Source organism: Chiloscyllium plagiosum, unplaced genomic scaffold (genome assembly GCF_037043375.1).
Source record: "Chiloscyllium plagiosum isolate Xiang-an unplaced genomic scaffold, Cpla_swu_hap1 HiC_scaffold_33, whole genome shotgun sequence".
In the NCBI taxonomy this organism is placed as follows: domain Eukaryota; kingdom Metazoa; phylum Chordata; class Chondrichthyes; order Orectolobiformes; family Hemiscylliidae; genus Chiloscyllium; species Chiloscyllium plagiosum.
The window spans coordinates 50,456,419-50,528,507 of NW_028270171.1; positions in this window are offsets into that span (position 1 = coordinate 50,456,419).

Sequence of the window (72,089 nt, forward strand, 5' to 3'; positions counted from 1 at the left end):
CTTCCTGCTGTAACTTATGACAGTGGGATCTTGTTCCTACACAGTCTGGAAAAATCCCTGGATAATTTTCTTTTAACTCACCAATTCCCTCGTCTTCCTTTGGCTTCTCCACCACAAGGGGTGCCTATCCCACCTCGCCAACTGCTAAATCGTTCCCAAGAACAAACTGTATTCCTGGAACTGACACTCTGTTACTCACTGTCACTGTTACACCCCTAATCTTGATTTGGCATTCCATCTGATGTTACACAAGGGAATGCTTAATTTCTGTCCCCATTCCACAAATTAACACGCTAATGATAAACATGCCAGAAAGAGTGAAAAACCTTTCATCTCTTACTATTAGAGGGTGAGAGAAAGTGAGGGCTGCAGATGCTGGAGATGAGAGTTGAAAAGTGTGGGGCTGGAAAAGCACAGCACGTCGGCAGCATCCGAGGGGCAGGAACGTAGACGTTTCAGGCATAAATGCTTCATAAGGAAAGTGGGAGGTCAGGGAGGGGGAAGGAGGTTGAGAAATAAATGGGAGGGTGGGGGTGGAGCTGGGTGGAAGGGAGCTTGGAAGGCGATAGGTAGATGCAAGTGGGGTGTGATGGTGGTAGGTCGGAGAGGAGGGTAATAGGACTCCTATTGGTGGTAGGACAGCTGGAACCCTCAAACTATGTAGCATCAACGTTGACTTCACCAAATTCCAAATCTCCCCTCCACCAACCTCTCCCAGATCCAAGCATTCAACCGAGCACTGCCCTCTTGGACTGCCCTAATTAGCCATCTTCCTTTCCACATATCGACTCCACCCTACCCTCCGATATATCACTATCACTCCCACCTACATCTTCTTATTGCCTTCCCAGTGACCCTCCCACCAGCCCAGCTCCTACCCTCGTATTTATCTTTCAGCCCCCTTGTCCCCGCACCATGTTCCTGACGATGGGTTTCCGCCTGATATTCGATTGTCCTGCTGTTCGGATGCTGCCTGATCTGTTGTGCTTTTCCGGCGTCTCACTTCTCAACTATTAGAGACTGAGCAGATCCCATATCTCACAAATTTATAACTTCTTGTCCTTCTCCCCCTGTTCTTTCTGAGTAAACTTTATCTACAGAGGTGAATTCTTTAGAGAGATCAGGCACTGCCTCCATACCCAGCCCTTGCCAAGGCTGTGCAATTTCCTGCAGCTCCTCGGCTCCACTTGGGGTCTCCTTTACCAGTTTCACTAATGCCACTGGGCTTAGCCTCTTCTACCACATCTTTCCCCACAGTGTCTTCCTTTAACGCCCAGCACAGTGTGTCCCAGCTTACTGCAGTGAAAACAACTTTTTCTCTGTGCCCTTCTTAAACTACCAGCACTATAATTTTATGTGTTCCACTCCCTTATAGTGAGAGCACCTGAGGCCTTTCACCACCTTTCAACCCCCTTGGGCTTCTTTCTTCACCTGTGGTAAACTATTGTGAGCCACTGTTCGCTTTGTAATGTGTGATCGTCCCTTCTCCCAATTTCTAACCCTCACAGGATGAAATTCCTGCCAGAAGCTAAATTTCATCACATCCCGCATTACATATTTACCTGCCATTTCTGCCGCACTTTTCACTTCTTGAACTTTCTATTCATTCACATGAATTCTTACTATCTCTGGAAGTAAGTCTTTTAACTTCTCCAGCAGAATAATCTCCCTTCAAGCCTCACAGGTCTTATCCATTTTTAACTGGAAATGTGTTGCTGGAAAAGCGCAGCAGGTCAGGTAGCATCCAGGGAACAGGAGAATCGACGTTTCGGGCATAAGCCCTTCTTCAGGAAGGGCCTATGTCCGAAACGTCGATTCTCCTGTTCCCTGGATGCTGCCTGACCTGCTGCGCTTTTCCAGCAACACATTTCCAGCTCTGATCTCCAACATCTGCAGACCTCACTTTCTCCTTATCCATTTTTAAGGCCAGCACCCATCTGTCAAAATGACTGTGGTTAATTCTTTCAAATTCAATATAAGTCTGACCTGGATCCGTCTCTATTTTTCTGAACTTCTGTCTATATGCTTCTAGTACCAATTCATAACCAATCAAAATAGCCAATTTGACATCTTGATAATCTCTTGATCCCTCATCTGACAGCGCTGCACATACCTCACCAGCTGTGCCCACCAGCTTAGTCTGAACTAGCATTACCCACAAGTTCACTGGACACGTCATCTGCCGAGCCATTTTTTCAAATGAAACAAAAAGGATTTTGACATTTTTCTCACCGAAATATGGCAAGTTACTAACCTAGTTGTATACATCCCTACATTCTCCCTTCATCTCCATCCTGTTAATTTAACTTTCTTGTCAAATTCCCAACTTTTGAATTTCAAATCCCCTCTCTCTTTCTTTTTCCTCTCTTTCTCTTCCGTCTCTCTCTGTTTCCGTCCCTTTATTTATCTTCTAACTCCAGTTGCCACATTTGCAATTTAAGTTTTTCTAACTCTACTGCAGTTTCCTATTTCTCTGATACATCAAAGTGATTAACCAACTCCATTACAATTTCAACTTCTCTTTTCTCCCTGGTTAAACCCAATTCCAACCTATTTGCTAATTCAAAAAATGTCCTCCTTCTGTCTTTCTAAACTTCTTGGAAAATTTAGTAAGCTCTTTAGTAATGTTAAAAGCCATTTCCCTCACTTTTCATTTAATCAACCACAAGTAACAAAATTAAACGAATTTTCCCACTGGTCTTATTTGAAGATCAAAGTCACTAATTGCAATGAGTTGGAATTTGCTGGGACCTGTTGTATCTCAAATCTGTTCAAGTCGGTCCAAGTGCCACTCGGCAAGGCTCCAAACTGTTATGACATCAATATCGAACCGCTCTGTTAATTAAAACCACACACCTAGAAAAGCTCACCTCACATCATAATCTTATAAAACGTGAGCGACAGAGAACTCCTAAATTCCACTAATAAACAAAAAATAACAATTTATATGTGTGCAAGTTAGCTCGCTAACTTTGAAGTTTCGTCACCACAACTAGGTGACATCATCAGTGAGAGTATCTGCTGAAGTTCTGGTAGTATGTCCCGCCTCTCTATTTATAGGTCTTGGTTTCTTAAAGTGGGTGATGTCATTTCCGGTTATTTTTACAAGAGAATGTAGACAGGATCTAAATTGATGCGTTTATTGATGGACTTCTGGTTAGAATACCATTCCTCTCAGAAGGTCATTGCGTGTCTTAGTCCCAGTCAAATTGGTGCCCTTCTTTGTCTGTATGTATGGAACATAGTGATAGTGCGTCATGTCTTTTGGTGGCCAGTTGGTGTTCATGTATCCTCGTAACACGACAACAGGACAGTTTGAATGGCGGAAAATGATGTTATATACACTGTTTAATCAATGTGTGTGTGCAGGTAAGTCGCATTTTTCACATGTGCACAACAAATTATAAATGAACAACAGAGACACAGTTAACGAAAAGTGATGTATAAAATTGATAAAACATTAAAACATGATTTGATCCTCTCAACGTTCTCTCCTTTTCTGGGATTCCCAACTCTAATCTCTCATTCTTACCAGGATGTGTGCTCCAAGTTCTTGATTCTGGTGTCCCAACTTATTTCAGTTAATCCCCGTTCTACCGGGACTTCAATATGTTGGCCTGCTGGGTTCTTTCCAAAGCTAATGTTGTCATATTATTGTAGATAAATATTCTGGCATCAGACTCAGCATTTGAATATATTATTCTGTTGTAAGTGCACTGTACAAAGGACCACAGCACACAGGCATTGCCAAAACATTGGGGGATGTTCATCTACTTCTTTCAATAATGTAGTTTTCTCATTTTCCACATCTCCATATCTATATCTTCTCTCTCGTTCTCCCTTTGTATCTAGTTAAGAAATCCACGAATTATTCTTCCTGTCCCATCTCTCAAAACTCCTTCATTCAGTTTATATCTAATGCTCTCTTCAAGATGTAATGTGGTTATAATTAAGCAATGTAACTACAAAGACATGCGGGCGTAGCCGGCCAGTGTTAATTGGGAGGGGAGCGGAGCAGGGAAGACCATGGAGCAGCAATGGGAGGAGGGTCTGGGGATAATTCGGAACATAATACCAGAAATGCAACCCCAAGAACTTGAAACATACTCATGGGAGGACAAGGCAGCCATGAGTGATAAGGCATCAAACCAAAAGAGAAAATATACAACGTGGTGAAGATGATTGGGAATCCAGAGAATTTATTGGCTCTGCAACTACATAACGCTGGCATCACTGACACTACAGAGCTCTTAGACATGGTCAGGGAGAGAAACAGAGGAAATACATGCACTTTAAACACGGAAGATGGTATTTCTCAAGGAAAAAGATTCAGGTGAATTAAACATTTGAATTAAGATCAGTTAAATGCTTTTGCGGAATGTGTCAGATTGGAAGCAAGACCCGGGGAGACAGACCTTCAGCAGAATGAGAGTATGAAAATGGAAGTATTTCCACATCAGAAACCAGGTTAGGTCACTGAGTGTAGGGCTGATGGGTGAATGGGTCTCAGTGAGAATTGGGGAACAGACAGCAGAATTGCTTTGCAGATATTGCAGCTGGAAACTGCGTATTCATGTAGTGCTGTAGACCACAGCAGCAGGAGAAGCAAATCTGCATTCAACTACAACCTGTAACATTTTGCCAGGGTAACACCTCAGTCTGTCATTACCATCAACACCATCTATGGCTCAGAGACGAGTGTGGGTGAACATATCAGAGTCAGAATCACATGAACTTTAACCTGATGCTAACTCTTTAAAGCTACCAGACTTGACCAACAGACCTGATCGAAGCCCTGCAGTCCTGTCACATTCAGTTGTAAATGGTGATGGACGATTAAACAAATGACTGGAGGAAAGGGATCCACAAATATCCCCATCCAAAATAATGGAACAGACCTGCACATCAGTGTAAAAGAGAAGGATGTTTTATCTGCACCATCTTTTGCCAGAAGTGTTGAGTCGATGATACACTTCATCCTCATTATGATGCCCACAAAATCACAGATGCCAGTCTTCAACTAATTTGATTCGCTGCCCGTGACATGAAGAAACAGGTGAACACAGTAGATACGACAAAGGCAATGGGCCCTGACACCATTCCTGCAATAGAACTGAAGACTTGTGCTGCACAACAAGCCATGTCCCTGGGGAAGCTGTTTCATTCCAGCTCCAACTCTGACATCTCCCTGGCAATGTGGAAAATTACTCAGCTAAGTCCAGTCCCCTAAAACGAGAATAATTACAATCTGACCAATTACCACCTCCTCAGTCCCATCACGACAGTCACATTGGTGGGAGTGCTTTTTGACAGAGCTGTAAAGCAGCACAGAAATAACCTGCTCAGTGTGGTTTCCAATAGGTCCCCATGTGGAGATGGTGCTGTTGTGGAAATGTCACTAATCCAGACCAGACTAACGCTCTGGCAGCGGGTGGAAGTTAAAGACAATTAATAAAATATCGAGATCTAAAATCTGGGGTCAGTAACAGTGACCTTGAAGCCAATATGGATTGTAAACAGAATTTCCTTCTCCAATGTACTTTTAGGAAGTGCATCTCCCATGATTTCCTGGGCTGGCCTAAAAGTGACTCCAAAGAGCCTGACATGTGATTAACATTTCAATGGTCTCTGAAACAGCCAAGCAAGGGCACTCATTTGTATCAAACTACTCCGAAGTCTGAAAGGATGAAACAGGACAGAAAACCCAGCCTCAACATCAGTATCGGAAAAGGGAATGGGAACACAGTCCTGTCGACCCTGCAGCGGCCTCCTTCCTTACACCTGAGAGCTTGTGACAACATTTACAGAGTTTTCCCACAGAATTCACAGAAACATCGGGAAAGGAGTAAGTCATACAACACATTGAGCCTCCCCCATTCTAGTTCATGGATAAAATCTCCTCAATGCACTTACCCCACACGATATACATATCCGTTAAGGTGAGTAACCTTGGGAAGCTATAAAATAGGCGTTTGGTCCATCGAGTTTGCTAACCAATTCAATATAATGATGGTTGGCCTTTCATTTCCACATCGTACTCCTGCTCTCCCACAATCCCTTTACTGTCTCTAAATCCTTATTTATAATCTTGGTTTCCAGGTGCGAGAGAATTCCCCAGGTTCACGAGTCAGTGAGTGAAGCCAGTTATTCTCATCTCAATGCAGAGTGACCTTCCTGTACCTAATACTATGGCCCCTTGTTTTAGATGTCCCAGCCTGGGGAATTATCATCCCTGCTTCCAATCTGTCTCACCCTGTCAGAGTTTTGTCTATTTCACTGAGATCGAAACTCATTTTCCTAAACCCCATGGAATACTGGCCCAGTCTCCCAAACTCTGCTCCCACAACAAGTCCATCATCCCAGAGATCAGTCTGGTCATCCTTCACTGCTCTCCCTCAATGTCAGGTTTGTCCTTTATTAAGTAAGGATACCAAAACTGCACACAATACTACACAATTTTCGAGATTATATCTCACCAAGGCCCTGTACAGCTGCAGTAAGACACCCTTTCTCCTGGACTCACATCCCCCTGAAATACATTTCAAGGTCAACACACCATTTATCTTCCTCCCTGCTTTCTGTTTCTGAAATATTGCTTTCAGCGACTGGTGTACAAGGAGATGCAGGTCCTTTTCAGTATTACAGCTCCTCGCTTGGTTGGTCTATGTACACTGGGCAGCGTGCCAACGCCATGCCCAATATTGACTTCTGGTAACAGAACACACTGCACTGCATGGGCCTCAGAGGTTTATGCAGAAGGAAACAACAAAAAGGAACATACGTCCCTTTGTAGATCAACATGCTTCCACCAATCCCTTTCAAATGGTAGACTGCCAATTTATCGTTTCCACCAAAGAGCACACCATCATCTCTATCCACATTGTTTTCCATCTGTCACGTATTTACCCTTTCACTCCACTTGTCTTAGTCTTCTCGGTGCTTTTTTACATCCTCCTCACCCACTCACAATCCAACATCCGTCAGTGCTGTCAGCAGGCTGGGATATATTGTATCTGATTCCAGCAACCCAATGTTTAAAGGGCATTGTGAACAGCTGGGCCCCAAGCACCGATCCCTGCGACACCTCAGCAACCGTCCTCTGTTAATTTGTATTTATTTATTTCATGAATCTAGGAGTCACCGGCTGGGCCAGTATTTATTGCCTGTCCCTAGTTGCTCTTGAGAAGGTGGTGGTGAGCTGCCTTGTTGAACGCTGCTGTCCACCTGCTGTGATTGACCTCCAATGCCATTAGGAAGGGAATCCCAGGATTCTGACCCAGTGACTGTGAAGGAGCGGTGATATATTTCCAAGTCAGGATGGTGAATGGCTTGGAAGGAACCTGAGGATGATGGTATTCCCATACATCTGCAGCCCTTGTCCTTCTAGGTAGACATGGTCGTGAGTTAGGAAGGTGGTCTCTAAGGATCTTTGGTGAATCATTTCATTGCAGCATGCAGATAGTAAAATACTGCTGCTGCTGCTGCTGAGCGATGATGGTGGAGCATGATGGATAAAGGGAAAGTCAAACTGGCTGCTTTGTCCTGGATGGTATAAGGCTTCTTGAGTGTTGTTGGGGCTGCACTCATCCAGGCACATTGGGAGTCTCCTATTACACTTCTGACTTATGCATTTTAGATGATGGACAGACTTTTGGAAGTCAGGATGTGAGTTACTTGCCGCAGTATTCCTAGTTTCTGACTGGCTCTTGTAGTTACAGTGTTTATGTGGCGAGTCCAGTGAGTTTCTGTGGAATGATCACCCACCAGGATTTTGATACATGGGGATTCAGTGATAGTAACACCATTGAATGCCAAGGGGCAGGTTAGATTGTATTTTAGTGGTGATGGTCACGGTCTGGCATTTGTGTGGCCTGTATATTACTTGCCACTTGTTAGCCTGGATACTGTCCAGATCTTATTGCATTTGAACATGGACTGCTTCAGTATCTGAGGAGCCACAAATGTTGTACAATCATTGACGAAAATCCCCATTTCTGACCTTAAAATGCTGGGAAGGTAATTGATGAAGCAGCCCTAAAGACGTTTTTGGCTGAGACCACTGCCCGAGGGACTCCCACAGACTATTCCTGGAGCTGAGTTGACTGACCTTCATCAACCATGAGCATCTTCCTACGTGTCAGGTATGATTCTAACCAGTGCGGTGTTTGCCCCGATACCCATTGATTCCAGTTTTGCTAAAGCCCCTTGATACTTCACTTGGTCGAAGGAAGCCTTGTTTTCAAGGACTGTCACTCTCGCCCCATCTCTATAATTCAACTCTTTTGTCCATTTTTGAACCACGGTAATGATGTCAGGAGCTGAGTGGCCCTGGTGGAGCCCAACCTGGGCATCATTGACCAGGGTATTACTGAGTAAGTGCTGCTTAAAAGCACTGACACCTTCCACCACTTCACGAATGATCGAAAGTAGACTTATGGGGTGGTAATTGGCCAGATTGGATTGGTTCTGCTTTTTTTATATACAGGAGATACTTGGGGTAGTTTTCCAAATATTTGGGAAAAGCCATTGTAACTGTATTGAAACAGTTTGGCTAGGGGAATGGCAAGTTATGGAGCACAAGTTTTCAGTTCTATTGCCAAAATGTTGTCAGAGTATGGACCCTTTGGAGTATCCAGTATCTCCAACCGTTTCTGGATATCACATGGACTGAATCGAATTGGTTGATGACTGGTAACTAAATCGCTGGGGACCACTGGCGGAGGCTGAAATGGATCATCCACTCAGCACTTCTGACTGAAGATTGTTGCGAATGCATCAGCCTTATCTTATACACTGAAGGGCTGGGCTCTTCCATCATGGAGGAAGGGGTTATTTGTGGAATCTCGTCCTCCAGTGAATTGTTTAATTGTCCCCAACATTTCTCAACTAGGTGTCAAAGGACTGCAGAGCTCAGATCTGATCCTTTGCTTGTGGGATCACTGAGCTCTGTCTATCACTTACTGTTTATGCTGTTTGGCACACAATAGTCCTGTTTGGTGGCTTAACCAGGCTGACACCTCATTGTTAGGTATACCTGGTGCTGCTCCTGCCATCCTGCACACTCCACTGAACCAATGTGGATCCTCTGGATTGATGGTAATTGTTGCGAGGGAGATATGCCAGGCCATGAGGTTATGTGGCTGCTGCTGCTTCTGCTGCTATTGATGTCCCACAACACCTTATGGACACCCAGATTTGAGCTGCAAGATCTGTTCGAATTCTGCCCTATTTCGCACCGTGATAGGAGCACCCACAATGGTGGAGGTTATTCTCAATGTGAAGATGTGACTTTGTCTCCACAATGACAATGCGGCTGCCGCTCTTACCGATACTGTCATGGACAGATACTTCTGCAACTGGCAGAATAGTAAGGCTGTGTCAAGTATGTATATTCCTCTTGTTGGTCCCTTCACCACCTGCCGCAGAACCAGTCTAGCAGTTATATCCTTTAGGACCCGGCCAGCTCGATCAGTAAGGCTGTAACTGAGATAATCTTGGAGGTGGACATTGAAATCCTCCACCCAGAGTGCATCTTGCGTCCGTGCTACCCTCAATGCTTCCTTTTCATCAGTTGAGAGAGGCTAGTACATGGTAATCAGCTGGAGGTTTCCTTTCCCATGTGTAAACTAACGCCATGAGACTTCATAGGATACAGAAACACTGTTGAGGACTCCCAGAGCAATTCCCTTCCAACTGTATCCCACTGTGCCGCCACTTCTGCTGTGTCTGTCCTGCTGATGAGACAGGAGATATCCGCAGAAGGTGATGGGCTATCTGGGATATAGTCATGCTCACAGAATCAATCCTTACAGACAATGTCATGCTGTTGCTTCACGAATCTGTTTATTTCAACTCACTGTTTCCTGCCAGCTGTCCCATTCTAGAAACATGTACATATACTAGCCCCAATCCACTAAGATTTACACCATAAGACCATAAGACATAGGAGTGGTAGTAAGGCCATTCGGCCCATCGAGTCCACTCCACCATTTAATCATGGATGATGGGCATTTCAACTCCACTTACCTGTATTTTCCCCGGAGCCCTTAATTCCTTGTGACAGCAAGAATTTATCAATCTCTGCCTTGAAGACATTTAGCGTCCCGGCCTCCACTGCACTCCGCGGCAATGAATTCCACAGGCCCACCACTCTCTGGCTGAAGAAATGTCTCCGCATTTCTGTTCTGAATTGACCCCCTCTAATTCTAAGGCTATGCCCACGGGTCCTAGTCTCCTCGCCTAACGGAAACAATTTCCTAGCATCCACCCTTTCCAAGCCATGTATTATCTTGTAAGTTTGTATTAGATCTCCCCTTAACCTTCTAAACTCCAATGAATACAATTGCAGGATCCTCAGCCATTCCTCGTATGTTGGACCTACCATTCCAGGGATCATCCGTGTGAATCTCCTCTGGACATGCTCCAGTGCCAGTATGTCCTTCATGAGGTATGGGGCCCAAGACTGGACACAGTACTCCAAATGGGGCCTAACCAGAGCTTTATAAAGTCTCAGTAGCACAACGGTGCTTTTATATTCCAACCCTCTTGAAATAAATAACAACATTGCATTCGCTTTCTTAATCACGGACTCAACCTGCATGTTCACCTTTGGAGAATCCTCGATGAGCACTCCCAGATCCCTTTGTACTTTGGCTTTATGAATTTTCTCACCGTTTAGAACGTTGTCCATGCTTATTTTCTTTTTTTTTTCAAAGTGAAAGACCTCGTATTTACTCACATTAAATTTCATCAGCCATTTCCTGGACTACTGTCCCAACTGTCTAGATCCTTCTGCAGCCTCCTCACTTCATCAGTACTACCTGCCTGTCCACCTAACTTTGTATCATCGGCAAACTTTGCTAGAATGCTACAGTCCCCTCATCCAGATCATTAATATATAACGTGAACAGCTGCGGCCCCAACACTGAACCCTGCGGGACACCACTTGTTACTGGCTGCCATTCCTAAAAAGAACCTTTTATCCCAACTCTCTGCCTTCTGTCAGACAGCCTATCCTCAATCCATACTACTAGCTCACCTCGAACACCATGGACCCTCTAGCTCACCTCGAACACCATGGACCCTCACCTTGCTCAGCAGTCTCCCGTGTGGCACCTTATCAAAGGCCTTTTGGAAGTCTAGATAGACTACATCCACTGGGGTTTCCCTGGTCTAACCTACTTGTCACCTCTTCAAAGAATTCTAACAGGTTGGTCAGGCATGACCTCCCCTTACTAAATCCATGTTGACTTCTTCTAATCTGACCCTGCCCTTCCAAGAATTTAGAAACCTCATCCTTAAGGATGGATTCTAGAATTTTACCAACAACCGAGGTTAGGCTAATTGGCCTATAATTTTCCATCTTTTGTCTTGATCTTTTCTTGAACAAGGGGGGCTACAACAGCGATCTTCCAATCATCCGGGACTTTCCCTGACTCCAGTGACTTTTGAAAGATCTCAACCAACGCCTCCGCTATTTCCTCCGCCACCTCCCTCAGAACTCTAGGGTGTAGCCCATCGGGGCCAGGAGATTTATCAATTTTAAGACCTTTTAGCTTTTCTAGCACTTTCCCTTTTGTCGTGGCAACCATACTCAACTCAGCCCCCTGACTCCCTTTAATTTTTAGGATATTCATCATGTCTTCCACTGTGAAGACTGATGCAAAGTACTTTTTAAGTTTTCCAGCTATTTCCTTATCTCCCATCACTAGCCTTTCAGCATCAGTTTGAAGTGGTCCAATGTCTACTTTTGCCTGTCGTTTGTTTCTTATATATTGAACTAAACTTTTCCTATCATTTCTGACATTACTGGCTAACCTACCTTCATATTTGATCCTTTCCTTCCTTTTTTCTATCTTTATTTTCCCCCTCCCACTCCACCAAGGACATGCAGGTGCTTGGACTCCTCCATCGCCGGACCATAGCAACACGACGGCTGGAGGAAGAGTGCCTCATCTTCCGCCTACGAACCCTCCAACCACAAGGGATGAACTCAGATTTCTCCAGTTTTCTCATTTCCCCTCCCCCCCATCTTGTCTCAGTCAAATCCCTCAAACTCAGCACCGCCTTCCTAACCTGCAATCTTCTTCCTGACCTCTCCGCCCCCACCCCCACTCCGGCCTATCACCCTCATCTTGACCTCCCTCCACCTATCGCATTTCCAAAGCCCCTCCCCCAAGCCCCTCCTCCCTACCTTTTTTCTTAGCCTGCTGTACACACTTTCCTCATTCCTGAAGAAGGGCTCATGCCCGAAACGTCGCTGCTCCTGCTCCTTGGATGCTGCCTGACCTGCTGCGCTTCTACAGCAACACATTTTCGTTCCTCACTTCCTTAGTCAGCCAAGGCTGTATAATCCCTCCCCGGATTATCTTTTTTTTTGTTGGGGATGAACCTCTGTACTGTGTCCTCAATTATACCCACAAACCCCTGCCATTTTTGGTCGACTGTCTTCCCAGCTAGGCTCTGCTTCGAGTCGATTTTCGTCAGTTCCTCTCTCATGCCCTCATAGTTACCCTTATTTAACTGTTACAATCCCATTACATCCAATTTTGCATTCCCTCTTTCAAACTGCAGACTGACCTCTACCATATTATGATCACTGCTTCCTCAGTGTTTCCTTACTTTAAGATCTTTTATAAAGTCTGGTTCATTACATAGCACTAGGTCCAGAATAGCCTGCTCCATTGTAGGCTCCATGACAAGCTGTTCCAAAAAGCTATGCTGTTAGCATTCCATGAATTCCCTTTCTTTGGATCCACTGGCAACATTATTTACCCAGTCCACCTGCATATTGAAGTCCCCCACGATCACCGTGACCTTGCCTTTCTGACATGCCTTCTCTATTTCCCAGTACATGTTGCGCCCCTGGTCCTGACCACTGTTAGGAGGTTTGTACATAACTCCTATTATGGTTTTTTGCATTTGTGGTTCATGAATTCCACCCACACAGACTCCACATCATCTGACCCTGTGTCATTCAGTGCCATAGATTTAATTTTATTCTTAACTAACAAGGCAACCCCACCTCCTCTGCCCACCTCCCTATCTTTTCGATAAGTTGTAAATCCTTGGATGTTCAACTGCCAGTCCTGAACCCCTGCAACCACGTCTCTGTGATGCCTACCACATCATAATCATTCACGATGATCTGTGCCATTAGTTCATCTACTTTGTTACGAATGCTACAACCATTCAGGTAAAGTGCCCTAATACTAACTTTCTTATCGTTAGAGATATTGGAAGTCATAAGATGTCCTAAGTTATCCTTCCTTTTTTCTGTATTCCTAGTCTGCCTCAAGCTTAAATCCACCTGCACACATGCTATCCTGCTGTATATCTTTCCATTAACTCCAAGATCCCTATCGCTTTCACTTTCCTTTCCACCCCAACTCAGAAGTTTAAAGTCCTACTGACCACCCTATTTATCCTCTTCGCTAGAACATTGGTACCTGATCGGTTCAGGTGGAGACGGTCCCAAAGGTACAGATCCCTCCGTTTCTAAAACTGATGCCAAGCCTCATGAAATGGAATCCCTCTTTCCCACTCAAATCCCTTAGCCACGTGTTTACTTCCCTAATTTCTTCTCCCTCTGCCAATTGGCACGTGGCTCGGGCAGTAATCCGGAGATTATGACGTTTGAGGACCTGTACTTCAAATTCCTTCCTCGTGATTGATTAGCCCCAAACAGGTCCTCCACCATAGCTTTGCCTATGTTGTTAGTCCTAACATGGACCACAACAACTGGATCCTCCCCCTCCCGCTCCAACATCCCTTCAAGCCAGTCGGAGATGTCCCACACACGCAGATGTCCCGCAGTTTGATTTTGAAATCTGAGCTTGGAGCTTTACCAAAGTTTTTCTAAAAATCCACATGTTTTACATCCATTGCTTCTCTTTCATTTGTCTCTCAAGCGGTTTCTCAAACATAATTCCCATTTCATAAATCTATGTTAGTGTTGTCTATGACCATTTCTTTCAGCCCCAATAATTTTACCTAAACCATTTACTAACTATGTTCTACGTTCCATGTACTCTATCATTTTCCCACACCAGACTCGGTTTTCCTTGTATTGTTAGAAAGTTCTGTGAAGACAGAACTGAAGTAGTGGCTTCATAGTTCTGCCATTTCCCTGTTCCCCATTCAGCATTCTCTGGTTTCAAACTGTCAGGAAACTGCACTTGTTTTCTCATATTTCTCACATTGACATAATTTAACAAGTTATTACAGTTCATTCTTATAACCCTTGTGAATATACTCTTCAGAAACTCATCAATTCCTGTCTTAAACTGCTCAATAATTGACCTCCCACACCATTCACTCACAGGAGCATAGACTTTGTGCCGACAGAAGTACAGCACGATCTATATTAGTCTCACTTTCCTACAGCATGCCCATAGCCTGGAATGATATGACATTTCTAGCTGCTTATCCAAGTACTTTTTAATGATTGTGAGATAATCCATGATAATTCCCCTCTCAGGATGTAATCCCAGAACCTAACACTCTCCAGGTGAAAAAAATGTTCATATCCTCTCTGAACCTCAAACTTTTCGCTTTAAAAGTGTGCTCCTTTGTTCCTGACCCTCTGACTAAAAGGAATAGTTGCTATCTATCCACCCTGTCCATGTCGCTCATAATCTTCTCCTTCTGAATCATGGACCCCTCAGCTTTCTCTGCTCCAAACTAACCAACCCGAGCTTATCCAGACTCTCTCCATAGCTGATCTGCTCCATCCCAGGGAACATCCTGGTGAATTACCTATGCACCCTCTCCAGTACAATCACATCCTTCCTGGAATGTGGCTCCCGGAGCTACATACAGTACTCCATTTTGGCCGAACCAAAGCCCTGTATTGTTCTTATAATCTACCAAGGTCCAATTCTTAACTTGTGTATTAACCTGTCCAGCTACATTCAGGGATGTGTGGAGAAGCACACTTTGAGACTCCCAGTGTGCTGTCATTCATTGAGTCCTCCCCTGCCTGGTTCCTTCTCCTAAAGTGCATCACCTCATATTTATCAGGGTTACATTCTATCTACCATTCATCTGCCCATTTGGCCATTCCATTTGCATCTTCCTGTAACTTTAGGCCTTCCTCCTCACTGCTAACCACCCAGCCAATCTTTATGTCAAACATATACTTACTTATCACACCTCCCCCAATCTCCACCTAGCCCCCTCCACGTTCACATCTATATATTTTTTATGAATAACACAAACAATAAGGGACAGAGCACTGATCCTTGTGGTACACCAGGGGACACTGGTCTCCAGTCACACAAACAGCCTTCTCTCACCACCCTCTGCCTCCTGCCACTAAGACAATTTTCATTGTAACTTGTCAAGTTTTGCTTCATATTGTGAGATTTTACTTTATTTTTCAGTTTCCCAGGTGGAAATTTGTCAAAGGGCTTCCTAAAAAAAAGCTCCTCAAACTCATTCAATCAAACGCTTTGGATGTGACTTCCTTCTGATAAAGACATCGTGATTATCCCTGATCAAACCTTGCCACTCTGATTGGAGTTCAATTTTCTCCTTTCCTATTTTCTCCAGTAGTTTCCTTAACAAGATCTAATTCTCGCTCGTCTATAGTTCCCTAGTCTATCTCTCCCACCCTTACCGTGAAGAGGAATCGTATTAGCAGTTCTCCAGTTCTCTGGCACCTCTCCATTGTCAGATTCTAATTAAAATATTCAGTTAAGGTCTTTCCTCCCTTGACCCCAATAGCCGCCTGTGATACAACTCATTCAGACATGGAGATTGGTCCAAATTTATACAGAACAAAGCCTCAAATCCCTGCTCGTATTTTACATTCATCTGTTCAAGAGCTTCCCCGTCCATTTTCTTGAATTCTGTACCTGCCTCCTCCTTCTCCCAAATAAAACAGATGTGAAGGTCTCATGTAACAATCCATCAATGTTCTCCAGCTTGACACACAGATTGCTCCTTTGGTTTCTCATGGACACTAACTGTTTGCTGATTATTCTGTTCTATTTGTCTGTGTAGAATATCGTGGGATTCTTCCTGATCTCGCCTACTTGCACTTCTCCATGTCCCTCTGTTCTTCAGTCCCCTCTATGTTTCTAAGTTTCACTGCAATTACCTCTCAATTTTTGAAACTTGAGATCACAGGCTGAGTTTCCACATCAGACAATCTTGCCATTTTAGGGATTAATCTTGATAATACATTTTGAAGCTCCTCTGCACTCAGTATATTCTTTGTTAGATTGGGACTCCGAACAATACACAATACTCTAAATGTAGTCTCATGAACACTCGATGCAACTGGTGCACGACATCCTCTATATTCCAATTGTATTCACATGAATATAAACCTAATTTTTACTTTCCCATTTGTATATATTCTTCCCAATACCTCTCGCTTTAACTTTTCTTATGAGCTTACTGTGTGAGTTCTTTGAAAAAAAAAGCTCATGAATATCCAACTTTAAGTTATCAATTGGTTCTACATTGCCTATATCCACAAGAATCATCTTCAAACCATTCCAAAAATATATGTTTGCCTCTTCTGGTTTTCCTTTCATCCGTACATTCTCACACTCCCCAGTTATGTTATTACCTTCTAAATATCTAGTAGCATGTAGTTTGTAATGGAGTCCAACAGATACCTGACTGTGGATGACAAGATAACTGGTCTGTAGTTCACCATTCTCCAAATTCATCCTTTCTTAAACTGTTGGATAATATTTATAACCTTTGCCTTATCCAGATTGGCTAAATGCCTTTCGGGAATGTGTCGGAAAATAAAGTGAAAATCCGCAATGCAATCAACATGTCTATTGCTGCTTCCTCCTGAAATTCTTGTATGAAGTACATCTAGTCTGGCAGATTTATAAATACTCAATCCAGTTTTTTTTCCAAAGTTAACCTCAACACTGATAAGAATGAACTTAGACTTTACTTACACAAGTCCCATGGTCACTTGGTATTTCTGGAATAATTTCTGGACATTCTTCCATGAAGGTAGACGCAACAAAACTGTTTCTTTTCCCTGCGATTTCTCTGTTCTCTGCAACAAATTATCCTGAACACAAACCAACTGTTCCACATTTGATCTTGTTTTTAGCTTTTTTTTCATACATTGATAGACGCTTTTTAGCAGTCTTTATGTTTTTCATTCGTTTGCACGCTTTTTCTCTTTTTGATTTTCTTCTCAGTTTCTTGGTCATCCTTTGCTGGGTCCGACATTTCACTGAATCCACTGGCTTACTGCAACACTTGGCATTTTTCTAAGCTGCCTCCGTTCATCTAATAGCTAGATGAAGGTGGGGTTGAAAGTGATAGTCGGAGAGCAGGGTGGACCAGTATGATAGGAAGGAAGGTGGACACATAGGATCATTCAAAAGGGAGGTGCTGACTTGGAAGGTTGGAGTGAGATAAGGTGGGATTAGGGGAAATGGGGAAATGGTGAAATCCACTATGATCCCCTGTGGTTGGAGGGTCCCAAGGCAGAAGAGGAGACTTTCTTCCTCCAGGCTTCTGGTGGCTCGGATTTTGTGATGGAGCAGGCCCAGGATCCTCATGTTCTTGGCAGTTTGGGAAGGGGATTTAAAGTGCTGAGCCACAAGGCGATGGAATTGTTCAATGTGGCTGTCCTAGAGGTGTTCTCTGAAATGATCTACAAGTTGACCTCCTGCCTCGCCAATGTAGAGAAGACCACATTGTGTTTAATGGATGCAGTAGATGAGGCGTTCTGTCTCCCTTCATCACCTATTATTTTCTACCCCACCTTCATCTACCTATCGCAATCCCTGCTAACCTCCCCCCTGCCGCACCCCCTTCTCATTTATCTTTCAGCCCACTTGGCCCATAAGCTTTATTCCTGATGAAGGGCTTATGCCCGAAACATCGATTTATCTGCTCTTAGTATGCTGCCTGACTGTGATTTTCCAGCACCACACTCTTCGACTCTGATCTCCAGCATCTGTAGTCCCCACTTTCTCCTCACACTTTCACGGCTGCATGACTCAGATTTATAACAGTTACTTCAAATAAATCAAAAACTGTCGTGTACTCAAACAGCATAAAAGAAAACCAATACATTGTAGTCACTGTTCCCAAAAGGTCCTTTACAGCAAAAGTTTCAATAAGTTTTTCTGATCATTCAACACCAATTCCTAAATATCCTGATCTCGAGCTCAGTGGTCGACATAATGTTCATGTAAACCATCTCATATTTGGTTATGAGATCCATTTTTCCAAGCATTCGCATTCAATTGGGTTAACACAGTTCAGATATAATTTAAACAGTACATTATTACTGAAGGATACACAAATGTGTATATCTCATTTCCTTGTTTTATAATATGTCCAGCATTTGTACTGCAGCTTTCACTTTCATATATAACTCCCATCAACGTTTGCTCCTCCTTGCTGTTTTTGTGCTCTACCTTACTAGATTCTGTGGAATCTGAGCGACGTGGGCTCTGGGGAGGTTAATGACAAAGATCATCTTGCCACATCATTTATGATTTTCTCAAACTTTAATTTCTCCAGATCTCCCGTTATGCTGATGGAGTAAAGAAGGACAATGATCTTCCAACAATGCTCTGTATTCTCCCAAAGAGCTGAGACAGCTCTACCTGGGTGGGAACTTTACAGCAGGCTGGCAAAGTGTTGCTGCTGCTGAACAGGGTCTTCGTGAGATCACATCTGGAGTCGTGTGTACAGATTTAATCTCTTCAATGAAGCAAGGATGTTGTTATATTAGAAGCAGCTCAGAGATAGTTCCCTCAACTGATTCCTGCAATGAAGGTATTAGCTTAGAACGAAAGGATGATCAGGTTGACGCAGTCGCCATTGGAGTTTACAAAAATAAAGGATGATCTTATTTCAACATAGATGGCAGAAGGAGTCAACAAGTGAAGTGAATTACACAGATAGTGGAGGAATCCATTCTGTTCTCCAGCATGTTACACAGGAACAACAGGAGGATATCCAGGCCTTCAAACCTGTTACACCAAAACAGGACGAGGCTATTCAGTCCCTGGAGCCTGATAAACATTTACAGAAGGAGGCCAATCAGCCACTCGAGCCTATAACAGTAGGCCACGCTGCACGATATCCTGTTAAACAGCAACAGGATCAGTCCATTCAGCCTCCTCAGGTCTGTAACATCGGAACTGGAAAAGGTCACACAGTGACTGGAGATTGTTACACTGGGATAACAGGAGGCCATTCAGACTCACCGAGCCTATTGAAAGGGAATTGGATGAGGATAAAAACTATCTGAGACTTCTTTCATGAAAAAAGAAGAGGTAATTTAGACACGTGTCTGTTGTAGGGAACAAGAGAAGACCAATCAATCCCTCAGTCCCATCTCCGGGATGCATGAGGAGACCGTTCAGTATTTCCATCTGTTATGGAGAAGTATGAGAAGACCCATCAGCTCCTCAAAATGTTAGACAGCAACAGGAAGATTCCATAATCTTCCAATCCTCTAAAGCATCAACAGGAGGAGGTCATTCTGGCCTTGGAGATGGCAACATGGGAACACCAGAAATACGTCAGCCCATCGAGTTTGTACACCAGCAGGATGATGACTCCATTCAGCCACACATGGCTCTTACACAGCATTTGGAGCTGTATAAAAACGTTTGCCCATTAAATAGGAATTCAAAGAAATCGCAAAGGCTTTCGTAAGGGAAGAACTTATTATAATGGTATGCATTAGGGACTAAAGTGTAACAATAAACTATTGTAATTTAAGGCAAATGGTTAGAATCCATTGTTCAGGACATTTGCAAAGTTAAACCACAATTCGTCAGAGTCAACATGGCTTTATGAAGGCTAAATCGTGTTTGAATTGTTTGCTTGAGTTATTTGAAGATGTCACAAACAATATGGATCGTGGGAATCCTGGTGATGGAACATATCTGGTCTTCCTGAAGGCATCGGATATGTCGCTTCTCCAAAGAGTAAATGGTAAGATCAGACAACATGGGTTTAGGAGCAATTTATTAGCTTGGATGAAGGATTGGTTAACCAACAAAATGGAGTCAGATGGAATAAATGTGTCATTTTCTTTTGGCAAATGCAATTTGTGGGGTGCCATTGATTTCAGTTCTCATGTCTCAACCATTTGCTATCGATGGTATTACTGTACTCAGTTGATGGGATAGAAAATACGGTGCCACATTTTCAGATGACACTTGCATTGGTAGGAAATTAATTCGGAATGATGATGCAAGAGATTTAAAACTATATGGATACTTTGGATGAATGGGCCAACGTTTGGCAAGGAAAACTAAAGTGAATAAATACGGGCTATTCAAGTTGGCCAGTATAATAGAAAGACAAATTATTATCTAAATGGAGAGAAAGTTCAAAGTGTCTAGGTGCAGAGGGATCTGGGTGTCTGCTTGAATATCACAGAAAACATGCCAGCGGGTACTGCAAGTAATGTGAAATGCAAGCATAACTTCAGTGTTTATTTATAAAAGCATAGAGTAGAAAGGTAGGGAGTGTTGGTGCAGCTATGCAAGGCATTAGTGAGGCTGCAACTGGAGTACAGTTTGGGTGTCCTGCAGAATGAGGTATTTCCATTGGAGGCAATTCAGAAGAGCTTCATTTGATTGGTTGCATATTTGAAATGTTTGTCTTATGAAGAGAAATTGAGCAGTTTAGGCCTATCCTCTCGAGTTTATAAGAATGAAAAGAGATCTCATTGAGGTCTGTAAAATGCTAAAAGTAATTGAATGTGTAGATGTGGAGTGGATTTTTTCACGTGTCGCAATCTACAACAAGAGACTAGAGTTTTAGGATGGAGAGATAGCAGGAAAGTGGAACTGAGGCCGTGTATACATCAGCCTCATCGAGGAGTTGGATTCCTCAAAGATGCTCCTTGTTCTTATTCAACTCTTCTACTGTGTTGCACAGGAATGGAGGAGGAATATGTATCATACAAGATGCAGGCACTCAGGATAAATCAGTCTCACTCAGTAAGGTCACATCGTGACCAGCGCTATTTACAAACTATATTAATGATCAGGAGGATGGAACAGATATACAGATGCTGAGTTTGGTGATGTCGCTGTGGTCAGCAAGAGATTAAATTATCAAGAGAAGGTGGAGAGTCTGCAAATAGATTCAGAGAGGTAAAGGCAATAGATAATAGTTTGGAAGGTGGAATTTAAGATGATATAAACTGTCATTTCATTTACTGGAATAATAGAAAGCAATATGTTACTGAAATGGAGAGGGATTACGGGACTTAATGATACTGTGTGCTGGGGGGTTCACTCAGGTCCGTTCAGACATGGGAGGTTTTTCTCCATCCCTGATCGTCAGCTCCCAGACACTCCAAGTGACCCTTTTGCTCTCCGTACACATGGAATACTTTGATGTGGTTGATTGGCGGTGGGGATGGTGTTTTGAAACGTGCATCAAGGGGACGTAAATTATCCGAGATATATTCAATTATTTCTACGTGGAGACCCGATGAGGATGAAAATGGCTGTCTGCTTCTGAATGAAGAGGCTGTGACTGCTGCCAGGACAGTGGGTATTCACCAACATGATGTACGGTGCATGGACACACTGTAACATTAATAGAGAAAGAGAGAGAGCTCATTCAGTTCCTCTACCTCTCCCCATTGACATGGATACCCTGCAGATGCCATTTACACCATCGGGAATCCCACTACACTGAATACACCCGGCAGCTCCCTGCTGAGGGAGAAACAGTGCTTCTCATCCATCATATATATCCTCCATCATCGAATGGTTAACATTGATGTTGAGATACTGGGAAATGATGGATATGTCACCTAGTCCTGCCTGGAAAGTTCTGGATCATAGAAGCTGAATGAAACAGTGACCCTCACAGCCACTGGCAGCACCATCCTCCCCCTGCTGTGAAGCTGCAGGTCGTGTTGAAGGAGGTGACACCATTCTATGATCAGCTCCATGTTCAGTCAGGGCCCCTCACACTCTGCTCCTGGGTCAAGTGGAGCTTGGGAAGCTGGTCCTGGAAAACCCGGGGTTGATAGAGCAGATCCCTTTCCCCACACACACTCACTGCGTGGTTTCAGAGCTTCCCCTCTCTGCAGCTTCTGCTCCATTTGTTGTTCATGTTGCAGGCTCAGATGTTGTAACTACAGTCCCCATGCTCCATCCAGAGTTGGGTCGCCAAATCCTCAGGTCTCCCTGAATGTCTGAGGCAGCTCCCAGCACATCCTCCAGCAAACCATCCCCAGCCCCTCCACTAAATTTTCAATTACAGGAGCCAGTCAGAAACCCCTCGGTACAAGTGTTGTGGACCAGACCAGATCCCCGCAAAATATTGAAAGATATATTCCAAACCTTTCCTTATTTTGAATAGAGATGGGAAGTGTGCCTTACAGATATGTTGTGACTGGTCAAATCACTCGATATTAAGCAAAATATAATCTATTCAAATGCTTTAGTTAAAATACAATCAAAGGAAAGAACATTTTGGGATGGCTTATATGTTGGAACACTTACACAAACATTAGATACCGTACCTTCTTGGTTTACAGCGCTTGGCACAAAGATATATTCAAATACTGATCCTTACAGCAGTTTTCCAATCCAGGAGGAAACAACATCAACAGAGATCTCAGAGAGAAAAGCAGCTGGGAATCGTGTATTAAAATTTCCAACCTTTTTGGGATCCCCAGCAGCTTCTGAATGCTGCAGCAAAAAACAAAATGAGAAACCCTGGTTTGGGAGAGCTGGCCACTGCCCTTCCATCGTTACCACCGTTTTAATGAAACCTAAAATCTCAGTTATTTACTTCAGCTGTTTTCAGACAGAAGTTCTGCATCTCTGCCTATAAAACCTCTCTTCAAAAAAAAACAAGAGAAAATAACCTTTTTACAGTGATAGAATTCTCACAACTCCATCTTTAATACAATAATCCATCAATATACAACGGTGGATTCATTTTAGATCTCCTAATCTTCCTCTATTAGTGGACTGAAATGCATATACATTACATTGACTGTGAGTATATAAATGTTCACAACTAGTTTCAATTTCAGGCATTTTATTCCTGCCAAGTCTCCACAACATGTTAAAACGTAGGGTTTCTCGCCCTGTCACCTGTATAATTTCAAACTGAATGGCAGCAATAATAAGCTCAATCGAAACAGACTGGTATTTTTCTCCCGAGACTTCTGCAAAAACTTTAGCAGGTCACGATCAGTGATAAAGATTTGTCTCATGTATGTTATTCGCAATTTAAATGCTGAAATGTTGTAACACCAACACTATGCTCAAGGCATCCTTCCCCATTGTGAAATAAATCTGTTGATATTTCCACTGGACACTCCAACCACACGTTACATAACGGAGCACTTCTCATCTCTCCAATAGTCCTTCTGAAAGACATAGCTCCTCATGTCTCAGCATAAAAGAGTTACATGCTTCTGTACCTCTTAATGCTCTAACCTCTTTACCTGCTACTCCTGGCCTACGCCAGTAAACCTTACTCTCACAGGTATATGTTTTAAGAAGATCTCACACATTCTTCTCAACCTCTCAAAGAAACCAATCTTTGATTTCTGAATCCAATCATCATCATCAGCCATTTCAGCTTCTAACCTTGCCATTGTAACTCTCTGCCCTTCCACATGAGTTCTCACGGCTGCAGGAAGTGAATTGTTGAACTTCTCCAAAATAAGAATCTCTCTAACAGTGTCATAGGTTTGCTCTGTTTTTAATACCCTTACCCACCTTTCAAAATTACTTTGTTTGATCCTTTCAAACTCAATGTGCGTTTAATCAGGGACCCTTTTTTAGATCCCTGAAACGCTGTCTGTAGGCTTCTGGCCCAAGCTCATTTGCACTTCAGATGGCTTTCTTCACCACCCCATACTAGCCAGATACCTCCTCCGATAGGGATGCAAATACCTACCAGCTTTGTTTGGATCAACTAAATCCACACGGTCACTGGTCACTGCATTTGTTTAGCTACTTTCTCAAATGAAATTCAAAAGGCTTCCCCATCCGTCTCAGCAAATTTCAATAATGCCTGGATGCATTTAAACAAGACCCCATTAGGGCATTGGTTACAATAGGGTTGTTCAACCTCACTATCCTCCTCATCCCGCCGACCGTCTGCCTTCATCTCCACCTTCTATGTCAACTTTCCTCTCTAACTGTTAACTTTTTAAGTTGAAACTCTCTGCTTTTCTTCTGTCCTTTTCTCTCTTTCTTCTTCATTTCCTTTTTTTATTTCTACTTTTCATCATAATTCAAACTGTTTCAATTCCTTCTCATGTTCAAAGTGCCTCATTTGAAATTGAATTCCAGCCGTTTCCAAAGAGTCTGATGGCAGTTCTACCAAATGTAATTGCCGAGCTATAGTTTTAATTATCTCTCATTTTCTCACAGACAAACGCAACCCCAACTCCAGCTTGTCTGTCAATTCCTACAGCTTTGCCTTCATTACCTTCTGTAAAACCGCCAACTTCACTTCCGCCACACCCAGTTAATGACTGAAAGAATCTTTATACACAAACCACTATATAAACCAACCGAATTCACACCCACAACAAAAGACACTAACAGCTACCATACACGACCTTTGAACGCAATAGTCTCCCGGTGCATAATCTCCAGTGTCTGCATGACATTATTCTGGATTCTCTGGTTTCCTCCCACAATCCAAAGGTGTGCATGTCAGGTAAATTGGCCATGCTAAATTGTTCATAGTTTTCAGGGATATGTGTGTTAGGAGCCTTAGTCGGGGAAAATGTGTAATAATAGGGTAAAGGAATGGGTCTGGGTAGGTTACTCCTCGGAGGGTCGGTGTGGACTTGTTGGGTCGAATGGTCTGTTTGCACACTGTAGGGATTGTAATTCTCAACCCAATTTGGTATTACTGATTTCGAACCAGACAAGAGACCCCAGTTTGCAATAGATCAACCAGACTGCCTCAAACTATTTCAAGTGGGTAGTTTGGATGCCAAACCTTTCTTATTTTAAAGGTAGATGTGAAGTAGGTGTTCCAGATGTGATGTTACTAGTCAAACTACTCACCATTAAAAAAACACAATATATTTAAACACTCTAATGAAAATCCATTCAAAATGACGAGGAATTTAGAATAATTTAACTATTGGAAATCTTAGAGGAGAAAGTGAGGTCTGCAGATGCTGGAGATCAGAGCTTCAGGAGAAGAAGGGCTTATGCCCGAAATGTCGATTCTCCTGTTCCCTGGATGCTGCCTGACCTGCTGCGCTTTTCCAGGAACACATTTTCAGTATTGGAAATCTTAACTGAATAATGGATACAGTACCTTCTACTGACGAACTGTTCCAATATACTAATATCCCATAAACACACCCCTTGGCAAAAAGGTACATTCAGGCATACATTCTTGCATACACTTCTCCAATCCGGGAGGAATCAGCATCAAGTCAGGTGTCAGAGAGAGTAGCAGCTGGAGATACGTTACTAGGCCGTTGTTACTCCTATTTATTAAAAACCCTAAAAGCGTCGTAAGTTATTTACTTGAGTCGTTTTCAGTAGGCAGTTTGGCCTTTAAGATTTCTTATTTAAAAAAAGGAGAAAATAACTTTTTTTAAAATGACAGCATTGTCACACAATTTAGATGTCTGGTCCTTTACTCTCGGGGCTTTATCGTGCGACTGATCGCAAGGTTGCATCGAGAGAGACAAATACAGGTACAGACCAAGTTACAAGGACGTGTCTTATAACTTCTGAAACACCCCTGTCCATCACATGGGACATACAGGGAAGTGAACAACCGCCTGACGCACACCATTTCACTGTTTCTCAGCTTCACAATGATTGCACTCGATACACTAGGGAACCAAAAGCAAAGGCCAGGGAAAGATACAGATGGACAGAAAGATTCACATTAAACAGACAGTTGATTAACTGAAAAGATGTTGTGGAAATATGGGGAGAAAGACAGGGCAGTGGGACTAACTGTAGAATTGAGATCTTCGACAGAAAACTTACAAGAATGAGAACATTGAATAAAGGCATTGCCGAATGCGAAACTCATAGTTTGAGAAGGAACGCACATGGAGGAAATTATTTTAAATAAGAACACCTGGCAGGCTTTTTCTTAATCGACAGAGAGAGAACGAGAGACGTTTCATGGACAGATGAGATAAAGTGTTTGAGAATGTCAAAATAAAGGCATTGCCAGAGACAATAGCAATATACATCGGCATACACATGAATTACAGATGGATGGGAGTTTGGTGTGAATTCGAATCAGATTTGCTTCGGCAGGTTTGAACCTGGAGCGTCAGCGGCAGATGTTTGGCTTCCTTAAGACTATATTTCATACCTCAAGGTTCAAACAGGGGATGGAATAAGCCAGTGAGATATATTCTGGAGTGGTGAGTATTTCAAGTTAGAAATGGTCAGGATATGGTGTCATGAATCAGCTCATGGTCAAAGGGATCACCCACAGTTGTAACTTGTCTGCTTCAGCCGCAGATATTGGCCAGGGATGGGAGGGAAACAGTGGAAAGAAGTGGAGTTTGTAACCAGAACAGTAGAGAATGATCTCCATGCTGTTAATACTTCAATAACAAGGGCAATGATACAATAAATTGTAGTTCTCCGCTGAAACTGAGTAGGTCAACATAGAGACCCATGAGTAACAATGTCAGAGCAGAGAGGGAGACAGTACTCGAACACATTAATTGATGTAGTTAGCAGTAGTCTGTAGAGTGAATCTATGGATTAAGTGTTTCAACAGGAATATAATAGGGACAAGAAGTGTAGACTATATGAAAGAACAGTAATACAGTCATAACTGGTTTATAGAAAGAAAAATCTGGACAGTGACACTTACCAAGAACACCGACGATAGCCAGGAAAGGATAATAAAAATATTAAATAATGAGAAGAACGTAATAGATTCGCAATGATAATGACCACCAATTAAATGCAAAAAGATACCAAACATAAATGGATAAACTCCTGTCTATTGTTGTAACATTCCAGTCTAATATTCCCAGATTATGATACATTTTTGGAACATTCCAGTCTAATGTTCTCAGATTCTGATCCATTGTTGGAGCATTCCAATCTAATGTTCTCAGATTCAGATCTCTCCTCCCCCTCTCTCCAAATCTGCTGATCCCTGTCAGTGCTGTCAGTGATGTTCCTGCCCATGTTATGGGATAACACATTGAACGGCACCCATTTATCATTTAAAGATGGAAACCCTCCACTGGAATAATTAGAATCCATGGAGATTGGCATTAATCACAGTCACTGAACAAAGACTGGGAAACTGAGCAAAGGCTACGACAATGGATGAATGGACACCGCACAATAATCAACAGACAGGAGGGTTCCCTTCCAGTTGGGGAACACTTCAGTGGTCCAGGATATTCAACCTCGGACATTCTGGTGACCATCCTCCACGGCGGACTTCAGGACAGGCAGCAGCGAAAAGTGGCCGAGCAGAGGCTGATAGCTAATTTTGATACACATAGGGAGGGCCTCAACCGGGACCTTGGGTTCATGTCACATTACAGGTGACCACCATTGCAATATACACACACACACAGACACTCCTATACACACACATACATACGGACACACATATACGCAGACATGCACACAGACACTCACACACACCCATAGACACACACACACTCCCACACTCACACAGCACTCTCTCAGAGATTTAGACGACTCTACATTCATGCACACACATATACACTCTCTCACACTGATAGTCAAAATCCCCCACCCCAGTCACGCACACACACTCCCACACTCACACATGCACCCCGTCACAGACTTAAGACACTCTACATCACTACACAAATATATACATTCTCTCTCACACTCACAACCCCCCAACGCAGACAGACACAGGCACACATATACAAACTGACAAAGACCCACATGCACACATCTATTTTGTGGGGTGAATTTGTACTTGCAGAGTTACATTGTAGTTTGCTGAAAAACTGTATGAATTCATGTAAAACTCTGAGCTCAAAAACTGTATGGCTTCATGTAAAACTCTGTTGTCTCACTTTTCAGATTAGAATCAATCTAAACATCATAGCATAGACAGAGAACACAGGGGGATAACACCTTCAATATATTGTCTCGATAAAACTCACTGTTACAGCTAACCTGAGAATGCAACATTTTTTTAAAAAGTGTTTTGTGATTTACACATGAAAGAAGTGAAACTATCATGGTATTCGAGCAGATGAAAGACCCAACAGACAATCAAGTTATTTTTCAATGTATAATTTCAGTTACATCACACTGTAAATCTTTGCTAAAAATTAAGTGCCTTAGAAGTGTGTCCTGCACTCTCATCTGATGAAGGAGCGGCGCTCAGAAAGCTAGTGTGCTTCCAATTAAACCTGTTGGACGATAACCTGGTGTTGTGTGACTTTTAACTTTGTACATCCCCGTCCAACACCGGCATCTACAAATCATGACTGAGCTAACAGGCTCAATTAACCAGTTCCACACATCACTTTTCATATAACTACAAAAGAGAACACTTACTGGGTTTGGATGTAATGGATAATAAAAAATGGAATGGACCATAAATCTTTAAATCTTTTTTTAAACTTGGATATGAGAGTATTAACAGAACACTGCAGAGGTCTATATATGTTCCACTCTGTTTATGAAAGAAGCAGTTATAAAATATCAGATCGGTTGCATAAAGAAAACTCGGGTGGGCAAGTTTCTAGATTCCTTATTGACCAGTGTGAGGCTACTCCTGGTCTTAAGTGCCCTGCTACCAAATCCTTTCATAATCTTGAGACAGAGCATTGAGACTGCTGCTCAGCAACAGGCCGAAGCAATTCTGTCCCTATGGGCCCCTTACAGAGGGATAATAGAAGGCCATTCAGCCCATATTAGCCTGTTGCTACTTGAAAAAGTGGAAATCTAGAATATTGGCACATTTTGCCAACAAGGAGAAAGTGAGGACTGCAGATGCTGGAGATCAGAGCTGAAAAATGTGTTGCTGGAAAAGGGCAGCAGGTCAGGCAGCATCCAACGAGCAGGAGAATCGATGTTTCGTGCTTTTTCAGCAACACATTTTTCAGCACATTTTGCCAACAGAATCATTCAAAACAAAGAGATGTGCCACTGCAGCTGTATGAGGTGTTACTGAGTGGGCACCGGGAATACATTGTGTTGTTATGTTTCTGTAACTGAGAAGGGATGGACCTCCATCAGATACAGTTTAAGGGCTGTTCGTCGTCCACGGGCTGCTGTCTCAATTAATGTCTCGGGTCTGTTACACAAAGACAGGAGGAGGCCATTCAGCCTTTCCAGTATATTACAGAGGGCCACGAGGAGCCCATTCAGCCTCTCAAGCCCGTTACAGAAGGGCAGGAAGTGTTTCTTTAACTTTCTGTTACGCATAAATATTAGTTTTAAATTAGTTGTGGAATAGGAAAGACCTGATGTAAACATTAAAGTTCTAACTTTGAGTGAGGCCAATGTTGAAAGTGTTAGGCGAGCCCTGTGAAAGGCTAATTGGAATACTCTATTCACAGGTAAAGGGATGGTTGGAAAATGCAAGGCCATCAAAACTTGGTTTCAGAGAGTCCAGAGCCAACGTGTTCCTATTGGTGAGAGGGGCAAGGCTGGTGGGTGCAGGGAGTGCTGGATGGCTAGATATATTGATGTTCTGGTCAAGGTAAGGAAGGCGGCATATGTCAGGTAAACAGAGCTGAGATCAAGTAAATCCCAAGAGGTGTATAAGGGCAGAAAGTGCATAGTCAACGGGGAAATCTGGCCAGAAAAATGTGGACATGAGATGGCTTTAGAAATAGGGTTAACGAGGCATTGAAGAAATTCTACAAACCATTTAATGGTAAAAGATTAACTATGGGGAGAACAGGGCCCCTTAAAGGTTGGAGCGCCCCTCCAACCGCCACCAGGACAGAACCCCACTGGTCCTCACCTACCACCCCACTAACCTCCATGTACAGCGCATCATCCGCCGTCATTTCCGCCACCTCCAAACGGACCCCACCACCAAGGATATATTTCCCTCCCCTCCCCTATCAGCATTCCGTAAAGACCACTCCCTCCGTGACTCCCTAGTCAGATCCACACCCCCCACCAACCCAACCTCCACTCCCGGCACCTTCCCCTGCAACCACAGGAGGTGCAAGGCTTGCGCCCACACCTCCCCCCTCACCTCCCTCCAAGGCCCCAAAGGAAACTTCCATATCCGCCACAGATTCACCTGTACCTCCACACATATCATCTATTGCATCCTTTGCACCCGATATGGCCTCCTCTATATTGGGGAGACAGGCCGCCTACTTGCGGAGCGTTTCAGAGAACACCTCTGGGACACCCGGACCAACCAACCCAACCACCCTGTAGCTCAACATTTCAATTCCCCCTCCCACTACACCAAGGATATGCAGGTCTTTGGACTCCTCCATCGTCAGACCACAACAAAACGACGGTTGGAGGAAGAACGCCTCATCTTCCGGCTAGGAACCCTCCAACCACAAGGGATGAACTCGGATTTCACCAGTTTCCTCATTTCCCCTCCCCCCAGCCTGTCTCAGTCAAATCCATCAAATTCAGCACCGCCTTCCTAACCTGCAATCTTCTTCCCGACCTCTCCGCCCCCACCCCAGTCTGACCTATCACCCTCACCTTGACCTCTTTCCACCTATCACATTTCCGACGCCCCTCCCCCAAGTCCCTCCTCCCTATCTTTTATCTTAGCCTGCTGGACCAACTTTCCTCATTCATGAAGAAGTGCTAATGCCCGAAACGTCGATTCTCCTGTTCCCTAGATGCTGCCTGACCTGCTGCGCTTTTCCAGCAACACATTTCCACCCCTTAAAGATCAGTAAGACAACATATGTGTGGAACCACCCGAGATTGGAGGGATATGAAACAAAAATTTCTCCTCAGTATTTAATGAGGAGGAGGTAACAAGAGCGAGAGAATGAATAAATATATAGTGATACATTGAAACTTGTCTAAATTACAAGGAGATGTTTGACATTATAAAACATATAAAGGTGAACAAATCCCTGGCAGCTGATCAGTTGTATCCCAAATGTTTGTGGGAAGCTAGGAAAGAGATTGGTCAGCATTTTGCTGATATATTTGTATCATTGATTTCCACAGGTGAGGTGTCAAAAGACTGGAGGGCTTCTAACATAGTTTCATTATTTAAAAAGGAAGGGAAAAAAAACAGGTAACTATAGATCAGTGAGCCTGACATCAGTGGTCACTAAATTGTTGGAGGGGATTTTGTTATAAAGAATGTACATGCATTTGAAAAGACAAGGACTGAAGAGGGTTTTGTACATTGAATATCACGTCTTACTGACTCAGTGAAATCTTTTGAGGAAGTGATGAAGATGTTTGATGAAGGCAGGCCAGTGGATGTTGTCTTTATGGAATTCAGTAAGATTACCAAAATGTTCTACGTGGTAGACTGGCTAGCAAGGTTAGACTTCCTCGGATCCAAGGAGAACTTGCCATTTAGATCCAACATTTTCTTTAATATTGGAGACAGGGCGTGACAGTGGACATTTGTTCATTAAACGTGGAGACCTGTGACCAGCGGCGTGCCGCAAAGATCAATAATGGGTCCACTGCATTTTGTCTCTTATACAAATCATTTGCATTTGAGCATATGAAGTATGGTCAGTAAGTGTGTAGATAATACCAAATTTGTTGGTGTCGTCGACAGTGAAGAATGATCTCTCAGACTATAATGGGACCTTGTTTAGGTGAACTGAGGAGTGGCAGAGTATATTTTAGTTACATGTGAGCTGTTGCATTTTGGCAGACAAATCAAGGCAAGACATATAGGTAGTGCCCTGTTGAAAGCTGAAAATGAAGGAGAACTCCATAGAAATTATCGAATCCCTACAGTGAAGAAACAGGCTTTTCGGCCCATTGAGGCCACACCGAACCTCTAAACAGTATCCTACTGGACAAACACCTGCCCTATCCATCTGAGCCTGCATTTCCCATGGCTAATCCATCTCCTACACATCCCTGGGTACGGTGCACAATTTAGCATGGCCAAGCTACCTTTACCTGTATATCCTTATACTGTCTGAGTAAAACATAGCACACGGAGGAAACTCACGCAGACACGAGGAGAATGTTCAAACTCCACACGGCCAGTCATTCAAGGATGGAATTAAACCCAGGTCGCTGCCCTGTGAGGAAGCAAAGCTAGACTAGTGTTGTAGGTTCTCCGTTCCTTGAAAGTGCCGTCACAGGTAGATAGCGCAGTGATGAAGACATTTGGTGATCTTCCCTTTATTGGTGCGTGCTTTGAGTCTAAGCGTTTGCATTACATGTTAAATCTGTACAGGACATTGGTTTGGCCATTTTTGTAATATTGCCTTTAATTCTGGTCACCCTGCTGTCGGAAAGGCATTGTCAAACTTAACAGAGTGCAGAAGAGATTTCAAAGAATTTTGCAGGTGTTGGAGGGTCAGAGTTGCAGTGAGAGTTTGAATAGGTTGGGACTATTTTCAAGTGTTGAGGCTGAGGGGGGACTTTAAAGGGGTTTATAAAATCATGAGGGGCATAGATAAGGTAAACAGTCAATGTCTTTTCCCAGGATAGACGAGTCCAAAATTAGAAGACAAAGGTTTAAGGTGAGAGGAGAAAGATTTAAAAAGGGACATGAGGGACAACATTTTCACACAGAGACTGCTGTGTGTATGGATTGAACAGCCATAAGAGGTGGTGGAGGCAGGTGCAGTTACACCATTTAAAAAGCATTTGGATGGATATATGCTTGGGAAGTGTGTAGAGGGAGATGGGCCACCTACTGGCAAGGGGGACGACATTGATTTAGGATATTTGGCGGTATGGATGACCAGACCGAACGATCTTTTTCCTTGCTGTACATCTCTGAGAGTCTATTCAATGTATAACACGGGAAGTGGAGGAGGCTATTCAGCATCTGAATTCTGCCAATTGTTTGCTCAATTACTGAGAGTGAAATACAAAAATACATTATTCAGAATTTGATGGTGTTTTACAGAAACAGGAGAAAGGCCTTTAGTCAAGAAAAGCTGTAAAGAATGTGAAGAGGCCATTCAGTCCCTCACCTCAAATCCACAGGAGCAGCAGGTGAGCATGAGCTATTTGAACCTGTTCCTCAGGAGCAGGAGGAGGACATGTATTTTCACAAACTTGTGATCAGGAGGGAATCATTCAACTGCTTGAAACTGGGACACAGGGACAGGAGACTCAACTGTTCGAGACTGGGACACAGGGACAGGAGACAGTCACTCAACTGCTCAAAACTGGGGCACAGGGAAATCTGGAGGCTACTGAGGTCCGAGGATCCTGTTACGCAGGAACAGGAGGAGGTGACTCACTCCCCACCAGAATGGGACACTGGGAGAGAAGGAGAGTTTGCTTGGAACAAACAGAAATATATGAATACACTGCCCCAACATTCACTAAGACCACGGCTGATCTAATGGTGATTCCCACATTCCATTTTACGGAGACTGCCCTCTCTGCAGCTTCTGCTCCATTTTTTGGTCATGTTGCCGACACAATGCTGTAACAATAGTTACCATGACTCATCCAGAGGGATGGGTCTAACCGGATGAGTCAGGATTTGAAGAGTCCAATCACAAAAATTAAAACACAAAATAAAGGCATTGCCAGATGTTTAGTTCTCTCACATTCGCAATCCAACTCACATAACAAGACCATCTATTACGTATTCAGGATGGAGAACTGTGTAGATCCGGCTAGTGTCTGCTGAATGCAACCCAGCTATGTCCAGAGTGAAACTCTGTGCAGCCCAAACCAATGCTGGATCGATAATCCTGGGCTAAATGTCCAGCGTGGGGCGCTGTGCAGTCCGCATTGGTTCATTCATATATAAACCCAGACTGTTGCATTGTTCGGTAACACTGTATTAGATCGCAGCTCTGTGTGCGGAAACTTGCAGCCAATTTTGGAACTGACAGGATGTGCAGCTCCCATCCATTTACAGCTCCATATCTCCACTGTGCAATGACAAGGGGTGCTGTGAATGTGAAAGTCACTGTGAGGAAGAGATGTAAATGGAAACAATTTAAATACCAATAGATCTGATTAATGCGCATATCACTCTAGTATTTAAAGATGAAATAACTGAGCTAATATCTAATGAGATTTTGTAAATAATGCGAACAATTAAGAGGGGGATGGTAATGTTATAGTGGTTGTACTATAAGCCTCCAAATAATCAATGGGAATTAGAAGAACAAATATGCGGGAAGACTGGCGAGACTTGCAGGAGCAATAGGGTTGTCATAATAGGTGATTTAATTATCCTAACATAGACGGGAACGTAATTTGTTAAGTGTGTTCAGCAAAGTTTCCACAAGCAATATATAGAGTATTCTACTCGGGAAGGGACAAACTCGACCGACTGTTGAGAAATAGGGATGGATCGGTGACGGAGGTAAAGTGGGGGAGCATTGTGGGAAAAGTGACCAGAGCTGTATTAATGTTAAAATAGGTATGGTAGGGACAAAATTGGTCCACAGATTCAAGTTCTAAATTGGGGCAAGGCGAATTTTGTTGGAATTAGGCAGGGGATTGCAGGGCTTGATTGGAGTAGTGTGTTTCCAGGTAAAAGGATCCCGGGAAAGTGGGAGGGCTTCAAAAGTAAGATAGCTCGAGTTCAAGGTCGATATGTTCCTGTGAGGGTGAAGGGAAAGTGAGGCTGGAAGAGAGAACCCTGGATGACAAGAGAAATTGAGGCTCTGACCAGCAAAAAAGGAGGTGTCGCTCAGGAACCGGGAGCTGGGACCAAGGGAATCTCTGGAGGTACACAGGGGATACAGGAGTTTACTGAAGAAGGAAATCAGCAGGGCTAAAGTGGGGTATGAGATAGCCTTAGCTGAACAGACTAGGGTGAATCCAAATTCACTATAGTAAAGAAAAAGAACAACTAGAGAGAGAATGAGACCCCTTAAAATCCAAAATGGGCACGCATGTGTAAAATTTCAAGAGATGGGTGACGTCCTCAATTTCCCCTCTGTGTTTATCATGAAGAAAGACATGAAGACCTGTGACCTTTGGGAGGTTAGTTGCGATACCTTGGCACAGTCCATATCACAGTAGAGGTGCTGTTGGACATATTAGAATGCACAAAATCAGATACATCTCTTGGTCCTGACCAGATATATCTAAGCGCACTGCACAAGGCGAGAGAAGATAGTTCAGGGGCAATGTCCCGGAAGACTGGGCAGTAGCAAATGTTGTGCCCTTATTCAGAAGGGCTGCAAAGAAAAGCCTGGGAAATATAGACCAGTAAGCTTCACATCTGTTTCTGGAAACCACTTGAGAAGGTACGGAGATATAAGATATGCATGCATTTGGAAAGATAAAGTTTGATTTGGAGCAATCAGCATAGCTTTGTGCCTGGCAGATCATGCCTGACAAATTTTGAAAGAGTTTTTGAGGAAGTGACCAGGAAGCTTGACGAGGGCAGGGTGGTAGACATATTCTATATGGATTTCAGGAAGGTCTTTGATAAGGTTCCACATGGTTGGCCTCTCAGGAAGGTTAGATTACATGGACTCCAATGTAAACTGCCAAACTGGCGACACAGTTGGCTTGACGTTATGAAGCAAATGGCTGTGGTGGAGGTATGCTTGTCGGACTGGAGGCCTGTGACGAGTGGAGTGCCTCAGTGGTCGGTCCTGGGCCCATTCCGACAATCATTGTTATCTATATCAATGATTTGGACCAGAGTGCACAACGCAACGTTAGTAGGTTTGCAGATGACACTAAATTAGGAGACATCATTTACAGTGAGGAACATTATCAGAAATTGCAGCAGTACCCTGATCAGCTGAGGAAGTGGGCTGAGAAATAGCAAATGGAGTTTAATATAGATAAGTGTCTTGCATTTAGAAAAGTCAAATCCAGGTAGGAATTTAACGACGAATGATAGTGCCTTAAGGCGTGTAGTGCAACAAAAGGACGTTGGAGATCAAGTGCATGGTTATCTGAAATTTGAGTCACAGATACACAGGACAGTGAAGAAGGCTGTTGGCACATTGGCTTCGTCAGCACATTGAGTACAGACGTTGGGACGTTATGTTGTAGTTGCATAGGATGTCGGTAAGGCTGTATTGGAGTATTGTGTTCAGTTTTGTTCACCTTGCTCTAGAAAGGATATTATTGAACAAGAAAGTACGCAGAACAAATTTCCAAAGATGTTCCCTGGGCTAAAGGCTCTAAGTTATAGGCAGAGGTTGGACAGGTTCGAACTTATTTCTTTACAGTGTAGAAAACCGAGGGGGTTCTTATATAAGTGTAGCCCTTATAAAATCATGAGAGGTGTGCTTGGGGTGAATACTTCAAAATTTGTTCCCAAGGTTGTGGAATCGAGGACTAGAGGATATGCATTAATGTTTGGAAAGGATAAAAAATATAAAAAGGAATCTGAGGGGCAATGGTTTACACAGAGTATGGTACGCATATGGACGGAGCTGCCAAGGGAAGTGATTGAGGTGGGTACAATAACAACATTGAAAAGGCAATTAGGCAAATGCACAAATAGGAAAGGATTAGAGGGATACCGAGCAAGGGCAGGGGAATGGGGTGAGTCTGGATGGACATTTTGGTTGCCATGGACCAGCTGGGCCAAATGGCCAGTCATACTGGCAGTCTCGTGCAATATGACTGTAAATGAGTGTGTTTGGGTGAAGACAGGGTGGGTGGGGGGTGGGGGGGCAGACTGAGAAGAAATATCATGGAAGGATATGTTCACAGGTTCAGAATGCTGAAATGAAGACATTTCGATAGTATCATGCAACACGGGTCAGTATTTCCAAGAATTATGAGTGAAAGGGATATTGCTGTGAGTTCAGGCGATGGACAGTTTTGGATGAGCATTTGTTCTGCAGCTTTGTAACTGGGAGTGAGGACAGCAGCGTCTTCGCCTCACTGGGCTGAACCTAACAAAAAACTGTCTCAGTGACATTTTCATTGTGTGTGACAGAGGGGTTGTTTACACGAGGCCGAGCTAGTTTCCTGGTGCTATCTTACCAAACTCATCTCATTAACTACACATCCCATTCCATAGTGTCCCTCTCATACAATGCCAGCCCGATTCTCCCACCCATCAAGACTGGAGGTACTCACAGTCGCCCGGATGCACCTAGATATTTCGTAATCCCTGACACTGGTGCCATCTTTAAAAGATCAAAGGGTACACGGTTGCGATTTCTCAGTTTGGAGCTGCCCTGCACATTTTCCCCAAGCATGGCAATGAAGGGGAAATTACATTACGGTTTGTCGACAGCAGCACGGATGTCCTGGTGGATGTGCTAGTACAAAAGGGGACCATTCTCTTCCCAGATGGGGCCACACGACCAGACCCACCGAGCATGGGCTGAGCTCACCATCCAGCTCAGTGCAGTTTCTGGGGTCTGAAGAAATGTCCAACTAAACAGGACAAGCATCAATAAGTTTCCCCACTCTGTCAGGATAAGGGTCACCATATTTCCTCTGCTCCCTCACACTCACTGTATATCTGTTATAGCACCGACCCCCGAACAAGGATCATGCTCCACCACTTTCACTATTGCAGGCAGCACCTTCCCTCTCTTTCTCTCTTGCCTTTCTAATGCCCCCCACATAGTTAGAGAATATTCTGCAGAATGTCAATTATGGAATGTTCCATGTATTGTTCCAACTTATTCCCAGTTTCAGGAAAACGGCTGTGCCCCAGTGCGTAACACATAAGAGAATGGAGTAGAGATGTATCTTTTTCAAATCGCACACAATTAAAATCCATCATGAAGCTATTCAGTACTTCAAATATGCTCCAACATTCAATACGTTTGGGGATGTTCTGATGGTTTTCTCAGCTCCATGTTACAGGAACTTCCAGTCATTCAACCCCCAGGTTCCTGTTAGCGAGCAGACGATTCTCAGATACTTCATACCACGGGGTTCTTCTAGCATGTGTTCAGGAGGCATTTCTCATGCGGACGGACTCGCCTTACAATATATTTCATCTGATTTATAAATTCATGCAACAGTCAGCATGCTTTCCACAGACAATCAAAAACATGCACTTATTTTATGGTTATCGATATCCAATCATAATTAGTCATTCTGGTTATTTTACTTGTCTCACCTTATTGTATTGAACCAAATTCCTGAAGAAGGGCCTATGCCCGAAACGTCGATTCTCCTGTTCCCTGGATGCTGCCTGACCTGCATCGCTTTTGCAGCAACACATTTTCAGCTCTGATCTCCAGCATCTGCAGTCCTCACTTTCTCCTCAATGTATTCAACCAAAGGCAGCTTCCAAACACTTGTCTCATTATATATTATAATTTCTAGCAGGGAACATTTTTATCTCGAATCCATCTTTTCCCTTGTCATTAAAATTTCTCTTGCCCTTTTTTTGTGACTGATTCTGTGTGCAAAATTACACAGTCTCCCACTCAGTTGGCTGGATGGTTGGTTTGTGATGCAGAGGAAGGCCACCAGCGCAGGTTCAATTCCCCACACTGACAGAGGTTACCATGAAGGGGATGCTCTCTCAACCTCACCCCATCACCCGTGTGGTGACCTTCAACATAAACCGCCATGAGTGGTCTCTCTCTAATGAGAGTTCTTTGGGACTCTAATCAATCAATGTTAGCATTTTAATTTTTTAACAATTTTTTTTATTGAATAAGATATTTTATTATTATATTAAACCAATAACAAAACAACTCAAATAACTGAACAAAATTACACCCACGTGCATGTATATACAAAATAAGTTAAAGTCTCTAAACGGACAGAAGAAAAACAAAAATAAATAATACATGATAAATAAATAATACGGTTCAGCATAACAAAGTGATAGCTCTCGTTCTTCGAGAGCATGAACTGATACACATTCATACGTTCATAATTCTTCATATGTCATTCATTCGACAATATCGTCATGGCTATAAAAGCCCTTTTTAAAGTGGCAGATAAGCCTGTATCGCGGTAATCCAAAAAGGGTTGCCATACCTTATATAAATCTCTGCTTTTCGGTGCACCATACTGGTGAGAATGTCCAAAGGGATATTCTCCATGACGAGCTTACAACCACCCAACAGACCAGGAGGGTTTTCAGACATCCAACACAACAGAATATTTTTCCGAGCACAGGAAGTATGGGGGAAGATACTAAAGGAGTATTGTGCATCAGTATTTACTGTGGAAAAGGATATGGAAGATATAAAATGTAGGGAAATAGATGGTGACACCTTGCAAAATGTCGATATTACAGAGGAGGAAGCGTTGGATGTCTTGAAACGGGTAAAGGTGGATAAAATCCCAGGACCTAATCAGGTGTAACCTAGAACTCTGTGGGAAGCTAGAGAAGTGATTGCTGGGCCTCTTGCTGAGATATTTGTAGTATGGATAATCACAGGTGAGGTGCCGGAAGACTGGAGGTTGGCTAACGTTGTGCCATTGTATAAGAAGAGTGTGAAGGACAAGCCAGGGAACTATAGACCAGTGACCCTGACTTTGGTGATGGGCAAGTTGTTGGAGGGAATCCTGAGAGACAGGATGTGCATGTATTTGGAAAGGCAAGGACTCATTAGGGATAGTCAATATGGATTTGTGCCATACCTTATATAAATCTCTGCTTTTCATGTCTCACAAACTTGATTGAGTTTTTTTTTGAGAAAGTAACAAAGACGATTGATGAGGGCAAAGGTGTCGATGTGATCTATACGGATTTCAGTAAGAGTTTTGATGAGGTTCCCCATGGGCGACTGAATGGCATGGTTAGATCTCATGGAATACAGGGAGAACTAGCCATTTGGATACAGAACTGGCTCAGAGGTAAAAGACAGAGAGTGGTGGTAGAGGGTTGTTTTTCAGACTAGAGGCCTGTGACAAGTGCTGCGCCACAAGAATCGGTGCTGGATTCACTAATTTTTGTCATTGACATAAATGATTTGGATGCGAGCATAAGAGGTACAATTAGTAAGTTTGCAGATGACTCCAAAACTGGAGGTGTAGTGGAGAGCGAAGAGAGTCACCTCAGATTGACCAAATGACCAATGGGCTGAGAAGTGACAGATGGAGTTTAATTCAGATAAATGCGAGGTGCTGCATTTTGGGAAAGAAAATCTTAGCAGGACTTATACACTTAATGGGAAGGTCGCAGGGAGTGTTGCTGAACAAAGAGACCTTGGAGTGCAGGTTCATAACTCCTTGAAAGGTGAGTCGCAGATAGATAGGATAGTGAAGAGGGCGTTTCCTTTAGTGGTCAGAGTATTGAGTACAGGAGTTGTAAGATCATGTTGTGGCTGTACAGGACACTGGTTAGGCCAGTGTTGAAATATTGCGTGCAATTCTGGTCTCCTTCCTATCGGAAATATGTTTTGAAACTTGAAAGGGTTCAGAAAAGATTTCAAGGATGTTGCCAGCGTTGGAGGATTTGAGCTATAGAGAGAGGCTGAAAAGACTGGGGCTGTTTTCCCTGGAGCGTCGGAGGCTGAGGGGTGACATTATCGAGGTTTACAAAATTATGAGGGGCATGGATAGGGTAAGTAGGTAAAGTCTTTTCCCTGGGGTCGGGGAGTCAGAACGAGAGGGTATAGGTTTAGGGTGAGAGGGGAAAGATATAATAAAAAACTACGGGGCAACTATTTCACACGTGTATGGAATGAACTGCCAGGTGATGTCAGGGAGGCTGATACAAGTGAAACATTTAAGAGGCATTTGGATGGGTAAATGAATAAGAAGGGTTTGGAGGGATATGGGCCAGGTGCTGGCAGGTGGGACTAGATTGGTTCGGGATATCTGGTCGGCATGGACGGGTTGGACCGAAGGAACTGTTTCCATGCTGTACATCTCCATGACTCTCTGATTCTCTGACTTATATTAATCTCTATTTTTTGGTGCACCATGCTGGTGAGAAATTCCAAAGGGATATTCTCCATGATGAGCTTACAAAGTCTCAACAGACCCGGGGAGTTTTCAGAATTACAACACAATATAATATTTTTCCTAGCATAGAAAGTAAGGATATACTTTTTATTCCCATGTGCATCTGCGTAAGATACTCTGGGCAGGCCCAGGAAAAGAAAAGCCGAGTCCATCTCCAATTCGGTACCCAAGACCCACTCTACCACACCGAACACAGTGCTCCAATATATACGAAGCCTGCTGCAGGACCACATGCAATGGGTAAGAGCGTCTGTAGCCATTCTGTATTTAGGACACGCTGAACATAATCCCACTTTGAATTTTGAGAGAAAATCTGGGGTCAGATAGGATTTATGAAGATTTTTCAACTGCATGGAATGGGTTTTATTACAGATCAAAATCCTTCGAGCATTTTCACAAATATCCTCGCATGCTTCCGAAAAGATCTAAATCCCCAACCCTCTCGCACAGACGTCACGAAGCTGCACAGTCTTGTCTGCGGGAACACTCTCCAACAAATGGTAAAGGTACTGACAGAGAGTGCATTCTTTACAATAATCACCTGCTTCTCTGTATTGGATCTATAAGTGTCTTTTAAAATTGTGTTTTTTAATCAAATGTCTCATCTGGAAAAAAACACAGAAGAAGTCTCTACTAGGTAGTCCATACTTATGAGTTATTTGTTCAAACGTTATCATTGTTTCTCCTTCTAGTAACACGTGGTGGCTCGGTGGTTTGCACTGCTGACTCACTGCACCGGGGTCATGGGTTTGGTCCCAGCCTTGAGTGACTGGCTGTGTGGAGTTAGTATACTCTCAACTGTGACTGCGTAGGTTTCCTCCCCACAGTCACAAACATGTGCATGTTAGATGACTTGGCCATTGCTCAATCGCTCATAGTGTTCTAAGATCTGTAAGTTGGGGCATTAATAAGGGTAAATATAAGATGGTAGGGGAATGGGTGTGCGTGGGTTACTCTTCAGAGGATCGAAGTGGACTTGCTGGGCCCAAGGACCTGTTTCCACACTGTAGGGATACTATAATTCTAAATCACCCAAACAAGATATACCCCTCGCTGACCACAGTTTAAACCTGGAATACATTATCCCCGGTATATCAATTATAGGGGTAAGAAACATGGCTTTGGCTGTATTGCCTCGATCTGACGCATTGTCCTTCAAGTTTTAACACTATTGATAATCATTATTTTATGACAATATTCCATAAATGTTGTCATTTTATCTAAGAATAACAGACTAATAAGGGTTCACTTTGTCTGAGCGGGCTCAATGTCTAGCCATATTGATGCCGAGACCTCAGCGGCCCAGGCACTAACATACGATGAAAAAAAAACTTAATTGCTTGCTTTCAATCGGGGAGATCTACTCCTCACAATTTGTGGGGCAGTTGCAATTTTATTAGCTAGATAAAGAATCGCTTATGGTGCCAAATAAAAGAGCTAAACCAGCCATTATGTTTCCGAAATATCTGTCTGGGAAACATCATAGAAAGCATTTGAACTGGGTGTAGGAAATGAGGAAGGACATTCATTTTAATAACAGATATCTGACTGAGCCAGGATATTGGAAATGCCTCCATCTTCGAAGGTCTTGCTTAATTTTGTCAAACAAATGACATAGTTCACGTTAAATACATGATCAAAGACAAATGTAATGAAGATACTGAAATAGGGAAACGACCCCCGTGAACATTTAAAAGGAATCCAGGATTTGCCCTCAGTATCAGGTATTTCCCTAAGACCTCCCATAGGCATGGCCTCCAACTTTGTAAAATTAATCTTATCGCCCGGAAAGGCAACAAGCGAATTAATGCATCACATCACATGAACTACCGAAATTGCGGGATTTGACAAAAACATAAGACCCTAATCTGCATATAAGGTAATCTTTCGTGACTTCGATCCCACCTCTAGGGCAGATATGTTGGCATCCCTACGAATGGCCTCCGCCAGTGGCTCAATCCCCAACGTAAACAACAATGGTGAAAGGTGCCAACCTGGTCGGCTGCCTGGAGAAATATTAATATTACTGATTAGTGAGAGCCGCAGCCAGAGGATCGCGGAAAATGACCCTCACCCACTTGATAAAAACTTTGCGTACACCAAACCATTCTAATGTACAGAAGAGATCCGGCCACTCAACCCAATCAAATGACTTCTCTCATCTGAAGAGATCAATAATCCCTGGACAGATTCTTGTTGATACTATTGGATCATATTGAGTAAATTCTTAACATTGTAGGAAGATCTGCGGCCCTTTATAAAGCTGGTTTGGTCCTCTTTGGTAACGGAAGGCAGCAAAGATTCCACCTTAATGCACGGATCTCAGACAGGATTTTGAGACCAACATTTCAAAATGAGTTTGGCGTGTAAGAAGCACCATCCTCTGGGGTCTTCCTTTCTTCAGCGTCAGAGAGATATGAGCCTCTATTAAGGATGGAGGGAGGGGTTCCTGACTGCATGAGTGACAGAACACGTTAAACATCAGCCCTGACAATAGGTTTATAAATTATTTATGAAGTTCACTAGGAAATCCGTCAGGAACGTGCGCCTTTACATTCTGAAGCTGCTTCACAACCTCCTGTGCTGACAATGGTACATTAAGACTCAACACTTCTTCAGGGATTACTCCTGGAAGACCCAGGTTCTTGAAAAATGACTCCATCTTAATCCATCTATCCTCAAAATGTTCATTCTGAAATAATTCGATGAAAAATCTCAGACAGGAGACATTAATCTTTTGGAATTGAAGGTAAGGATCACAATACCTTCCCTAATTGAGGTAATGGCTTCAGAGGGGCGCTCGCTTTCCTGGCAAGATAGAATAAATACCTGCCTGGCTTATCAGCATGTTCAAACAGTCTTTGTTTTGCAAAAGTAAGTTCCTTCTTGGTTATCTGTGTGAGCGTGGAATTCACTGTAGACCGAAGCGTTGTAATCCTCTGCAGCTTAGTCACTGAGCGACAATCACAGTATGCACTCTCGGCTGCCCTCAGCTTTGCCTCAAACCAGCGTTCCTGCTCCCCCTTCTGCTACATCATAAGGAATAATTATTCCCTTGGCATAAGCCTTAGCAACTTCCCATAGAGTGGATGAGTTATTGGTTGAATCTGAATTAATGGCTAAGAAAGAGCTGAATTTATTGTAGTGGTCAGCACAGTGGCACAATGGTTAGCACTGCTGCCACACAGCGCCACAGACCCCGGTTCAATTCCTGTCACGGGTGGCTGTCTGTGTGGAGTTAACGCATTCTTTCTGTGTCTGCGTGGGTTTGCTCCCACACTCCAAAAATGTGCAGGTTAGGTAAGTTGGCTATGCTAAATTGCCTGTAGTGTTGGGTGAAGGAGCAAATGTCGGGGGTGGATCGGTGTGGACCTTTTGGGCCGAAGGGCATGTTTCTACACTGTAATTAATTTAATCTAACTACTCAATTAACCAACTAGTCGCTAGTGTCTCAAAACTATTATATTGCACTTAATGTTAATCAATAAGTATGCTGCTTCATGGTCAGAAATGGTAATATTCCCAATTGTGCCGGATGCCATCGCATCTAAGATTGTTGCAGGAATGGGGAAGAAATCAACCCTCGTGTGGCATTTATGCCGGTTAAAGAAGAAAATAAAATCCCTGCTTGTGATGTGTATCTGCCACCAGACATCCACCAGCTCTCGTTCTGCACACATATCCACTAATTGCTTACATTATAACGAGGGTATTGGGGCACCTTTCGACATTCTGTCCACCGTGGGGTCCATAAGACTTTTGAAAACTTCTACAATAATGTGCCACGATGCAAGATAACTGAATTTGGAGGGTACGCTAGGAGTGGGGGAGGGGGGGGGGTGCGGGGGGCAATAAACATTCAAAATACCATATTCTTTACTATAGTTCAAGACTTTGGGTATTATGAGCCTCCCGTGAGTGTCAAATACAATCTAGTAGGTTAAATGGAAGATTCCTTTTATCCATTATGGCTTCTCCCTTCCTCCTAATATTCATAGTCGAGAAATAAACCCGATCAAGCCCGACCTGCTGTAATGTCAAATGTTCCTTGTCATCAAGGTGCATCTCCTGCAATAGGACAACATCCACTCTCTCTTTTTAAGACTAGAAAGTAAATTTTTCCTCTTTTCTGGCCAATGGCTTATCTTAATGTTCTTGGTAGACCATTTAAGCACATCATTACCCAGAACACATTGTAGTGTGAGAAACAAAGCCCACTCACATCAATAATTTCAGTCCGAGACCAAATATCTGAAACAGCAGCGTCGTTTTATTTGTACATCTGCAGGTGGGTGCCTTGTCTAATTGCCAGGTAAGGCAATGACAAATGCACAGTAAACCCCAAAAAAACTCTTGCAATTTATATAGTTTTTTCCCATATGTTTTCCTTATTCCATTGTTTGTTCCCTGCTTCGCTTACGTCACTCATTTCCTTAAGACTTATCTCACAACTTCTGTTTATCCTGTCTTGTCCGTGACAAACTCTTATCTCTGACTCCCATAAGGGTGTTTGACGTCAGTCTACTGTAGGTTATTCATAAGGCATAATTTTTCTTCTATCAGCATCTATTTCCATCCAGAGGCCACTTTGACCTCTTTGATTAGGGTTTGTTCCTGTGTCTCCGTGCAAGCGGGGGAAACAGATGTTTTCCTGTTTGCCCATACATTCACCATTGTTCTGTAATCACGTCTCATGCTAACATATCCTTTCTTTTTGCTGAATATATATTTTCTGATTCCTGTTCTGTATCAGAATTTATAGTTGCAGAAATAACATTAATTCATTTATATCCCACAATTTCCCCTTTTTCTTTTCATTACTATCTGTTATCTTCTGCATTTTTGTCTCCTTTTTTTTTAAACATTGTTCCCAAAATTCGCAAGCATCATTTCAGTGATTTCATCCATCTTAGTCTCACTCATCTCCTTATTATTTAGTTGATAAAGTTCCTCTGTCAAATTTCCCCTCAGGGGCATTCGTTTCATCAAGGCTGTTTCAATCAGCCTCTGGGTGAGCCCTCGTATACAGGGTATGATACAACAGCCAATGGCCACCAATACCCCAACTACTACTATCAGGGAAGTAAGGTTAGAAACCACCACCCCTTCCATTTTCCAAACCAGGATTCAAGCCACCCTGTGAGAGATGTGTCTACTCCTGAATTCTCAGCCAGTTCCTCTGCTATGGTAGTCAATCCCCGTAAGGCCCGAGTTATTGAACCATCAGGCGCAGTGTTATTAGGAATAAAGGTACAACAGCTTCCTCCTAACATCACACATACACCCCCTTTCTCTGCTAAAATCATATCAAGGGCTATTCTATTTTCCCATGCCATCCTACTCGTCGCATCAAGCTGTTCTGATATTCCTTTAACCGCCTCTCTTGTATAATTTATAAATCGCTGTTGATTATAGAAAATGTAATTTATCCAGTCTACATTTTTATTAATTGTTACCCACCAAAAGAGAGCTGACTCAAAGCCTGCTGCAATCTGGTTACGAGCCTTGAATTCTTCAGGTACTCCCCGGGACTCCTACCTAATCAAGATAAATCCTGTCATCAAAAGAAGTATCTAACAGTAATCTCTTACCCATTCCCTTTTTTATTACTATCTTCTCCTTCTCAAATGCTAAGGTAAATGGAATTGCCAATTGTACAATTGCGCATATCCCTTTCCAATCCGGAGGTAGGGTGGGTCTCAATATTTTCCTCCACAGTACCACCACAGATCCACTCGGGGAACCTTTAATGCTGAGTAGTTCCCTCCCTTCTCCGTTTCGGTAACATTCTTAATCTCTGTACATAATTTCAGCTCCCCCAAATCTCTCGATCGACTCGTACCTCGCCTGTGCACACACGACGTGTGATTTCCAACTGCGGCGGAAAATGTGGGGGGAACTTTTGCATCTTTCTCCTCCAAGGGATGGAACATTAGAGATAGGGAGGTACAATTCCTATCATTCCATGCAGTCTCATCCTGGTACAGGGCTATCATACATTTCATGCCCTTCCTGACTCGCTTCCACCCGAGCGGAAAGGGAACCACCTGGGCCCCTGGCCTACCGGAGGCACATGCATAGCAATTTCTTTTGTTCAGACTTTTTGCAGTACACTTTACCCATTCAACCCAGGCATTTGCATCCCCGTACCCAGTCTCTATCTCGATGGTCTGTTTGAAATCCTTTACCTCTATAATTTTTACTACTTTAGGATCATCGGGAGGGATGAAAGGTTGTATCTCATTACCCAGTAATTCTACCCGTTTTCCTCGTCCTATGCTAATTCTAAAACAACAGCCCACAAACTCCTTCCCATTTGCTTTCATTTCAATCCCAAATGTTTCATTTAATTGTATCTCATAAGTGCCACCCCCCAAAACTGCTTCGTGCCATGTGGTTTTCCTTATCGTTAAATATATGGGGTTACACTTTTTATCGGGACAGTCGCGTGCTGGTCGGAAGGAGGCCCGGTGTATTGTGACGAGACCATTATACCAAGTACCATCCCCGAGGCCATCCCCATAGGACTTAAGATGTATCTCTGAGTTGCGGTATTGTCTCTGATTAGCTACATTCCCACAATTTACTAAGCTACATACATCAGCGTCTATTACTTGTGGATTATCAGACTCAGGAACCATTAATAATACATATGAAAATGATATTTGACAAAATCCTAATACCAAGAGGGCTAGCATCATAACTCTAAGCATTCCCAGTATTCTAATCATTATGCTAAAACACAAAAAGGCTTAATATACAATCTTACAGAAATAATCCCGCGCTCGCGTCGCCACTGTATAGTCAATTACTCAAAGTCTCTTTAGTCTGAGTTTCAGCGGGTCTTGCATTGATTCGGCTGTCCAGACTTCTTCCTCAACTGCAGGGTCCACTGGCCCTTTGATCCGAGTGTAATGAGTCCAGCCTTTTTCCGTCGTCCTTATTGCCGTTTCGGTAGTCAAAAGAGCCTGATACGGCCCTTCCCAGTCTGGCTGCAGCTTAGTCTCTGTCCATGATTTTATTAAGACCCAATCTCCTGGCCGGATGGGATGAACAGCAAATTCAAGGGGCGGAGTCTGTGCCAATAGACCCTGTTTTCTGAGGAAAGATAAAGTGGAGGACAAGCCCAGTATACACTTCTTTAAAAACAAATCTTTAGTTTCGGGAATTAGCAATTCTCCTTGCGTTCCCAGATAAGGTAATCCAAATAAGATTTCATAGGGGGATAGTCCCAAATCTTTCCTCGGGGCTGTTCGTACTACAAGAGTGCTATAGGTAAACATTTGGTCCAAGGGAGTCTGGTTTCTATTATCAATTTAGAGAGCTGTCGTTTGAGTGTTTGGTTCATTCTTTCGACTCTTCCTGATGTTGGCGGGTGCCATGGAGTATGGAACTCCCAGGAAATCCCCAAGCCCTTCATTACCCCCTGTAACACTTTAGAGGTAAAATGAGTTCCTTGGTCGGAATCTATATGGTTCACTAACTCATATAGGGGAATTATGTGCTCTAATATTGTTTTAGACACTCCATTTGCAGTGGTGGTAGCTAGGGGGTATGCTTCAACCCAACCAGATAAATGATCTACTATGACCAACATATATTTTAGTCTTCCTACTCTAGGCAGTTCAGTATAATCTACTTGTATACTCTGGAAGGGTCTCAATCCTGGGTCTCTTCCTCCCTGGGCCTGTTTTCTCAGAACTTTTTTATTTACCTTTCTGCATATTATGCACCCCTCACATATTTGTTTAGCAATGGTATATATCCCTTTACATCCATATTCCCTAAGAACTAAATCACACATTGCTTGTACTCCCCAGTGACTGCCTTGGTGTAGGATAGCCATAATCTCCCGCATCGTCATTTGGTTTAACATTTCCCTTCCATCAGGTAACTTCCAATGCCCGTCAGCTGTCTTTGTAGCCCCTAAATCTCTCAATTCTCTTTCTTCTCTTTCAGTAAATATAGGAGTTCCCCTAGGACCTGGGACAGTAGGTATTAGGGAATGAATCACCACTTCTTGTGGATTCAGGGCGGCTTCCCTAGCCACTTCATCAGCTAATCTATTTCCCCTAACCTCTGGTTCATTTCCTTTCTGATGACCATTTACGTGCACTGCGGCTATCTCTCAGGGGAGTAATAAAGATTCCAAGACCCGTTTAATCAATTCTTCATGAACTAATTCCTTCCCCCGGCTATTGATCAATCCTCTTTCCTGCCATATCTTTCCGAACATGTGCACAACACCAAATGCATATTTAGAATCAGTGTATACCTTTCCCTCTTAATTTCCTAATGTCCTAAGGGCTTTCTCCAATGCATAGAGTTCGCAGGTCTGAGCTGACCACCCATTTGGCAACCTTCCTGCCTCCACCACACTACTTTTTGTCCCATCTATAACTGCATACTCATTATGCCTTTTCCCTTCAATCACCCGGGATGACCCGTCTATAAAAAGTCTAGCCCCTGCATGAAGTAGAACATCTCTCAGGTCCATACAGACCTTAGTTTGGTATTCAATAATGTCAAGGCAGTTGTGCTCTGGATTTTGAGGAGAGTCTCCTTCCCCTTTTTCTTACTATCTTCTCCTTCTCAAATGCCAAGGTAAATGGAATTGCCAATTGTACAATTGCGCATATCCCTTTCCAATCCGGAGGTAGGGTGGGTCTCAATATTTTCCTCCACAGTACCACCACAGATCCGCTCGGGGAAACTTTAATGCTGAGTAGTTCCCTCCCTTCTCCGTTTCAGTAACATTCTTAATCTCTGTACATAATTTCAGCTCCCCCAAATGTCTCGACCGACTCGTACCTCGCCTGTGCACACATGATGTGTGATTTCCAACTGCGGCGGAAAATGTGGGGGGAACTTTTGCATCTTTCTCTGTATGTCTGGCCATGCTTTTGTCACAAAATGTACTTTCAAAAGACCCTGTGCCACTGGGTCCTCAGGGTTCATTCCAGAGTATTTCTGCATTGAGTCCCTTAATCTTTGCAAGAAAGCTGAGGGAGTCTCATCTTTCTCCTGTCTAATTTCAAAGGCTTTAATCAAATTGTGTGACTTCGGAACTGCCTCTCTTATTCCTTTTAGAATCAGGTCTTTCAATTCCCTCATTTCTTCTCTGTGCTCCGGGTTTTGGTTTTCCCACTGGGGGTCTCTGAGGGGAAACTTCACCTCTCCCTGTCCAGCATCCCCATCTCCAATCGGGTGTTCCCTGTCCCATATTTTAATGGCAGCTCCTCGTATAAGTCCCCTCTCCTCCCCAGTAAATAGTATATTCAAAGTAGACATTAATTCAGCCCAGGTATACAGACTGGGCCCCAAAAATTGATCAATTTGTTTAGACAACCCTACCGGATCCTCAACCAGGACCTTCATTTCCTTTTTAAATGTTCTGACCTCCCCACTGGTGAGGGGGGCACTTACAATCCCAATCTCTTTGTCCCCTATGGGTACCTCCCGAAGGGGATAAGTCGTTACGTTCTTCCCCTTTTTCTTTTGTTTTCCCCCCTTAGACTTTGATTTAGATTCTCTGGAGGCCTCCTCTACATCTACTGTAGCTTCCCTTTCTTTTGCTGAGGATTGAGGGTCAGGAACAACAACATCCCCAGCCCCTGTCCCTTCGTCCTCCTCTTGTGAATCATCTGTTCCCTGTCCCTGTCTGTCTGTCCTCCTACCCCTTGTTCACCTAACCTGATTTTATGGTACGGGGGGGGGGGGGGGGGCAAAAAGTTAAGAGGATCCCAGCGACTAGGTGGGGCAGAGGGGGAATCCTTTGTCTTTACTAACATCATTCCCAAAATGCCCTTCCAACAGGACGCATAATCCGCCTCCTCTTGACTAAAAGGTTGTTTTCCATTCACATACAACCCTAAATACTGACAGACCCAATCCTCGTCCGAACCATACTTTGGCCAGAAGACAGATGGACGAAGGATTGGTTCTTTGGACCATACTAAACAACAATATTTAATCATTTTCTTTTTATCTTTTGCCCTTGTACAAGTATTACTTGTCCAATCCCGCAACATCCTCCCCAACGGTCTTTCAGGAGGAATGTTACCAGGGGCCTTTTCGTCCCTTACTCCGTGACAGCTACTCTGCCTACCCCCCATTTTCCCGGGGCCCTCGCTAGTCCCTCAGCGAGTAAATTCCTCTTTTCCCGGCCACCAAGGCAATACTTAAAAGTCTGTTTTTCTTACCTTGGTCTGTGCACAGAATTGTCTGTCCCCTTTTGTCACCGTATCTTCTATCGAGCTCCTATCACTGTCTGATTCAGATGTCTCTCTTATAGGATTCACATCAGTCACCCAAGGGAGCAGACCAAATCGGGACACGAGACCGCTCCTCAATGGGGAACGGGATGCGTCTTCCCAGTGTCCAAGGCCAGCCACTGCCCCCGGTGATGGAAGAAAATCCCGGACACGAGCCTCCAGTTGTGAAAAACAAAAGCTCACTCACTTTAATAATTTCAGTCCGAGACCAAATTTCTGAACAGCAGCGTCATTTTATTTGTACACCTGCAGGTGGGTGCTTTGTCTAATTGCCAGGTTAGGCAATGACAAAATGCACAGTATATCCCAAAAAACCCTTGCAATTTATACTGTTTTTTTCCCATATGTTTTCCTTATTCCATTGTCTGTTCCCTGCTTCGCTTACGTCACTCATTTCCTTAAGACTTATCCCACAACTTCTGTTTATCCTGTCTTGTCCGTGACAAACTCGTATCTCTGACTCCCGTAAGGGTGTTTGACGTCAGTCTATTGTAGATTATTGATTAGGCATATCTTTTCTTCTATCAGCATCTATTTCAATCCAGAGGCCACTTTGACCTCTTTGATTAGGATTTGTTCCTGTGTCTCCGAGTAGGGGGAAACAGATGCTTTCCTGTTTGCCCATACATCCACCATTGTTCTGTATTCACGTCTCATGGTAACATATCCATTCTTTTTGCTGAATATGTATTTTCTCATTCCTGTTCTGTATCAGAATTTATACTTGCAGAAATAACATTAATTCATTTATATCCCACAAATGGAAATAATGGTGGTGGTAGACAGGGTTTACCATTGGAGCCACACCATACTCCTTCCCTCACGCTGCATCCTGCTTTCGTCCACTCACGCTTTTCTCCCAGTGTGGCCTGTGACTGTAACTCCCGTACATCTTGGGTACAAATTTTTATCATACACATGTTAATCCACTCAGATGGCGGCTGCTGGGCTGCCGCTTTTGCTGCTGAGTCTGCCATTGCATTGCCTTGGGAAATAAGATCATTATTTTCTCTGTGAGCTTCACACTTACACACAGCGATTGATTTAGACAACAGGACCCGCTTCCAGGAGGTCGGAAATCAGGTCGCGGTGTGTGATGGGCTTTCTGTGGAGATCAAGAAGCCCCTGTGTTTTCACAGGGTTCCAAAATCATGTACAACCCCGAATGCATATCTGCTATCAGTGTAAATATTCACTGTCCTTCCCTCAGCCAATTTACAGGCCTCAGTCAAGGCAATCAGCTCCGCTGCTGGCGCTGACAGATGAGAAGGGAGTGATCCCACTTTTACTACCTCATAAATAGTCACTACAGCATACCCAACACAATTCTGGCCCGTCTCCTTGCTCCTGAATGCTGACCCATGCACAAAAAATTCCATATCTGGATTCTGAAATGGTGAATCCTGCAAATCTGGTCTGTGGCTGCAAATGTCATTAGTTACAGCAACACAGTCCGTGTGGGTCTCCATCTGCTTCTGTGGGGAGAAGGTTAGCAGGGTTAAGGACCTTACGTCGCTTTATTTTAATGTTAGGCATCTCCAATAACACAGTATTGTATCGGAGCCAACGTTCTGCTGACATGTGCGGTCTTTTCCTCGGAAAGTAGTAAGGATACTGCTCGTGGGACGAGAAGGGTTAATTCATCGTAGCCGCCTATATCCCTGGTAGCTACAACAGCCTTTTCAGCTCCAGCCAAAGCTCACAGGCATTGAGGCAATCCTGCTGCTACAGGGTCTAGTTTAGCTGAAAAATATGCTACCGGCCTCAATCTTCCCCCATGATCCTGCATCAGCACAGATGTCATGCAGTCACGCTTCTCATCTACCGTATGTACAAAAGGCTTGTTTGGGTTCGGAATTCCCAGCGGAGGTGTAGTTTGGAGCGCCCTTTTAAATTCAACAAAGGCACTCTCGGCTTCTGGGGCCCACTGTAATGGACTCTGGTTCTGCAACCCTTTGCCATGGGCTATGTCACTTCGGGGCGCCTCAAGGGTTGCGTAATGTGCGTTAAACATCCTACAGTAGGAGCACATGCCCAAAAAGGAGAGCAATTGTCTCTTCGTATGAGGCTTTGGAATTTGCTGGATTGCTTGAACTCTGTCTGGACCAATAGCCTTCCCTTATTCAGATATTAGGTGACCTAAGAACTTCACCTGTTGTTGCACAAAGTGTGCCCTTCCAGCGCTAGATGGCAGAGCAACGCAAGGGTCTCCTTCCACATTGTTCCTTTGTTGGTGCCGATATCAAGCAATCATCTACATACTGCAGAAACACTTACCCCAGGGTTTGAACAAGAGTCTCCAGACTCCTGCGCAGCGCCCCATTACATATGGTGGGGGACTCACAGTAACCTCACGTGAAGGTATATCATTACCCTTTGAATGAAAAAACGAACCACAATTGATTATCTGGGTGCACCGGTATGCTAAAGAAGGCATTTGCTAAATACACAACAGCGAATCATTTCCTGTCCGGTGGAATATGAGCCAGTACAGGGGTTGGGAACATTTGGGGCATGTGGAACAACAGCGTTATTTCTGCCTGCAGGTCTTGAACAAATTTCCATTCCTCCGGTTCACCAGGAATGTTTGCCTTTTTCACTGGATAAATGGGGGTTCTCACCGGTGAGTTTTCACAGGGGATTATCACTCCAGCCTTTAGGAGGGATTCAAAGACTGGAGTAATTCTTTTTATGGCCTGGGGTATTAACAGGTATTGTGCTCTGCAAGGACGATACTCAGACTACGGGGTTATCCGTATGGGTTAACAGCCCCGTATGAGCCCTACATTATGATTGTCCTTTGTCCAAAACTCAGTCGGGACCATTTTTAATTTTGGGTCCGTGATTTCTAACTTAGGGAAACGTTAGGCTACACTCCTTGGCTTCTCAGGGCTAGCGGGGGTTACCTGGACTGTCCTATCTGCCTGAGTTAGCCAGCTTAGTTTCTTCTTATATGTCCGCATATCTGCATTTAACCAGATACCCACTTCGTCCCTGGAGCCCCAACCTTTTGTTCTTTGTGCCTTTAGCACCCATGCTCCCAAATCCTGCCAACTGTTACTGGACACCTTCGCCAGTGACACGTCAGAGCAGAGCCTTCCACATCAAAAAGCTAGGGTCTAGTTGACCGTCACAGATACTTTGGATCAGTTCATACTGACTGCACATCTGTGATCACTCCAATAAAATTCACACAATAACAGCTAATCTGGTTTAACCAATCTCCTGAACCAATCCTTCTTATATGGTTCGTCAGGGCCATCACGGTGTATGTGTGCTGTGCAGTGCACCATGTCTCCAGCAAGAAAATCGGTGTTAGTAGGATTAACATGGTTGCTTGCTTCCAGGGTGAGTGAATCGCTCACTGAACGTATCGCTCTCTGGCTTAATCGCCACTTATACACATACATCAGGGGTCGTGGGTCATATTTTACAGCCTGCAATCTTCCTTTGAATTACCTGCAACCCCGTCGGAGTACTGACCAAATCCAACCCCAGTGTCCCTATGAAATCCCGACACATCAGATTTAAAGGACAAAATTCCGATAACAAGAAGGAAAATTGGAATGTTTCCATGTTACTAGTTTTGCATAGTAGAGGTGCAGAAAATCTCTCCTGCATCATGACTCCTGATGCATCCATTGTATTCAGGAACCTTTCACTCATCTTTATTTGTGTCGATTGTCTAAACTGGCTTAATTTAAGGACTGAGTATGTTGCCCCTGTAGCTACCAAAAAGGTAACTGATGTACCTTCCACATATAACATAGAGGTGGGCATCGAATTATATGCATCATTGTGATATTGGACATACTGTCCACAATTCGAAATCTCAGTGCTGAACATTGAGGTGTGATATGTCGCAGTGCGCGAAAGGTTAGTAGAAGAGATGAGCATAAGTGAATCTTCATTGTCAAGTGTAAGGGAAAGAGGCTTACCTGTACCTTGTGGGCTGTGCACCTCCACCTCAGCCTTCCCCTGACAGTCACCCTGCTGTCCCGCCTCCAAAACCGAGTGAGGCTGTCTGTGTGGGCACTGCCTCATCCACTGGTCCATTGCTCTGCAAACAAAGCACCCGCCAGATCTACCTCTATCAGCGCCTTTTTTGCGACCTCTTCCTCTTCCGCGACCTCCCCCTCTGCCTCTCTCTCTTCCTGCAGCACCTCCCTCCAACAGCTGGGTGACCATTTGCATCAGAGTAAGCTGAGCTTTATGTGTTTGCTGTTCCATCTTTAGGTTCCGCTTATCCTTCTCTTGGGTAAGCAATATTTCAGCATGTATCGCATGTTGTTCTATCAAATTCAGCTTTCCCGTGTCCCAGGTAATACATGTGTCTTTTACCTTTTTCGCTATTTCTTCCTTCATTCCATTGATGAAGCTGTTCCTCAGATGTGCCTCATACAGTGTGATTTCTGCCGTCGTTATGTCCTCATGTCGTCTCAGTGCACTGTAGGCGTTATGGACTTCAGTGAGATGCGTAAGGTACTGGGACACTCTCTCACATTCCCATTGTTTTCACATTGCTGTTTTGGTCAAATCCATTCGCACTGGGAATGCCTCCCTACAGGCGGTTGCCAGCACTGCAATAAAAGCATTAAAGTCTCCCTTCTCTTCCCCTTGCGGGTTGGCTGCTATGGCATGGACGTTTGCAGCTGGCCAGGTACACTTGTGTTTGGTGACATTGGCACCTGGTTTTCATCCCAGGAGACGTCTCATCTCATGTGACATGGGGCGGAACTCAGTACAGAACTTTGTCACTTCCTATTAGCTCCAACCTCGCGTGGGTCAGGCAACTGCCCACAGGCACTTCCAGATCCCTCATGGTCCATGGCTGGTGGGCCAACACTGGGCGCCCTTCTGGACCTGCAACGTCAACCATTGGGGCTTGCAGAACGACCTGGTTAGATGATCGTACGCCAGTATCCTCACGGACTCATCATCCGTCGGGGGGTGATCACGGACAGGCCTTGGATGCCTTTCCATCTTGGAGTGGTCGTCCTTCTTTTGGCCTTCTTGCTTCGGTCTGTTGCGGGTATGGTGTGCTATCGGTGATCTAGCAGGCCCTGAGGCGGTGGCCGCTGACATGGAACTTTCACCAGGCAGATCTCGCAGGGGGGCGGCAGGTCTCGGAGGGCAGTCATCAAGGTCAGCGTCTGAAACAGATTTAAGACACTGTACAGCTTCGTTAGGTTGTTTCCCGCATATGCACTGGTGTTTGTACGTGTATTTGGTCTGTTCTTTACTTGAGATTTCCTTTCTCTGATATCAGCCTCAGCCTTCCACGTACAAGAAGCACTCCAATTCATAGGTTCGATCTTTCCGTCCCTTTTCTCCTTCTCTCTCTCCTCCTACCTCAACCTTAATATTTCCAGCTGTCTTTTACTAAAACTTTTTGGTTGACCATTCCAAATTTTGTGTGGACTCTCCCTTTTTTGCTCTTGCCAGAACCCAGTTTTAGTGTAACTGGAAAAGTATTCAGCTCTCTCTCTCTCTCTCTCTGTCTCTCGCTCTAGTGGTACAGTTATCTATTCCCTTTTGCTTTTACCTCTGGAGGTCCCCTCTCACACTGGGCACGTCCGCCTCAAGGCCTTGGTTTTCGTAAACCAAGAAACCACGTACCTGGTACGTCTTAGGCGAGTCCAACTCAGCCATTGGTGGTTCCAAGTCTAAAACCAACCTTAACCTTGCTGTCTCTTAAACAATCATGAGACAGCAATCCCCTTCTCTTGGGGTTTTACTCTAATACCACGTGAGAGTTCACTGAACCCTTTTCCTGCTGTATTTATTCTCTTAAAATGACTCTCTATGTAGGATTACGTAAACCACGACTATTACCCAACCTTAATTGATTTGAAATCCCGGCGCTAGGGCAATCCACAGATTTCCAGTCCTCTCACGCAAAAGGTTCAGTTCAGCGCTGGAGATGAAGTGAAAGACCTTCAAGGTGCTGGCACCTGCGCTTCCTGGGAATCTTCAGAATCTCATCCAGTCGCGGGGTCCCGGGACGAGCCCCCAAGTTTACTGTCAGAGAAATTAAATTGACTTGACTCAATAATTAGCAAGATGATAACAAGGGCCTTTATTAAACATTTTACAAGATTGACCCATTACACTAAGTCAGATGCCTCAATGCAATGAGTACCCAAACATTTACACAGACACCTGCCTTCTCGCGTTCCTTATCACACTCTCAAGGGCAGAGACTGGGGAAACTCAAGTTGTTATGCTCTCATCCCCTGGTGCTGGACATAACAGTTATTCAGCTTTCGCTGAGTTCGACTATCGCAAGGGCGTGTTGAATGCTTGCAGAAATCAAACAGAGATAAGCTAACTGCAACCCTTCATCAAAGCATCGTTTACAAAGCTCAGCACAGTATTGATTTAAACAAAGCATTCTCTTTAAACTTTATAGTAAATGGATAATTAATTTCACAGTAAGTGGATAATTTTCTATTATAGTCACAGAGTGTTCAGAGAGTCAGAGGGTGTCACAATGTGTCTCAGAGAGTTTCCCAGTGAGTCACAGTGAGGCAGGGAATGTCATAGAGTGTCAGAGAGTGTCGCAGTGTGTCAGAGAATGTCACAGTGTGTCTCAAAGACAGTCAGAGAGTGTCAAAGTGTATCAGAGAGTGGCACAGTATGTCCCAGACAGTGTCGGAGAGTGTCACAGTGGGACTCAGAGAGTGTCAGAGAGAGTCAGTGAGTGTCACAGTGTGTTACAGAGAGCGTCTCAGGGTGTGTCGTGGAGAGGGTTTCAGTGTGCCCCATTGTGTCTCAGAGAGTGTCACAGTGTACCAGAGAGAGGCAGGGAATGCCATAGCGTGTCGGAGAGTGTCGCAGTGTGTCAGAGAATGTCACAGTGTGTCTCAAAGACAGTTAGGGGGTGTCAAAGTGTATGAGAGAGTTGCACAGTATGTCCCAGACAGTGTCGGAGAGTGTCACAGTGGGACTCAGAGAGTGTCAGAGAGAGTCAGAGAGTATCACAGTGTGCTACAGAGAGTGTCACAGTGGGACTCAGAGAGAGTCAGAGAGTGTCACAGTGTGTTACAGAGAGTGTCAAAGAGGGTCAGACAGTGTAACAGTGTGTCTCAGAGAGTGTCACAGTGTGTCTCAGAGAGTGTCAGAGAGAGTCAGGGAGTGTCACAGTGTGTCACAGTCTGATAGAGAGTGTCACAGTATGTCTCAGAGAGCATCAGAGATTATCAGAGTGTCTTAGAGAAGGATACAGCGTGTCTCTGAGAGTGTCAGAAAGTGTCACAGTGTCTTAGAGAGTGTCATAGTATGTCACAGATTGTCATAGTGTGTCAGATAGAGGCAGAGAGTGTCACAATGTGTCAGAGAGTGTCACAGTGTGTCTCACAGAGTGTCAGAAAGTGTCAAGTGTCTCAGTGGATGTTAAGGGTGTCAGGGATTGTCGCAGTGTGTCAGAGAGAGAGTCAGAGAGTGCTTCATACAGGGTCAAACAGTATCACAGAGTGTCACAGTCTGTCAGAGAATGTCACAGTGTTTCTCAGAGAGTCAGAGAGTGGCACAGTGTGTTTCAGAGAGTGTCAGAGAGTCAGAGAGAGTCACAGTGTGTCAAAGTGTGTCACAGTCTGTCAGAGAGTGTCACAGTACGTTTCAGAGAGTGTCAGAGAGAGTCTGAGAGTGCCACAGTGTGTTTCAGAGAGTGTCAGAGAGTCAGAGAGAGTCACAATGTGTCACAGTGTGTCACAGTCTATCAGAGAGTGTCATAGTACGTTTCAGAGAGTGTCAGAGAGAGCCACAGTGTGTTTCAGAGAGTGTCACAGTGTGTCTCAGAGAGTGTCACAGTGCATCAGAGATTGTCACAGTGTCTCACGGTCGGTCAGAGAGTGTCAGAGATTGTCACAGTGAGTCTCAGACAGTGTCAGTGAGAGTCAGATAGTGTCACAGTCTGCTAGAGAGTGTCACAGTGTGTCTCAGAGATTTTCAGAGAGTGTCTCAGTGTGTCAGAGTCTGTCAGAGAGAGTCAGTGTGTCTCAGAGAGTGTCAGAGAGAGTCAGAGAATGTCACAGTATGCCCCTGAGAGTATCAGAGCGAGTCAGAGAGTGTCATATTGTGTAACAGTCTGTCAGGGAGTGTAACAGCATGCCTCAGAGAGTGTCAGAAAGTGTCACAGTTTGTCACAATCTGTCAGAGTGTCACAGTGTGTTGTGCTGTGCCTCAGAGAGGGTTAGAGAGAGTCAGGGAGTGTCACAGTCTGTCTCAGAGAGGGTCAGAGAGAGTCTCAGAGAGTCAGATAGAGTCAGAAAGTGTCACAATGTGTCTCAGAGAGTGTCACAGTGTGTCATAGTCTGTCAGAGAGTGTCATAGTGTGTTTCAGAGAGTGTCAGAGAGTGTCACAGTCGGTCTCAGAGAGTGTCAGAGTGTGTCACAGCCTGTCAAAGAGTGTCACAGTCTGCCTCAGAGATGTCAGAGAAAGACAGAGAGTGTCACAGTTTGTCACAGTCTGTCAGAGAGTGTCACAGTGTGTTACAGAGTGTGTCAGAGAGTGCCAGAGAGTGTCACAGTCAGTCTCAAAGCGGGTCAGAGTGTGTCACAGTGTGTAACAACTTGTCAAAGAATGTCATAATATGTCTCAGAGAGAGTCAGAGAGTGTTACAGTGTGTCTCAGAGAGTGTCACAGTGTATTTCAGAGAATCAGAGAGTGTCAGAGAGTGTCACAGTGTGTCATACTGTGTCTCAGAGAGTGTCAGAGAGTGTCACAGTTTGTCTCAGAGCATCGGAGAGAGTCAGAATTTGTCGCACTGTGTCTCAGCGAGTGTCACAGTATGTCACAGTCTGTCAGAGAAAGTTACAGTGTATTTCAGAGTGTATCAGAGAGAGTCAGAAAGTGTCACAGTGTGTCATACTGTGTCTCAGAGTCTGTCAGAGAGTGTCACAGTCCGTGAGAGAGTGTTGCAGTGTGTCTCAGAGATTGACAGAAGAAGTCAGAGTGTCACATTGTGCTTCAGTGTCAGAGAGCGTCACAGTCTGTCTCAGAGAGTGTCAGAGAGAGAGAAAGTGTCACAGTGTGTCTCAGAGAGTGTCACAGTGTCTCACAGAATGTCACAGTGTGTCAGATAGCATCGCAGTCGGGCAGAGAGTGTCACAGTCTGTCAGAGAGTGTGACAGTGTGTTTCAGAGAGTGTCAGAGAGAGTCAGAAAGTGTCACAGTGTGTCTAAGTGAGTGTCAGAGTATGTCGCAGTATGTCACAGTCTATCAGAGATTGTCACAGTGTGTTTCAGAGCGAGTCGGAGAGTGTTACACTGTATCTCAGAGAGGGTCAGAGAGGGCCAGAGAGTGTCCCAGTGTGTCTCAGAGAGTGTTACAGGGTGTCACAGAGGGTCAGAGAGTGCCAGAAAGTGTAACCGTTTGTCTCAGAGAGTGTCACATTGTGTCACAGTCTGTCAGAGAAGGTTACAGTATATTTCAGTGTGAGTCAGAGAGTGTCAGAGAGTGTCAGCATTTTGTCTCAGAGAGGGTCACAGTGTACCAGAGAGAGGCAGGAAATGCCATAGCGTGTCGGAGAGTGTCGCAGTGTGTCAGATAGTGTCACAGTGTGTCTCAGAGTGTCAGAGATAGACAGAGTGTGTCACAGTGTGTCTAAGAGAGTGTCACAGTGCATCTGAGAGCGGGTCAGAGTATGTCACAGTCTGTCAGAGAATGTTACAGTGTGTCATCGCCGGCCACACACCGGCGCCTGCCTGACCCTCACTGCCATCCACACACGAAACACAGCCTGATACTCACCGACATCTACACACTGCCCCCGGCCTAACCCTCACTGCCATACGCACACTGCTCCCAGCCTGACCCTCACAGCCATCCACAAACCGTTCCCAACATGACTCTCACCGCCATCCCGCACCCCCCCAGCCTAACTCTCACCGCCGTTCACACAGCGCCACCAGCCTGTCCCTCACCGCAGTCCCGCAGCACTCCAGCCTGACTCTCACCGCCGTCCACACACCGCCACCAGCCTGTCCCTCACCACCATCCTGCACCGCCCCAGCCTGACCCACACCACCATCCACCAACCCCCCCCAGCCTGACTCCACCGCTGTCCACCAACCGCCTCCAACCTGACCCCCACCACTGTACAACACCGCCACAGCCTGACCCTCACCACCGTCCACACACCGCCACCAGCCTGACCCTCACAGTCACCCATACACCATCTCCAGCATGACCCAAATTGCCGCCCGCACACCACTCCTAGCCTGAATCCTCCTGCCTTGCACACACCGCACCAAGCCTCACCCTCACCGCTGCCTACACACCACCCCCAGCCTGGCACTCTCCACCATCCACACACCGTCCCCAGCCTGAACCCCACTGCCGTCCACACATCGCACCCAGCCTCACCCTCACCGCTGTCTACACACCGCCCTCAGCCTGGCACTCTGCACAGTCCACACACCGCCACCAGCCTGACCCTCATCACCGCCCACATACTGACCCCAGCCGGACCCTCAACATCGCCCACACACCATCCCCAGACTGACCCTCATTGATGTCGAACACAGCGCCACCAGCCTGACCCTCACCACCATCCACACTGCCCACAGCCTGAACCTCATCACCGACCACACACCGCCCCCAGCCTGACCCGCACCGTCGTACACAAACCGCCCCCCAGCCTGATCCGCACCGTCGTACACACACTGCCCCACAACCTGAGCCTCACCGCCGTCCACTCACTGCCCACAGACTGACCCTCACCGTCGTTTACACGCCGACACCAGCCTGATCCTCCCCTCCGAACACACACCAACCCCTGCCTGCCACCCAACAACCCCCCCAGCCTGAACTTCACAGCCACCTACACACCGCTCCCAGCCTGACCCTCACCGCAGACCACACAACGCCCCCAGCCTGACGCTCACCACCGTCTACATACTGCCTGCAGCCTGACCTTCATCGCCATCCACTAACCGTCCCCAACCTGACTCTCACCGCTGTCCCGCACCATTCCAGGCTGACCCACACCACCATACACCAACCACACCCAACCTGACCCTCACTGCCATCCACACACCATCCCCAGCCTGACTCTCACCGCCGTACAGGCACCACCAACAGCCTGACCCTCACCGCCGTCCCGCACCATTCCAGGCTGACCCACACCACCGTTCACCAACCACACCCAACCTGACCCACACTGCCATCCACACACCATCCCCAGCCTGACCATCACCGCCCTCCATACACCATCCCCAGCCTGACTCTCACCGTCATCCACACTCCATCCCCAGCCTGACCCTCACCGCCATCCACACACCAACCCCAGTCTGACACCCACCGCCACCCAACACTGCCCCCAGCCTGAACCTCAACATCGCCCAGACACCATCCCCAGGCTGACCCTCATTGACTTCGAACACTCTGGCCCCAGCCTGACCCTCACTGCCGTCCAAAGGCCGCCCCAGCCTGACCCTCACCGCCGTCCACAGACCACCCCCAGCCTGACGCTCACTGCCACCTCCATGCCTGACCCTCATCATCGCCCACACACCGACCCCAAATTGGCCCTCACTGCCATTCAACACCGCCCCCAGTCTGACCCTCACCGCCATCCTCACACTACACCCAGCTTGAACCTCATCACCATGCACACACTGCCCCCAGCCTGACCACCACTGCTGTCCACTCTCTGCACCCAACCTGATCCCCACCGATGTCCACCAACCGCTCCCAGATTGACCCTCACTGTTGTCCACACACCACCCCCAGCCTAACACTCACCGCCATTTACACACCACCCCCATTCTGACCCTCACCGCTATCTATATTCTGCCCTCAGCCTCACCCTCACCACCGTCCACACACCGTCCCCAGCCTGACCCTCACAGCTGTCCACACACCACCCCCAGCCTGAACCTCACCACCATCCACACACCGCCCCCAGCCTGTCCCTCACCGCCATCCACACACCGACCCAGCCTGGCCCTCCCTGCAGTGCACACACCGTACCCGGCCTGACCCTCAATGTCATGCAAACACCGCACCCAGCCTGACCCTCATCACCGCCCACACACCGCCACCAGCCTGACCCTCAACATCGCCCACACACCATCCCCAGGCTGACCCTCATTGATCTCCAAACGCCGCCCCCAGCCTGACCCACACCACCTCCCATACACCGACCCCAAATTGACCCTTACCACCATCCAACACTGCTCCCAGCCTGACCCTCACCGCCGTCCAAACACCGACCCCAGCCTGAACCTCACTACCATCCACAGAACACCCCCAGCCTGACCCTCACTGCCGCCTCCAGCCTGACCGTCACCATCGCCCACACACCGACCCTAAATTGACCCTCAACGCCATCCACACACCATCCCCAGCCTGACCCTCACCGCCATCCTCACACCACCCCCAGCCTGAACCTCATTACCATCCACACACCGCCCCCAGCCTGACCACCACGGCCGTCCACTCTCTGCGCCCAACCTGATCCCCACCGATGTCCCCACACTGCACCCAGCCTGACCCTCACCGCCATCTCCACACCACCCCCAGCCTGACCCTCACCGCTGTCAACATACTGCCCCCAGAATCAGCCTCACCACCGTCCACCAACCGCCCCCAGCCTGACCCTCACCGACATCCACACACCGCTCCCAGCCTGCAGCATCCACACAACACCCCCAGCCTGACCCGCACCGTCGTACACACACCGCCCCCAGCCTGAACCTCACCACCGTCTACACACCGCCCCCAGCCTCACCTGCACCGTCGTACACACACCGCCCCCAGCCAGACCCTCATCACCATCCACTCACTGCCCGCAGCCTTACCCTCAGCGTCGTTCACACGCCGGCACCAGCCTGATCATCCCTTCCAAACACACACCAACCCCTGCCTGACACCCACCGCCACCCCACACCACCCCCAGCCTGAACCTTGCAGCCACCCACACACCATCCCCAGCCTGACCCTCACTGTAGTCCACACAACGCCCCCAGCCTGACGTTCACAGCCGTCCAACACTGCCACCAGCCTGAGGTTCATGGCCGCCCACACACCGCCCCTAGCTTTATTCTTACTGCCGTCCACACACCACCCACAGCATGACCCTCACCGAGAACACACAATGCCCCGAGCCTGACCATCACCATCGTCCACACACCTCCCCCAGCCTGAAGCTCACCGCCGTCCAACACTGACACATGCCTGACCTCACCGCAGTCCACACACTGCACCCAGCCGTACCCTCATCGTCGTCCACATGCCGCCCCCAGCCTGACCCTCGCTGCCGTCCACACATCGGACCCAGCCTAACCCTCACTGCCATCCGCACATCACCCACAGCCTGACCCTCACTGCCGTCCACTTACCGTCCCCAGGCTGACTCTCACCGGCGTCCTGCACCGCCTCAGCCTGACCCTCACAGCCGTCCACACACGATACCCAGCCTGACCCTCACCTCCGTTCACACACCACCCCCAGCCTGACCCTCACCACCGTCTACACACCATTCCAAGGCTGACCCTCACCACCGTCTACACACCATCCCAAGGCTGACCCTCACCACTGCCCATACACTGCCCCCAGCCTGACCCTCACCACCACTCAGACAGTCTCCAGCCTGACCCTCACTGCCGTCCACAAATGACCCAGGCCTGACCCTCACACCATCCACACACCATCCCCAGCCCGACCCTCACCGTCGTCAACCAACTGCCCCAGCCTGACCCTCACTGCCATCCACCAACCGTCCCCAGCCTGACCCCCACCATGGTCCAACACTGCCGCATGCCTGACCCTCACCGTCGTCCAATATCACCCCAGCCTGACCCTCACTGCCGCCCACACACTGATCCAGCCTGACCCTCACTGCAGTGTACACACCACACCCAGCATTTCCCTCACTGCCATCCACACAGCGCCCCCAGCCTGACTGTCAACATCGTCCAAACACCATCCCCAGCCTGACCCTCATTGACTTCGAACACACCGGCCCCAGCCTGACCCTCACTGCCGTCCAAAGGCTGCCCCAGCCTGACCCTCACCACCTCCCACACACCGACCCCAAATTGGCCCTCACCACAATCCAACACCGCTCCCAGCCTGACCCTCACCGCCATCCACAGACCACCCCCAGCCTGACGCTCACTGCCGCCTCCATGCCTGACCCTCACCATCGCCCACACACCAACCCCAAATTGGCCCTCACTGCCATCCAACACCATCCCCAACCTGACCCTCACCGCCATCCTCACACTACCCCAGCCTGAACCTCATCACCATGCACACACCGCCCTCAGCCTGACCACCACTGCTGTCCACACCCTGCACCCAACCTGATCCCTACCGATGTCCACACACCGCACGCAGCCTGACCGTCACTGTCGTCCACACACCACCCCCAGCCTAACACTCACCGCCATTTACACACCACCCACAGCCTGACCCTCACTGCTGTCTACATACGACTCCCAGCCACACTCACACCACCGTCCACCAACCGCCCCCAGCCTGACCATCACCGCCGTCCACACACCACTTCAGCCTAACCCTCACCGCCATCTCCAGACCATCGCCAGCCTGACCCTCACCGTTGTCTACATACCGCCCCCAGCCTCACCCTCACCACCATCCACAAACCGCCCCCAGCCTGACCCTCACTACCGTCCACACACTGCCCCAGCCTAACACTCACCGCCATTTCCACACCACCCCCAGCCTGACCCTCACTGCTGTCTACATACCGCCCCCAACCTGGCCCTCACCACCATCCACACACCGTCCCCAACCTGACCTTCACTGCCGTCCACACTTCGCACCCAGCCTGACCTTCACTGATTTCCGCACATCGCCCCCAGCCTGATCTTCACTGCCATCCACACACCGCCACCAGCCTGTCCCTCACCGCCTTCCAACACCATCACCGGCCTTAAGCTCACCACCATCCACACACCGCCCCCAGCCTGACCCTCACAGCTGTCCACACACCACCCCTAGCCTGACCCTCACCTCCGTCCACATACCTTCACCAGCCTGTCCCTCACTGCCGTCCACACACCGGCCCCAGCTTGACCCGCACAATCACTCACGCATCGACACGAGCCTGACTGTCCCCTCCGAACACACACCACCTCCAGCCTGACACCCAACGCCACCCAACACCGCCCTCAGCCTGAAACTCACCACCGTCCACACACCGCACCCAGACTAAGCCTCACCGCTGTCTACACAGCCCCCAACCTGACACTCTCCACAGTCCACGCACCATCCCCAGCTTGACCCACACTGCCACCCACACAACGCCCCCAGAATGACCCTCACTACCATCCACACACCGTCACCAGCCTGTCCCTCACCACCCTCCACAGACCACCCCCAGCCTGACCCCCACCATCATTCACGCATTGACCTCAGCCTGACCGTCCCCTCCGAACACACACCACCCCCTGTCTGACACCCAATGCCACGCAACACCGCCCCCAGCCTGGACCTCAACGCCGCCCACACACTGCCCCCAGCCTGAACCCCACCGCTGTCCACTCACCGCACCCAGACTGACCCTCACCGCTGTCAACACACCACCCACAGCCTGACACTCTCCACCGTCCACACACCACCCGCAGTCTGACCCTCACCTCCACAGACACACCGCCCCCAGAATGACCCTCAGTACCGTCCACACACCGCCACCAGCCTGACCCTCACCACCGTCCACACACCACCCCAACATTGACCCTCAGCACTGCCCACACACCGTCCCCAGCCTGAAACTCACTGCAACCCACACACCGTCTCTCGCCTGACCCTCACCGCCATCCAAAAACGGTCCAGCCTGACCCTCATTGCCACCCTCACACCTGCCCTAGTCTTATCATCACAGCTGTTCACACTCCACCCCCAGCCTGACCCTCACCGCTGCCCAGACACAGACCCCAGCCTGTCCCTCACTGCCATCCACACACTGACCCAGCCTGACACTCACCGCCATCCAACACCATCCCAAACCTGTCCCTCACCGCCGGCGACCTGCCGCACCGAGCCTGACCCTCACTGCCGTCCCTAGTCTTATCATCACAACTGTTCACACTCCACCCCCAGCCTGACCCTCACCGCTGCCCAGACACAGACCCCAGACTGTCCCTCACTGCCATCCACACACTGACCCAGCCTGACACTCACCGCCATCCATCACCATCCCAAGCCTGTCCCTCACCGCCGGCCATCTGCCGCACCGAGCCTGACCCTCACTGCCGTCCACACACCGCACCCAGCCTGACTCACTGCCGTCCACACACCGCACCCAGCCTGACACTCACTGCCATCCACACACCACCACCAGCCTGTCCCTCACTGCCATCCACACACGAACCCCAGCCTGACCCTCACTGCAATCCACAAACCATCCCCAACCTGACTCTCACCGCCGTTCCGCACTGCCCCAGCCTGACCCTCACTGCCGTCCATACACTGCCACCAGCCTGTCCCTCACCGCCGTCCCGCACCGCCCCAGCCAGACCCCACCGCTGTCCACCAACTACCCCCAGCCAGACCCCCACCACCGTACACACACCACCCCAAGGCTGACCCTCACCACTGCCCACGCACCATCTCCAGCCTGACCCTCAATGCCACCCACACACGCCCGCAGCCTGAACCCCACTGCCATCCACAGGCCGCACCCAACCTGACTCTCACTGCTGTCTACACACCACACCCAGCCTGACCCTCTCCACCGTCCACACACTGTCTCCAGCCTGACCCTCATCGCCATCCACACACGGTACCCAGACTAAACCCCACCCCCGTCCACACACCGCACCCAGGCTGACCCTCTCCACCGTCCACACACCACCCCCAAGCTGACCCACACCACCACCCAAACACCGCCCCCAGCCTGACACTCTCCACTGTCCACAGACTGCCACCAGCATGACCCTCACCGCCGTCCACACACCGCCCCAAGGCTGACCTTCACCACTGCCCATACAACGTCCCCAGCCTTACCCTCACCACCGTCCTCACACCACCCCCAGCCTGACCCTTACTGTCAACAACTAACTGCCCCAGCTTTACCCCCACCACCGTCCAACACTGTCACAAGCCTGACCCTCACCGCCGTCCAATACCGCCCCAGCCTGACCGTCACTGCCGCCCACACACTGACTCTAGACTTATCATTACAGCCATTCACACACTACCCCCAGCCTGACCCTCACTGCCATCCACACACACCATCCCAGCCTGACTCTCACCGCTGTCCATCTACACCCCAGCCTGACCCTTACCGCCGTCCACACACCACCACCAGTCTCTCCCTCACCACCGTCGCGCACCGCCCCAGCCTGACCCACACCACCATCCACCAGCCACCCCCAGTCTGACCCCACTGCTGTCCACCAACCACCCCCAGACAGACCCCCACCACCGTCAAACACTGCCACAGCCTGACCCTCACCGCCGCCCACACAATGCCCCTAGCCTGACCCTCACCACCATCCACACACTGCCACCAGCCTGACCCTTACCGCCGTACAACACCGTCCCGAGCCTGTCCCCCACCGCCGGCCACAAACCGCCCCCCCACCTGACCCTCACCACCATCCACATGCTACCCCCAGCCTGACCCTCACCGTCATCCACACACCGCCACTAGCCTATCCCTCACCGCTTTCCACACACCGCCCCTATCCTCTTTCACCTCCAGCTACACACCACCCCCAGCCTGACACTCACCGCCGTCCACCAACCGCCCTCATCCTGACCTCACTGCTGTCCACCAACCGCCCCCAGCCTGACCCCCACCACTGTACAACACTGCCACAAGCCTGACTCACCGCCGTCCACCCAGCGCCGCAGCCTTATCCTCACAGCCGTCCACACATCATACCCAGCATGACCCTCACAGAGACCACACAAAGCCCCCAGCCTGACCCTCACCACCACGCACACACTCCCCAGCCTGACACTCATCGACATCGAACACACTACCCACAGCCTGACCCTAACTGGGGTCACCCAACCGCCCCAGCCTGATCTCCACCGCCGTCCACCAACCGCCCCCATCCTGACCCCCCCCAACCATTGTCCACACTGCCACAAGCCTGACCCTCACTGCCGCCCAATACCGCCCCAGCCTGACCCTCACCGCCGTCCACTCACTGACCCTAGCCTTATCCTTACTGTCATCCACACACAGACCCAGCCTGTCCCTCACTGCCGTCCACACACAGACCCAGCCTGTCCCTCACTGTCATCCACACACAGTCCCAGCCTGTCCCGAACTGTCATCCACACACAGACCCAGCCTGTCCCTCACTGCCGTCCACACACAAACCCAGCCTGTCCCTCACTGCCGTCCACACACAGATGCAGCCTGTCCCTCACTGTCATCTACACACCCTCCCAGCCTGTCCCTCACTATCATCCACACACCGTCCCAGCCTGTCCCTCACTGCCGTCCACACACAGATGCAGCCTGTCCCTCACCGCCATCCACACACAGACCCAGCCTGTCCCTCACTGTCGTCCACACACCGTCCCAGCCTGTCCCTCACTGCCATCCACACACAGACCCAGCCTGTACCTCACCAATGTTCGCACACCGCCCCCAGCCTGGCCCTCACCACCGTCCATCAAACACCCCAAGCCTGACCCCACCGCTGTCCACCAACTGCCCCCAGCCTGAACCCCACCGCCACCCACACACTGCCCCAAGCTTTATCCTCACTGCCATCCATACACCATCCCCAGCATGACCATCACCTAGACCACACAAAGCCCCGAGCCTGACCCTCACCACTGCCCCCACACCGCCCCCAGCCTGACCTTCACCGCCACTCTCACACCGTCTCCAGCCTGACCCTCTCAGCTGCCCACACACCACCCTCAGGAAGACCCTCACTACCATTCACACACCGCCACCAGCCTGACCCTCGTCGCCGTCCACACACCATCCCAATGCTGACCCTCACCACTGCCCACACACCGCCCCAAACCTGAACCTCACCGCTGTCCACACACAATCCCCAGCCTGACCCTCACCGCCGTCTACACACAGCCCCCAGCCTGACATTCTCCACCATCCACACACCACTCCCAGCCTGACCCTCACCGCCGCCCACACACCACCCCACGAATGTCTCCCACTACCATCCACACACTGCCACCAGCCTGACACTCACCGCCGTACACACGACCCTCATCACCGTCCACACACCGCCCCCAGCCTGACCCTCACCACTGCCCAAACACCACCCCCAGCCTGACCATCATCACCATCCACACACCGCCCCTAGCCTGACTGTCACCACTGCCCACACACTGCCCCCAGCCTGATCCTCACCACCACCCACTCACCACCCCCAGCCTGACCCTCACCACCGTCCACACACCGCCCCCAGCCTGACCCTCACCACTGCCCAAACACCGCCCCCAGCCTGACAGTCAACATCGCCCACACACTATCCCCAGCCTGACACTGACCACCTCCCACACACCATCCCCAGACTGACACTCATTGACGTCGAGCGCTCCCCCAACCTGACTCTGACTGATGTCCAAAAGTAGCACCCAGCCTGACGCTCACCGCTGTCCACGCAACGCCCCCAGCCTGACCTCACCACCATCAACACACCGTCCCCAGCCTGACCCTCACCACCGTCCAGCAACTGCCCCCAGCTTGACCCCCACCGCCATCACCAACCTCCCCCAGCCTGACCCGCATCTCCGTCAAACACTGCAACAAGCCTGACCCTCACCACCGTCCATTTCACCCCATCCTGACTCTCACTACTGTCCACACACCGCCCCCATCCTGACCCTCACCACCGCCTATAGCCTGACACTCACCCTCACCCACACACTGTCCCCAGACTGACCCTCAGCGTCATCCACACACCACTCCCAGCCTGATGCTCACCAGCGTCCACACACCGCCCCCAGACTGACCCTCACCGCCGAGCACAAACCACCCCTAGCCTGACTCTCAACGCTGCTCACACACCGCCACCAGCCTGACGCTCACTGCCGTCCAGCCCTGACCCAAGCCTGACCCTCATCGTAGTCCACACACCGCCCCCGCTCTGACCCTAACTGCCATCTACACATCACCTCCAGGCTGACCCTCACCACCATCCATACACCACCCCCAGCCTGACCCTCACCGACTTCGAACACACTGCCCCCAGCCTGAAAGTCACCGCCATCCACCAACCGCCCCCAGCCTCGCCCTCACCGCCGTCCATCAACTGCCACAAGGGTGACCCCCACTGTCTTCCACCAACCTCCCCCAGCAGGACCCGCACCACCGTCCAACACCGCCACAAGCCCGACCCTCACCGCCGTCTGTACCGCCACAGCCTGACCCTCAACACTGCCCCCAGCCTGACCCTCGCCATCTCCCACACACCATCCCCAGCTTGACGCCCACTGCTGTCCACACACCGCTCCCAGCCTGACCCACACCACTGACCACACACTGCCCCTAGCCTGACTCTCACCGTCGACCACACACCGCCCCCAGCCTGACGCTCACCGCCGTCCAACACTGACACAAACCTGACCCTCATTGCCTTCCAAACTCCGCCCCAAGCCTGACCCTCACTGCCGTCCACTCACCACACCCAGCCTGACTCTCAATGCCGACAACACACCACCCCCAGCCTGACCCTCACTGCCATCCACACACCATTCCCCGCCTGACCCTCACCACCGCCCACACACCATCCCCAGACTGACCCTCATTGATGTCGAACACACCGCCCCCAGCCTGACTCTGACTGACGTCCAAATGTAGCCCCCAGTATGACCCTCACCACGTACCACACACCACAGCAAGCCTGACCCTCACCGCTGCCCACACACCGACAACAAATTGACCATCACTGCCAT